Genomic DNA, 71,288 nt, shown 5'->3' with positions numbered 1-71,288 from the left:
GGGTTTGTTCGGGGTTATAAAAAATGGTTTTTTCATGGAGAATGCCCACCTAGTACTTCTTCTTCAATGATGGACGTATCTTATCCTGGTCCTGCTTACCATCAGTCCGTTGGAGGGGATGACATGGAAGGTATGTTGCGGAATGCATTTAATATGCACAGTCATGGTTTTCAGTCGTTCCCAGCCGAATTTGTGGCATCTGATGATTGTAATGTTGGTGTAAATGCTTTTACCGAATGGGGAACAAGTGTACCTCATGAAGAGCCGAATGGAGAACCGACGAAGCTCTATGCGCTACTTAATGAGATGAACGAAGAACTATATGAAGGATCAAAATTCTCCAAAATGGCTTTCTGCGTTCATCTTTTCCAGTTAAAATGTTTGGGAGGGTGGACTGGGAACTCTTTGACAATGCTGCTAGAGTTTTTGAGAGAATGTTTTCGTTTGCAAAAATCCATCAGTCATGCAAAGATATGAAGAAAATGATAAAAGACTTAGGTCTTGGGTACAACAAAATCCATAGTTGCCCGAATGACTGCATGTTGTATTGGGGTGATCGGAGAAACCAACAGTATTGTCATGTATGCGGCGAATCCCATTGGATAAATAGAAACACAGAAGATGGGAACAACGATGAAAATGATGCACAACCAAGAAAGAAGCCGGTCAAGATTTTGCGGTATTTTTCGCTGATACCAAGGCTTCAAAAGCTTTTCATGTCGTCGAAGACAGCGAAGTCAATGACGTGGCACCATGATGGACAAACCGATGATGGATTATTAAGGCATCCGGCAGATTCTTTAGCTTAGAAATCATTTGACAATTAATTTCCAACCTTTGCAAGCGATCCTAGGAGTGTAAGGCTTGGCATAGCATCTGATGGATTTAATCCTTACAAGATCATGAGCACTGCGTACAGTATTTGGCCAGTAGTGCTTGTTCTTTACAATCTGCCTCCGTGGATTTGCATGAAGTAATCTTCCCTTATCTTATCTATGATTATCCCTGGAGAGAAAGGGCCCGGGAATGATATCAACGTTTATTTACAGCCACTTATTGAATAGTTAAAACAATTATGGGCTGGTGTCGAGACATACGATGTGCTGAGAAATGAGAACTTTAATTTACGTGCAGCTTTGATGTGGACCATTAATGACTTCCCCGCTTATGCCAATTTATCCGGTTGGAGTACAAAGGGTCGTTATGCGTGTCCTTGTTGTGCTGCACAAACATGTTCACAATGGTTATACAATGGGAAAAAGTTCTCTTACATGGGGCATCGTCGGTGGTTACCGAAAAATCATAGATTTAGATTTCAGAGTTCAGTATTTGACGGTACCGAAGAGTTCAGAGAAGCTCCTTCACAGACAAGTGGATCTGATATCTTGTTCATGTTGAAAGATATAAATTTTATTTATGGAAAGATGAACCACCCGGCAAACACGCAAATAAATAGAAGATCAAATGATGAAGCTGATGATGACTCTGATGAAGAGGATGATCCCAATGAGACGGACTTGTGGAAAAAAAGAAGTATTTTTTTAGTTGCTTTATTGGGAGCATCAGCTTTTACGACACAATCTTGATGTTATGCACATTGAGAAAAATGTCTGCGAGAACATTGTGGGTACAATTTTGAATGTAGATGGAAAATCAAAAGACAATCTTCAGAGTCGACTTGATTTAGTCCAAATGGGAATTCGACTTGATCTTCATCCGAATCCACTTCCTAATGGGAAATATCGGTTGCCACCTTCTATTTTTTCGATGTCGAGGACAGAGAAAGAAGTGTTCTGTATGGTGTTGAATGATATAAAGGTTCCAGATGCGTATGCATCAAATATATCTCGATATGTTAGTGTTAAAGATCGAAGACTGTATTCGCAAAAATCACATGACTATCACATCTTGATGCAAGATTTATTGCCAGTTGCTCTACGATGTTGTATGTCGAAGAAGGTGACGTCTTGTATAATTGAACTATCCAATATAATGAAAGCCATTTGTGGCAAAGTTTTGGATGTTCAAGAACTTCAGAAGGTACAGGATAGAGCCGCATTGACTTTATGCAACATGGAGAAAATCTTTCCACCTTCCTTCTTCACTATTATGGTTCACTTGATAATCCATCTCCCGGGAGAAGCAATTCTTGGCGGACCCGTTTTCTACCGATGGATGTATCCCATAGAAAGGTGTTAATTTATTTTAAAAACTCTCCTTCCGTAAACCCTATATGCCTTTAAGTACAACTTTTCATAATGTTGCATATCGTGTTTAGGTTCCTATCCAAATTAAAGTCTTACTGCCGCAACAAGCGTTATCCAGAAGGATCGATTACTGAAGCCTACTTAGCAGAGGAATGTATGACCTTCTGTTCGCAATATTTGGATGATGTCGAAACAATGTTGAGCAGAACAAATAGAAATGCTGGACTCACGGATCATAACTTGGCCGATACTTATTTGTTCCAAATTTTTGGAGAACCAATCGGCAAAGTGGAAATTACAGAATTAGATGGTTTTTCGTGGGTACAAGCACATCGGTATGTTCTGTTTCACCACGAATCAATGGAACATTTACGTAAGTAAGTTCTAGAAATTTGATAAATATTCATCAATTAAAAATTGTTTATCTTCTAACAAGCTGAACATATTTTTTACATAGTGAGTACAAACAAATACTGAGATCTCGTTCGCGCTCCTGAAGAACACAACTTCGAGACATCAATAAGTTGTTCACAGAATCTTTCCATGAATGGTTAACCGAAACGGTATGCAATTGTAACTTTCATCGACATATAATTATAATCTTGTCTCATAACATTTTTAATTACTCAGTTGACTTTTCATACAATAGGTTTGGAGTGGGAAGAACGTGACCGATGAAGTTAAATGGCTTTATCAAGGTCCAAATCGGGTGGTTAAAAGATATAGTGCGTTCCTCATAAACGGATTCAGATTTCATACAAAATATCGCGAGAGATTGAGGAGAATGCAAAATTGTGGAATAGTTGTTAATTCCTCAATTACTAGTTATGCTAGTGCTAGGGACAACAATCCTGTCGAGGGAAATGTAGAATATTTCGGACTTCTTACTGATATAATTGAGTTGGATTACTACGAAAAATGGAAAATTGTCTTATTTCGAGGTGATTGGGCCGATGTTAATACTGGTCGTGGAATTAAGCAAGATCAATTTGGTTTCACAATGGTGAACTTCACTCGATTGATTCATACAGGACAACAATTGATTGATGAGCCGTACGTATTTTCTTCTCAAGTCAAACAAGTTTTTTACTCAAAAGACCCAATTGATGAGGGTTGGTACGTTGTACTCCGTAACATCCCTAGGGACTTGTTTGATATGGGCAATGGAAGTAGAGATGGCATTGACGACAGAACACAAACTTTGCCATTTCCAGAACAAAACTTAAACGAAAACATCCCTAGTACTAGTACACACAGTCAATGGGTCCGCCAGGATACAGATGAAGATATTTATGGGTTATAATATAGTAAGCTTTTACCATTATTTAATTATATGTAATATCATATCATAATATTGGTTTTATTATATATTTCAACTATTTTAAACATATTATTATTGTTGTAATTGTATATTTTATTTGTATTGCAGATAAAATTCCTAGAAGACCCGTGCGAGCGCACCGCATTGTTCAAGGTACTCCAAACTCAACCGAAACAAACAGCACTAAACAACAAACTGCTATTGGATCTTCAAATGTTCCGGTTACACTTGAGGAACCTATAGAAGCTCAAAGTAATTTAACATTTAACTTACATGTGTGTTGACTTATTATTTATTTTATTTTTTAAATTTCTTATATTACAATACTTTTATTTTCCAGCTGAAACTGCTGGGACACGGAGAGTTCGCGAACATACGCTGCTGAGGGATTTATACAATCTAGATCCAGTCGAGCGTGTCCAAGTATCCAGTAATAGCTTTGGTCAGCCTGTTGGATCAGAAGCTCGCCTTTTAGCAGGATACATGGGCATTCTAGCACAGAATGCAAATATGTTGCCAGTTAACTTCGAGTCATGGCATAAAGTGCCCGAGAGTAACAAGAACCAAGCTCTCGATAACATTAAGGTAACAAAATTTGTATGTCATTTATAATACTTGGGTTTAAGTTTCGTTTACATTTACTTTCTTAAGTTGTGTTTTTTGTAGGCGAGATTTGCTCTAGAGGTCTCCGATGCTTATGTAAAGAAGGCATTGGGAAAAAGATGGAGAGACCATAAGAGCACTTTAAAGAAAGACTATTTTAAGACAAAAACAACACTCGACGAGAAATTACAAAATGTCCTGCTGGGAATGCTGAGGTACCAGTGGGAAGAGGTCGTTAGATTTTAGACTTCGAAGAAAGGAGAGGTATGTGTTACTACAAAAATCTTGTAATTATTTTGGTTTATAGTATTTACTAATTAACGTACTAATAATTTCATAACGTAGGATCGTGAACGAGTTGGAACAAGTAGTAGGCAAAAATAAAAATTCACACACACAGTTGGGTCGAGAAGTTTTGCGTGTGTAGCTCAGGCCGAGGTATTTTGAATTTTTTAATACTGGCAGATATTTATTACTTTCTATCAAATAATATTTTTACTATTGTATTGTAGGAAGTGTTGTCGGGTCAAAAAGTTGGACGCCTTCAACTTTTTGACATTACACATAGGAAGAAAGATGGAAACCCTATGACTCCTGAAGCTGCAGAAATTATGGTACGTTTGCTTAATACAATTTGACTTGTTTTAAATATTTATACTGTTTATTTTCTAATGGTTTATTTCATTTCTTGTAATGCAAATATTGTTAAGTTATGTTGCATTTGTTTTTTTAATATATATTGCGTTCTTAACTATGTGATTTATTTTTTAGGAAAAACTGAAGGATAAAAAGGCAGAGTACAAAGCGATTGCTTCCAGTGATAGTTCTGTTCATATTGACGACATTGATAATCGGATTATCACTGAAGTTTTGGGTCCTGAAAGGTATGGTCGGGTTCGATTTCAAGGATCTTTTGTTAACTCATCCCAATATTTTGGATCCAACTCGCAACAATACATACATTCGGGGAGTCAGGCTCAAGCTGAAGTTCAGAGGTTAAGAGACCAGATAGCTCAGATGCAAGCGACAACAAGTGAGCAAATTACACAACTTAAAGCGGAGGCAACATCGAGAGAAGCTGAGGTTCAAAAAAGATATGAAGAACTCCAGCTACAACTTAAAGCAGATGCGGCAGCGAGAGAAGTAGAGGTAGTAGCGAGAGAAGCAGAGGTAGCAGCGAGAGAAGCTGAGGTTCAACGAAAGTATGAAGAACTCCAGCAGCAGCTTAAAGAATATGCGGTAGCGAGAGAAGCAGAGGCTGCAGCGAAGGAAGTAGAGGCTGCAGCGAAGGAAGTAGAGGCTGCAGCGAGGGAAGCAGAACAGCTTAAAAAGTTCGATGAACTCCAGCAGCAGCTTCAAAATATGATGAAGATGCTTCAGCAGTCGCAACCGCCGTCGTCTTAGACTATCGTGTAAATATACTTCAATTTTGACTTTAGTATTATCATTTTAACTTTTACAATTTTCGTAAGAATAATACGAATTTTATTTTATTTATTGACATTTATTCTAAATATTATATAGATTTATTACTTTCGGTTGGTTTAGATTTGGTTTCTTCTGATTTGTTTTTACAGAAGGGCTGAAAATAAAAAAAAATTCAAATCTGCCAAAATTAGCGGCGTTTTTCTAAAAGCGCCGCTAAAAACCATGAGCTTTAGCGGCGTTTGTGGTGAAGGCGCCGCTAAAGACCATGGTCTATAGCGGCGTTTTTCACGGTAAGCGCCGCTAAAGGTCATTGGCTTTCGCGGCGTTTATTGGGTAAGCGCCACTAAAGACCATGGTCTATAGCGGCGTTTGTTGGGTAAGCATGGTCTATAGCGGCGTTTGTTGGGTAAGCGCCGCTAAAGACCATGGTCTATAGCGGCGTTTTTTAGGTAAGCGCCGCTAAAGACCATGGTCTATAGCGGCGTTTGTTTGGTAAGCGCCGATAAAGACCATGGTCTATAGCGGCGTTTATTATAAAAAGCGCCGCTAAAGTTACCGACGCAGTCATTAGCGGCATTCTTTACGGCGCTTCGCTAAGTGGCGCTAAAAGTATTTACGGCGCTAAAAAACGCCGCTATAGCCCTAAAAAAGCACCGCTAAAAGCCTGTTTTGGTGTAGTGACTATTTTTATGTAATTTGAAGGAAACATCATATTATTAACAATAAGAGTAAATCTAAAGTGTTTTTTTAAGGCTTTTCCCATTTTTTTAGCCAAAAATTTATCAATGAAAAGGTTATAAATTATTAGGTTTAGAAGAAAACTAATGAAAAAAGAAAAGAAAAGAAAATATTATATTTACAAGCAATTGGCTTGGAAAACAGATCCTTAGTTGGGAGAATTTTTCTTCATTTAGGTTCTACAAATTTATAGATGTGGAATGTTTTTATTTTAAAAATTGAAAGTTTTGATCAAGAAGTTTGAAGACAAAATTGATAGAATTTATAAATGTGAAGAGTTAAATTTATTAAATTATTTAGAACTAGGTTAAATTGATAGAATATGTAAGTATTGAGAACTAAATGTGTTATTATACCAGTTAAGCTTTTCGTTATTAATTTAACGGCGAGTGACCAAGACATGAATGAATTCAAACATTAGTGCCTAAATTGAAAAATTTTAAAGTTATCAAAATAGGAACACGGGCATAGTTGTATGACCATTTGTATAGTTTATCCTTAATAATTATATATATTCATTTATTACAATTTTATATGTAGATAACCTAACATTTTTAGTGTTTACATTATAGTATTATATATAACTATAGATTTAATTTTTAGGTAATTATTTGATACACCGCTAATAGAGTTTTTTAGATTTTACAAGCATGTTGAGGTGTGACAAGTGTCATTCATATAATTAATTTTTATATTTTTTATTACACCCTATAATACACTTGTCAAACCTTTAACTAGACCTGTGGCCCGGCCCGAAGGCCTGCCCGAAAAGTGGGAGGGTTCGGGTAAAAATATAGGTTCGAAAAATGGGCTTGGGCAAAAAAATAAGGCTTGTTTAAAAAATGGATCAGGCCTCGAGTAAGGCTTTTTTTGCTCGAGCCCAGCCCGACCCAACCCGAATATGCAAAAAAAAAAATCAATTGTTTTTGGTTATTGTTTTTTACTGTTTTGTTGCTATTTTTGTTGTTTTTTTTTTACTATTTTGCTACCATTTCACTATCATGTTGCTACTATTTTGTTAGTTTTTTTGGATATTGTATAACTCTTGTTTTATTATTAATTTTGTTACTATTTTAGAGGCTTTTGCTTGTTAAGTTGCACTTATCTTAGTGTTATTTAAGTATACATATATATTTTTAATTTATTTTCAATATTTTCGATGTATTATATATTTTTTAAAAATTATATAAAAAGTTAATATAAAAAAATTAATACAAGTGGGCCGAGTTTGAGTTTTAGCATTTTTATCCAGGCCGGGATTGGGTAAAATTTTAGGCCCATTTTTCAAGTCAGACCTAGCAAACGAGCTTAAAATTTTGGTTGGGCCCAACCTGATCCTAGCCTAGCCCATGGACACTTCTACCCTTAACCTACTTGTGGAGTCTAAAAAACTCCATTGGCAGTATATCAAATAATTTTTCTTAATTTTTTATGTGCTATAAATTTCATAATATATAAAAATAACATAATATAATATATTAAAAGATTAGAAAACAACATTGAATTTTCAAGTTCAATCTCAACCCATAATTTAAACTTACCTAATTTTTTTATCAAAGTCTATTTTTCGAGTCTAATATATTTGCACGAATCCTTCCAAATTTTGAGCGGATCTTTGAGTTTGGACGAATAACTCAACCTTAAACAAGTCTAATTATAACTACAGATAATTAATATGAAACTCCCAAATTATAATTCAATTATAATATTTTTTTTAAACTTCAAAACGATTTAATTAAAATTTCTAAAATATTAATATTGCAATAATAAGTTTTATTAAAGGAAGTGAATCGAAATTACAGGTTTAATTTAAGATTGTGGTAATAATCAAACAAGGTTGACATAGCGACAATCTTTTCGAATCTCGCCTTGATCTTCATTAAGTGGGTTGTTCTCTGATAACAACAGCACAGCTCTTGCAAATTGGTCGAGGAAATATCCATTATCGGCAGCCATTTTCTCAACCAAAGGTGAAGTAAGTGGATGAGAAGTCAATTGCTGATCCACCATGAGTAACCCCTTGTGTTTCAACAAGTTCTTGTAGAACATATTGTCCAGTATCATTGGCGTTTCCAGGTCATTTCTCGAGTACAACACCGCTTTCGGATCCGGGTCGGGTGTTGGGCACCTCCTTTTGAGGTATTCGGCATGCTCAGGGTCCAGTGTTGGATCAACTGTGGGGTAAAGTCTGTGTACCAAGTTTACACAATGAACTCGCCCTACCGAGTGAGCTCCTACATAACAGTCATACGGATCACTAAAACTAAGACTCTAATATTTTTATTAACGTATAACCTGAGCTTTTATAGGTCACTTTTAAACATTGGGTTTGTTAATTCAGTGCAAATTAAGGTGGAACATTTGATACATCTTCACTGAAAATGTCACGTACTTCATTTTTTAGGTCAAATTTTGCTATTAGTACTTGTACTATGCATGAATTACAAATTTAGTCTATCTACTCTAATTTAGTTATTTATATTTTTTAAATTTTGAAATCTTAACCGTAACTATTAGATATGGTAATCTATGGTCTTTTCAAAATACCATATTAATGTGTTATTTTCATATAATATTTATAAGAGTCGTGCTATTTTAGTTACTAGATTTAACAAGTAGCTTGAAATTTAAAAAGTATTGAAATTAAAACTAATCAAATTGAAGAACATTGATTAAATTCATAACTTACGCATAATACGAAATTGATAGTAGAATTTGACTAAATGAATTTAATTGTTATTGTTTGTGTCAAGGACCGAAATTTCAAAATTTTTAAATTAGAGTAAAGAGAGAAATATATAATTTAATCAGGGACTAATAACATAATTTAACTTTGCTATATATTTTTAAAAAAATAAGAGGATGTCACTATTTAAACCCAACTCGTTTTTGCCCATTATATATCAAATAATTTTTCGCATAATGAATAATTTGTTTTTGGTTAAATTGAGAAAAAAATAGGAGAAGAAAACGGCATGTATTAATACCTAATAAAGCAACAGCTCCTGGGGTGTCTATGCCAATGGATTGAAAGCGGGCGAGCACCAAATCAATGGTGTCGTTGTGGTTGGGGATGGCATTTTGTACCTCTGTCAGGTAACTTTGCTTGCTATCTTTCCTACCGCTTCTCATTTCAATGCGTGGTCCTCCAAGCTGTAAACCATATGCAGGCACAAACTAGGGTAAACATTTTGCAATATTCTTCTGTTTAAATGAAAAGCAAAAGACAAGAATTTGAGTAAGAACCATGAGAATGCCATCTCTAGCAGAAAGAGCGACGATATCAGCACAAGAAACTGTCATCGGACATTCTTTCTCCACAGCTTCTTTGATTGTGTTAATGTACTTGAAATTTCTCATCCCAAAACTCCTATCCGATTCTTGCTCCGATTCCATTCCCTTCACCCTCCGTAACAGCAGCGATGCATCACATGACTGCATTCCACAAAGCAGCTCATCAATTAATAATATCATTATAATAAGGTTAATTATATATAGCAAGCTATCTGATCAATAAAACAATGAATTTGTATATATATATATATATTTACCTTGACCATGCAGTCATGGAAGAGATTTCTAACCCAAGAAACTGCTGTATTTCCATGTTTGTTGTACAGCTTAATAACTTGTTGTTTGATAGTCTCTTCCGCATTGGGGCAACTTTCTGCGTAGTAGTTCAATTGAAGTTCACTTTCCACTGCAACCAAAGTTCATATTATCTTAATATTGTCTTCTTTGGATACCATTGCATTGAAAAGCAACCATTAAATTCAATAAAATAATGCATTGCTGTTCAATATAATGATACGCAAAGAAGACAATACTTTCACCTTACTAACACGATGCTCTAACGTAATAAATACCAAATAAAGGGATCAAAATAAATAGTTAAATTACCAGAATAAAACTGTGAGAGCAGTGTTAATAGCAGAAAGATGAAGGTGGAGCAGCAATGGTGCTTGTTAAGAGTCATGTCCTTGGATTTAATATATTTTTGGTTGAAATGTTAGGTTGATCCAAACTCAAAGACTGTGCCAATGCCTTATATAGCAAGGTTAAGTCATTTCAACTGTCGCTCGCTCCACTACGCCACTTTCGTTGTGCTGCAGTCCACTTGGGTAAGTGCTTTATAATTTCATTATTGTGCCATAATTCTATTCAAAACACAATGATTAAGCAATTTAGTCTTCTCTGCATTTTTATTTTTATTTTTTTAAAGTTTTTTTAATCATTTAAAATATATCATAAATATTAAAAATTTATCTGTTGTAATCTTGTTATCTTGTATTTTGGTTAACATCATAGTTCTTTAATTCCTTATTCCTGGAAAAAGCTTAAAGGATAGAATTAAATTTGATTATTTCCTGCAATCATAATCTTTTATTATATTTGTTTATTTTTTAATTATTTAACTCATTTTTATATAATTATCAGATTTCTTTTTTGTAATTGAATCGGAATAGGGTTGTTAGAGATACAACTCAACCTTTCATAAACATATAACACAATTTTTTTGTTACTAAATAAATTGTTGAAAAAATTCAATCAACTTAAATTTTTAACCACCTTTGATAACCCACAATAAAATCTACTAGATTTTTTTTTTTACTAGCTAGGGACCTACTTATCACTTAATAGATAATAAATTTAATTGGCTAAACATAACCTAAAACTTGGAAATTATAAAAATTGGATAAATAAATAATATAATTCTTTTATAAAAAATAAAGATAAAATTAAGAAATTCCTTTCCACAACATATATAGTCTAATTGATTCAACATGTTTCCTTATCTTGAAATTTCTAATTAATGTTCATATAATAATTAAATTATGTACATATGATGTAAAATAGCACGAAAGTAATGGTTCAGACTGTTGGAGTTACGGAATGCCATTGAAATGGAGTGGCTCACATTGTAAATGGTGCAAAGATCCATTGAAATAGGGTTTGGAGGTATTAGATGTAATATTCAGGGGAAGTGTTAGCTTACAGGGTGATCTCATATCATCTTTAGTCATTGCCTTGATGCTGAAGGGAAGGTATTTATAGGCGTGAGTCTAAGCCATCATGTACTCTACCTCTTAAGGATAGAGGGTAAAGTGACAGATGCCGGCTTAAAGGCATTGTTGGAGTTTATTTAAGTGGATTGAACAAAACATTCGTAAGATTAATGAGTAATGTTAGAAATTATTCCCCGTATATATTTTGAGTATCGCATGGGTTTGTTTCATATGATGTGGTCTTTTGACAATGCGATTCTCTTAGTGAGGATACAAAATAACTAACACCATGTTTGGTTGGGTGTAATGGCTAATCCATTACACCCCGATTCGGTGGCCCCACCCAATACGCCGTTTGGTTCACCGTTTACCGAATCGGAGGTTTTGCTATTCCTTACCTATTCCCTCAGCAGCTGTAATAGGGATTCCTGGGTTTTAGTTTGTAATGGCTATTCATCGTTTTCTTCTTTAATTTTGAGACCAAAATAGCCTGCCTTCTTCTCCCAAAAAATTTCCCATCGATTTCATATCCTCAAATCAAGCCAAATCGATTCACCTTCACGTTTTCACATCTTCTTCCAGCCAAATCGATTCGCCTTCATCTTCTTTCGGCCAAAGGTATGCTGACAGCCAAAGGGCTTCACCATTCTTCCAGTTCTTGCAGCGACTGAGAAACAGTAGCGGGAAGGGAGGTAATCTTTTTTTGCCCTCATAAAGCTTCATCCTCTCCGACGTTTCCCTTCCATTGATTGCAGAGGTAATCTTTTTACTTCTCTTCTTCATTGATTTTTCCCTCTTACGTTTGGGAACTTAAAATCGATTTTTGCCCTCAGCTCCATCTTCTCATACGTTTTTGCTCTTCATTTTATCAGGACCCAAAAATTTCATCACTCTCACATATTTGACCTTCCAGCACCGCCGCCTGCGCCTCTACTACCAGTGAGAATACCTTGTCTCCTTTCCTTTAATTTCTATGCTTTAGATGTTTATCTATGTTTCCCGATTATCCTAAATTTTTGTGTTTTTAATTTATTTAGTTTAAAATTTCGATTTAGTGCATTCCATTGTTTGAAATTGAGTTAGAATTGTCTTCTAAAGGCTGAGACTGATCTAATTAGCTTTTCATCACCTGATCAAAAGAGCAAAATTCTCTGAGGGACAAGGTTTTAGTAACATAAAAGGAGAAAGAATGTTAAAAGTCCTGGCATGCATAGTCATATATCATTTAAGTTTCATCTTAGGCCCTAAAGAATGTTAGGTCCTCTGACATGCTAAACTATTTCCATTTGATCAACTAGCATAGATGAATATGCAAAGAAGCTTTCTTCTTTTATGCTAAATTATTTCCATTTGTCACCATGTGCATGGTTTATGCTAATATCTTTTATCTTTTAAGTATAATTTAAATCTAGGGCCTTAACGTAAGGTAAAGTGCCCTATTATTTGAGTAGTTTTGTTGCTGCTTCTGTTGTCATTTAAAAATATGATTTCCAAAGGCAAGTATTAATATGACCATGGTCCTCTCCTGCTATTGAATTGAAGAAATAAAAGAAAAAGGAAAGTTTGACTTATGAGGACAGAGCAGGGCAGATTCTTAGAGTAACCTTTGGGTATATGCTCATGAGGATTTGTGTTGAAATATTGCATTCTTTAAGTTTTTTGTTTTGTTTCTCCCACAGAGCTCTCTAATTGAATGATAGCTTGGCTTTGGCTACAAAATGAATCAAGCTATGGATAGGCACGTTTAATATTAAAGAGGTTTGCACAAAAAGCAAATCCTATCAAGTCTATTTCATTTACTGTTAAACTAATTAAATACTATATCAAAGGGATCTTAAATTTCACCAATCTTCAGCCTTAGCGCATGAGAGTTTTGTTACTTTAAGTCAATGACAAGGTGTCCCTATATAGACAGATAAACTAATATAGGGCAGCAAAAGAAGAAAAACAAAATGTAATTGACTATAAAACCTGTTTAGATCTCCTTGGATGTCTCCTCTTTTTCAAATGCAGCTAAAATTTATTGTCAATATTTACATCATCTTCCTCTTTTATATTTTGCAGATAGAGCCAATCCCAAGAGGAAATCTGCCTCCTGGTTTTGATCCTATTGAAGGTTGCAAGCTTATCAGAAAGGAAAAGGTATTATTTTCAAGATTTTCCCTTTTCTTTTTTTTCCTTTATTAAGCTGAGTGTGCACTACAATTTTAAAGCACAAGTTTGAATGAATTGCTTCTATTTTTCTTGTTTGTATTCATGTTACTTTGGTTATCCTTTGTTTTTCTTATCCTTTGTTATATTGTATCATAATTCAACATTATGTCGTTTACGTCGATTCAATATATGCCTTACATGTTCATTGTAAGACAGAATCTGTTCCCCGTTTACTATTTGGTTTTGTTTGAAACATATTTGTACCATGGGGTTGCGACGAAGATTTTATTTTCGTGTTTAAACCGTTTGCAACAATGTTTTCATTAGAGCAAGTTTTCATGTCTGCTGATAGAGAACAATTTGTAATGCTTTCACTTGATGACTTGTTTACACCGTTGCTCGTACAAATCGTATATCGGTTTTATCTTATCATCTAGTATAGGTTTCAGCTTCTTCTATTGCAGCTTTCAGTTGTATGACCTTAGTCTAGGCCTATAGGGTTCTCACTTTTGTGGCATATTAGGCATGTTTTTTTCAATAGGCTGTTAATTTTCAAACTCGGATGAAGTTGGAAGCTATGAAGCTTTCTACATGTTCACTATGACACTGCACTATGGTCAGTTAGAACCCAATTCTGCTTCTTTGCTTGCTTTATATGCAGCTTGAAATCGCAATCAAGTTTTTGTCGTAAAGTTGCACCATGTTCATTCTTGTAGAATCAAACCTCTGTTCAATAGGCCTAGATAATTATCCTTTGTTGCAATGTTAGTGTCTTAAGGTTTGGGTATATGCTATCTGGTTTGCTTATCCCATGCAAAAACATGGTCTTATTACATTTCGCAGCATGGGATTCACATTCTGTTGCTTGTTCATGGATTATACTACCTATTTTTCAACCCGATTCTTATCATTTTTGTTCCTGCATCAATAATCAAATCAGTCTGTTAACATGCTCAGAACCCTTTCAATGCCACACTATGGGGTTTAAATTAATGCAGATGCAGATGCAGATGCAGATGCAGATGCAGTCCTGAAAATCGTGAAGATGCCCGAGTCTGAAAGACTCAAGATAGCTACAGCAGCAAGGAGAAGAGCTAGCAGATTTTCGGAGCAAAGATTTTACGATGATCTCAAAGCCGCAATCCGACCAATTATATGCGGTTCTTCCTAGTTATAGGATTGCATTAGAAGATCACACTGGCATAGAAAACAATAGTTATACTTGTTCTTGTTTATTGGGGTTCTTCACCCTTTCGATCCAATCATTAGAAAAAGCTTAGTTTAGATTTGTCAACAAAATAGATATACTCTTAATTTTGATTTGAAAACATACTTGAAGGAATTGAGGATCATGTTTGGTTCATTGGATTGCTCATTCAATTACTGCCCTATTTTAAGATCATCATTTTATAATTTTTTTTAAATAGAGTAATTAAAAAGTAAATTTACTAATAATTTAATAATCTTGACCGTAATTTACTTTATATTTAAAAATATTGTTTATAACATAAAGTATTGTTTAATATTAAAAACAATGGACTAATGTTAGAAAATGGTTTCAAAGGCACAAAATCAATATTATTATCGTACTAATATTGCAAACAATATTTAAATTTCTCTAAATTAAATGAAAAAATTAATATAAGAATATTGATTATTAAGAATTTTATTAAATTATATATTTTAATTAAAATATATTTAATAATAATTATGTTAAAATATGATTAAATTATTTATTATTGATATTAATAATCTTATTAAAATTTAATAACAATAACAATAATCATTTACCTAAACAAATTTCTGCTAAGGGTATTCTAGTCATTTTAGTTTTTTCCATTATGCTATTACACCTCTATTACATTCAACCAAACACAGGATTACTATTACGCCTCTATTCCATTACATTCAACCAAACAGTTGATTTGCTATTACACCTCTATTCCATTACACCTCTATTCCATTACACCTCTAATCCAATACAGCGAACCAAACGTGCTCTAAGTTTTACCGAACATCTTAGTTAAAGGTGATATGTTGAGAGTATAACAAATACATTCACCAACTTCCATTATATAAAATGTGAATTCTTGTTAGGGAGAGTGGTTGGGGCTCCACTTCAAAATTCATGGTTGAAATTTTGGTGTTATATTCCTTCCATCGGTTTGTAGTCTTACCAGGAAAAAAAAGAATGCGGAATAACATTAAATTAAAAGCTTAATGAGCAATGAATAGTGAGGGTAGCCGTCGGAAGTTGGTAGCATAAGAGCAATGCTGACAGTGTTTATCTTTATAATTATGTTGAAAATGATTCATAGTCAAATGGGAAAATATTAACCTCTCAATATGGAAGGCAACGTCACCCCTCGTTTGCCAAATCTTAAGTGGAAATTGTGCTCTTATTTTATAGAATGTAAAAACCCACTATTTCTATTTTGTTTGGAAGGTAAAATTCCACTAATTCTTCTACAAGAAGAAGAAGTAGAAAAAAGGGATCAGCTTTAAACTTGATAGTGGTACAAACCCTTGGTTTCAAAGTGATTAGTGGGAGGTCCAAAAGGAGTGGTGAGGCAGATTTCAAAGCAAGTAATCGATGATGACAAATTGACAATCTTGTTCTTGATTTTCCTTTTAATTATTAGTATAGTATTAGGCTGAAGTCCATTTACAAATTGGGTTCCAACTTGTGGCATGACCTCGGCCTGTTTCTTGAGTATTCAATTCAGACCTATAGGTTGCCCAGTTGCCCCTTTTCATGGGCTCTCCCTCAATTCATATGTTTTGTGGCCCAAGCAGTGAATATGGAATCACTTAACTGATTAATTATATGGATAACAACACAAAGGCCAATCAAGGCAGTATAATGATAAAACTTGCTCGTTTGTTCAAATCAGAAGCCTGAAATTTTATTTAAAGGGTTTGAGATTGGATTATAAAATTTGAGGGATTAAAGTTAAAAATTTTGTATTAAAAATATTTAAATTAAATTATCTATTTTTAAAGATTAAAATTATAATTCTTTTAATTAATTAAAATTTAAAAACCTCTAAATTGATTTTTTTTTAATTTTGAGAGGGCCTAAAAAGTAATTTAACTATTTAACCAAAGGGTCAAGGCCCTTGCCAATCCCCTTTCACCACACCTCTTTCAAATATATATCATGTATTGATAGTATATTATTATATATATCATCAGTGAATTAGATGATTACACATCACTAAATTTTAAAAAATATCACGTAATGATATATCAAAACATAATCCGTCAATAATGTGTGTAGAATTGTATATTATCATCATACTAAATATAAATTATATTGATGCTCTCTACTTGATAATAACTTAGATAAAATAATCTTAAAAATAAGATTGTAGGCACCAATAAATTAATGGAAAAGCATTTTTTTAAGCATGTAAATGACATTGTAATAGGCCCAATTTGCCCGGGCCCAAAATCCCAAAAAATAAAAAAATATATATAAAATAAAAACCAATAGCAGTCCTTTTTAATTGTTTAGTATTACAAAACCCAATACAATATAAACCTAACCCATTACCTAATTGCATTACCCTACCCCAGGCCCAAATTACAAACCCATTGCAGCCCAAAATCAAAACCAAACACCTAGCCTAACAGAGACCAAAATCGGAAAACCCTAGCAGCTAAGGTAAGCCTCCAGCGCCGCAACAGAGCCAGGCTTCCCCCTCGCGCGTGTTGCGTCCGCCCGCGTGTAGCGCCTCCGAGCCGAGCCACGCCACCACCAGGGACCACGCCGTACGCACGCCCGCATACATCCGTACCTGCAGAAACGCACAGAAGGAGCAGCAAAAAATGACAAAGAACGGGTAGAAATCGAGAGCAAAAATCAGAGAAAATAGGAGTAAATAAGAAATATGTAAAAAGGGATTCGGGGGGCATTTCTTTTCTTCTTCTTTTTTTGCAATATAAAGCCATGTCAAAAATCTGTAAAGGGGAGAATTTTTTGTATGAAACACACAAAATAAGGATCAGTAAAAAATTTCCAAAAGAAGGTTTTCTTCTTTCTCTTGGCTTTTCTTTTCCAGTGGTTTTTTTTTCTTCTCTGTTTTGCTCTTAATCGCATAGAATACATATATAAAATAAAGGAAGGGAGGAAGAGAAACGAACCTGTTAGCCGGACCTTGCTTCTCTCCGTCGTAATCGGATTTTGAGCAAGGATTTAGATTTCCTTTTCGAACGACTGCTCCACAGAACGGCGCAAATGGGGGGGGGCTTTTGTTCTCTGATGCGGCGCAGGAGGGATGTTAGGGTTCCTTAAGTTTTTCTTTTTATTTTAATGCTGATTCTTGAAACGGTGTCGTTTAGACCTTGCCTCAATGGTTTAAAACGGCGCCGTTTTACTCCTGCAACCCGCGTGTGTGATCCGACCCGGGGAGGATCCGCGTACTTTCGTTAAATGGGATATTTTCGCCATTGGGCCCTTCGAATTATTGATTTGTTTTGATTTTACCCTTCCGCTTGTTTATTCATTTTTTAATTTGGCCCCATAATTTTCTGCGATTTCAAATTGGCCCATCCTGGAACAACGTCGTTTCGGGGAAAAGGGATAATTTCCATTCTGGTCCCTCCGTGCTGTGCGCGCGTTCAATGTGGCCCTTCCTTTTAATTTATTTGCGATTTAGACCCCCCAAAGTTCTGTTTTACATTTAAATTAGTCCTTTCCTATTATATTTTTGCTATTAAACTGATTAATTTCAATAATGTTATCATTATTTTTATTATTATTGTTATTACTATTATTATGCTTATTATTATTTACACTTTTGTAATTTTAGATTTAGTCAAATACATGCTTCCATACTTTGCATATCTTATAATTTAAATATACGCTATACATATATATATACATTTATATTTTTCATATCTTATAATTTATATACATATCTATACATTTATATACATATACGTTATTTTCATAAATATGTATGTATATTCTTTATATTTTTACAATACATCCCCTTTTTGCATATATAGTTTGTGTATTTTATAGTGCATATGCATACATATGTTTTTTTTATATATTAATATATATAGGCTTTTTGATATATATACACATACTCGTATATTATTTATATTTTATACTTTATACTTCACATATATATATGTATATTCTTATAACCTTTTTATATTTATATGCATATATACATACTTATGTCTTTCTTATATTTCTTTTTAACTTACATACATACCTATATACATATACATTTTAAATCAAAGTATTCATTTCATATTGTACATTAATTTTTTAACATACCTTTTAAAAATATATATTTTGGTTTCGCCAAAACATTAAAATCATCGTATTTTATAAATTTTCAAAATATTTGGCATTCATGATCCTCGAGGAAGATCGTGTCCTAACTTACTGGATTGCGATTATTTTTTGATGAATTTAGAAAGCCAAGTATTCATTTTGCAATGAATTCGCAAATTTCAAATAAAAACTCATTCTCGGGAATTCGGCACGTTGTGTCCTAACGTATTAGATATGACATATTATTTTCTCGAGACGTGAATTTTAAAAAATAAAGGCAATGTTCGGTATTTGGGAATTTGGTGAAATCGAACCCTAACTTACTGGGTTTTGATATTATCTTTTGGCCCAGATAATCAGATATCCTTCTCAAAATGCATAGTTTTAAAAATCAAATTTAACTTCAAAATAAAAGGGTCGTATTTTAAAAATATTTTCAAAATCCCGACATTAAGACGTTAACAATCAATTCGGTAACAATTTTGGACGTTACGAGGGTGCTAACCCTTCCTCGTGCGTAACCGACTCCTGAACCTGTTTTCTCAAATTTCGCAGACCAAAATCATTTTCAAGGTGAGCCGATCACACCTCAATAAAGGATCGGTGGTGACTCCCATCTCCATTTTCAAAATCGATACCCATTTTTCATATTTAAAAAAAATGGTTTCGACAGATATTATACACATGAAACTTGAATTGTGGTTCATATGTATACATGAAACTTTGATTTTGATTCAATTGTACACATTTACATAAACAAAAACATACATTTATTTTCATATTGTATTAATATAATTGTTTGTGTATGCAATATATCAATGTAAAATGGTGCTAATTCGATAATATTGTTAGTTGTTTGTAAAAATTGAATCAAATTAAAATTTCATGTATAAAATTGAACAAAATCAAAGTTCATGTACAACATTACACATTAGATCAAAGTTCATGTATAGTTTTGATATTTATCCCTTAGAAATAACTCAATATAATTTGTAATCTATTATTTAATTGAATACTTTCTAAATTAATTTACCTCTAACTAATTTATTTTTAAAATTAAAAAATATTAAATAAAAAATACTTGGGAATTGAGAAAATCTATCTAGAGTTAATTTTCAAAACTACAAATTTGTTCTTTTTTCTTTTTAAAACTAATTTAATTTTTTTTATTTGAGATTTTCTTCAAATTAAGTTATTAATTATTTAAATAAAAAATATTTATACTATATTAAGGGTGGAGATGGGAGTAATATGGTTTAAACCTATGCTAAAAGTATATCTAGAAAAAGGTTTAACCACTACTACATAAAAATCATGATTACCAAAAATATTTTTAAATAATAAAAATAATTATTTCATTGTTACTTCAACCGCTTTTTTTTAGGGAATCTGAGTTATTTTATTAATAATAATAAACTGAACTAAACAAAAAACATATAGTCAAAAGAAATCAAAACCCAATAGAAAAATCTAAATTAAACAAATAAAATAAATAGTAATGCAACTTTTGAGTTGGTTTCCACTTAGCAAAGCATTCAAAAAATCTAGTGTTTCCAAAGCCATACCCACTCTTCCTTTTCATAGAAAACCAAACTGCAACCTCTAATTCTAAGAAAAAAATCATACCGTTCCGTCCTCTTTGATCTCAAATTGAGCCCCTCAAGATCGTCGATCTTTAAAGAATCCAGCAACCTATCACCACGGCTAGTAAAACCCACCAGCCAATATCCTCCTCCCTTTAGTGTCACGGGCCAAAGTGCAAAGCCAGTGACCATGGCACAAGATGCGCCCTATAGAGGCCTATCGATTAGATCGGGAACATTTAGCCCACGAGAATTTGCCTGATTCAAAGAACTATTGGAGAAGCCTGTCAGATTGAAGCCTGGTTGGCTCGATAATGAAGATATGACAACTTAGGCTATTTTTAGTAAGTAGGGGAATCATATATTGTAGATTTGATTTGATATGGTGTAATCTTGTAAATCCCTAAAATCAAGGGATAGACTAATCTCGTTCGTCGATGTAATTTGATCTTGACTGTCGGTTTTGGGGGAGCTCAACTATAAAATAGAGAGCCTCCCCCTCATTTGTATATCATCCATTGTATGTTGAATTTTTAAGAGTAATAGAATTCTTTGAGCATTTACTCAAACACTTTGTGTGCATTCTTTCTTTGGCTTTCTATTGTTTATCTGTAACTTCTTTTGGCACAATCGCTTCTACTATACAAATTATGTCTTAGATAAATTCTAAAGGAATCCTCACTTTTGGGAGTGAAGGCTAACTTAGGCGAGTTTGGAGCAAGTGGATCGCCTAAGGCCGCACGGATTGTGAGAAAAAAGATCTAGCCCTGTGACAAGTGGTATCAGAGCTATTAGTTTGAAGGCACCATTGGGATGTCGAAAGAAGTTGTTGATCAGAATGAGCCAATGCAAACCTGTGGAAAGGCTAGAAAAGTAAGTCACTTGAGGGACATGCTGATAGCTCTGGAAAATCGAGTGGTTAATCTCAAGGAGTCTGTAGGCAACATGAAAGAGATGCTTGAGTTGGTCGAGGGACGCACAGATGGGTTTGACTCAATAGAAGAGCAACTCAAAGATTTTATGTTGGATTCTCTCAGTGCCAATGCAGAAAAGATGAATGAATTAATCAATTCCACTACGAAAAAGTTGGCATAGAGGGATGAGAATCTTGAGGATATGATGTTAGCCATAAAAAAGAAAATTGAAGAGCTCAAGGGGAGCTCATGATTTACAAAGCTACTTTGAGTAATGGGATGTTGTCTTCAAGGCTGAAGCAACCAGATAAGTTCAAGGGTGTAAGGTCCGCAAGGGATGTGGACTTCTTCTAGGAAATGGAGCAATACTTCAGAGCGATGGGCATCAAGGATGATGCCATTAAGGTAAACACTACTTCAATCTATTTCACTAATGTGGCTCTCTTGTGGTGGAGTTGTAGGTCCATAAATAAGAAACATGGTGGGAACGTAATTGGGACTTGGGAGGAGTTCCAAAGAGAGTTAAAGAAGTGGTTTTACCCACAGTATGCCAAGAAGGAGGCTCGGGCTAAGTTACGTTATCTCACGTAACAAGGCACTATTTAGGAGTATGTTCGGGCATTTAGTGAGTTAATGCTTTAAATTTTTTACTTGAGCGAGAAAGAAGCGTTCTATTGGTTTGAGGATGGATTAAAGCTGTGGGCAAATCATGAGTTGCGTAGGTAATGAATCGTCGAACTTACTGTAGCCATGGTCGAAGCTGAGTCCTTTGTTGAGCTTGATCCAACGAAAGACAAGTTCGAGTCGTCTAAGCCTAATAGAAAGAGCAATGGTGAGAGAAACCATGAGAAAGATAAAGAGGGACATATTGATGATGGCAACAGTATAGATAGCACAAGTGGTAATAAAAAACCACGAGATACGAAGAAGGGATCCAACAACCCAAGGGACAAGGGGAAGATAATAAAATACTTCTTTTGTCAAGGACTACACATGGCACGAAAATGTCTAAAGAAATCGATAATTTCGGCGATCAAAAAGAAATATGAGCTGAAGGAAGATGCGAAGCTTATTGAGGGAAAGACATCGAGGGTAAATTCGATGGTGCTTATTCCTAAGAAAAGGAATGGTGAAGAAGGGTTGATGTTTGTGGACATAAACATTGCAGGTCAGAAGCGGAGTGCTCTTATTGATACAAGAGCATCGGACTTGTTCATATCGAAAAAGGCTGTTAACAAGCTTGGCCTGTCGATTAAGAAATCGAATAAGAAGATTAAGATAGTAAATTCTGAGGAGGCCCTAATTGTGGGAGTAATTCGTAATGTGGAGCTACAAATCGGTAAATGGAAGGGCAAAGAAGACTTTGAGGTAATCCAATTAGATGATTACGATTATGTACTTGGCTTAAACTTTTTTGATAGGATTTAGACAGTTCTGTTTCCATGAGCCGACCAAATTCATATTGTTACTGGTCCATTATCAAATATTGTTGTGCCAGTGCATCGGGATTTGAAGGTTAGGACCAAGGTGTTGTCGTCAATCCAACTAGTCAAAGATATTTTGTATGGGAGAAATATTAACTCGATAGAATGGAATACTACGAAAACCCTTCGAAAAAGTTAGTGGAGCATGAGACTAATCTGAGACCTGTGGAGTCGACTGTGGAGCCGTCACCTTTGGGAAGGTGGATTGTGTACTGGACTTCGAGGGTAAAGAAGCAATGCAAAAGTAGTCAAAACGAGTAAATGCTGCAAGTAAAGTACATTGCAAACACTCTGATAGTGTTTTGAATTCTAACTTGTTGGCTTGGCAAGGTCGTAGGAGCTCTTTCAAAGTTCTTAAGTAATGAGGCTGAGGGACTGTGGGCGGTACGAAACCAAGATGTGAGAATCCTGGGGATTCCAATGGCAACAAGTCAAAATTGGGGCAAGTTAGAGTGAAGACTTCTTGCCAATGAGATGTACCAACGAGTACAACGATTTAAGTTAAGAGGCGACGGAAGCTAGGGTAAAGGTTTCGAAGGAAGGGACAACTTAATTACAAGACAAGTCGGGAAGAAGCTAAGGTAACGAGAAAGTTCTAAGGTGAATCAAGTTAGTGTCATTCAGAAGTTACAACGAGGGCGTTATGAAAGTGGGTGGGGAAGAATGTCATGGGCCAAAGTACAAAGCTTGTGACTATGGCACAAAATGCGCCCCATAGAGGTTTATCGATTAGATGGGGAACATTTAGCCCACGAGAATTGTCCCGATTCAAAAAACTGTTGGAGAAGCCTGTCAGATTGAAACCTGGTTGGCCCAATAATGAAGATATGACAACTTAGGCTATTTTTAATAAGAAGGGGAATCATATCTTATATATTTGATTTAATATAATGTAATCTTGTAAATCCCTAAAATTAAGGGATAGGCTAATCTCGTCCGTCGATGTAATTTGATCTTGACCATTGGTATTGGGGGAGCTCAACTATAAATAGAGAGCCTCTCTTTCATTTGTATATCATCTATTGTATGTTGAATTCTTAAGAGTAATAGAATTCTTTAAGCATTTACTCAAACACTTTGTGTGCATTCTTTCTTTAGCTTTCTATTGTTCATCTGTAGCTTTTTTTGGCACAATCGCTTCTGCTATACAAATTGGTGCCTTAAAGGAATTCTAAAGGAATCCTCACTTTTGGGAGTAAAGGCTGACTTAGGCGAGTTTGGAGCGAATAATTGCCTAAGGTCGCATGGATTGCGAGACGAAAGATTTAGCCCCCTGATATCAAATCGAGCCCCCCAAGATCATCAATCTTCAAAGAATCTAACAACCTATCACCACGGCTAATAAAAACCACCAGCCTTCAATATCCTCCTCCCTTTAGATCCTTCTTCAAATTCCTTGCGATACCATCAGAGAAGCATTTCCACCATTTCTTTCAACTTTCCCCAGCTATCGCTCATACAGATCGTTGTCCACTGCTCTGCATGTAGTAGTAGAGAATGAGGAAACAATATAATTAAGCCAATCCTGTAAAGAACTATTTGCAATATTATCAGGCCATTCAAGATATAACTTTCTCTATATTTCTGCTACAGACAGACAGTCGCTAAATATATGCTCAGAAGTTTCGACATCTCTTGTACATTTTGGGCACATTGCTAAACTTCGTAGCCTCTTATTGTACAAATTGTAATAGTTAGGGATGTAATTTTTAAAAATTATCTATACTGTAATTTTTATTTTCTCTATTAATTTATCTACCAGAGTCTTTTATAAAAATTTGTATAAGTATCACTTCTACTAGCGACCACAGCACTCTAAATTAAGATCTTATAGCCACTTCTTACTGAAAAATTGCCTGACTGCTCCTCCCCCACCCCATCATGTCCTCTTGCGGATTCCCAATAATAAGAATACATTAGACCCTTTCAACAATTTCCTCACCAAATTCACTGTGAGTTTATGCTCATCCCACTGTCTTTCCTGATGATTAATCAACTTAGACAATAACCAAGCTGATGAGTTCCCTCTACATGGTTGTATTTTCCTCTTAGGCAGCCTTGGAACCTAAACATCCTTCCAAATTCTAATATTGTTCCCAGAACCCACTTGCCATCACCCAATCCCGTTTGAAGTATTCCCTTAGCAGCACAAATGCTCTTCCAGGTATATAATGGCTAAGTGCCTAGATCTGCACTCATAAAATCAGTAGTTGAATAATACTTTCCTTTAAGCAATCGCGCTAAAAGTGAATTCAGATATTTAATCAAACACCACCCTTGTTTTGCAAGTATCACAATATTAAATTTCGCCAAATTTCTGAAACCCAAGCCACCCATCTTCTCTTAGCTTACACAACTTCGACCACTCATACCAATGAATGCCCTTTCTTCCCTCATGCTTTTGCCACCAAAATCTGCTTATAATTCGTTTTAGCTCCAAGCAAAATGAGTTTGGTAACAAAAAAACATGACATTGAAAAGGTAGGAATGACTTGCAAAACACTTTTAATAAAAATCTCCTTACCCCCTATGACAAAGGTCTAACACACTAACTCATAATACGGCTTCTTAATAGATCCTTCAAAACCTGGAAAGCCCATCTTTTATTCCGACACCATGTCTTGTAAACCCAAATACCGCTTTGAGTTAGTATAGGAATGAACACCAAGACATCCAACAATATCTACACTATTCTACTCTTCAACATTTACACTAAAATAAACAAAAAATTTATCAAAATTAACACATTTGTCCGACGTATTCTCATATTCAACCAATATCTATTTCAAAATTATAGCTCTATTTTCTGTTGCCTTTCCAAAAAGGAAACAATCATTCGCAAACAGTAAATGTGAAATATTTGGATCCTTTCTACTAATTTTTGCTCCCCTAACCAAATTCTTCCAAATTGTCATTCGTATAAGGGAAGACAATCCCTTACTGCAAATTAGAAACAAGTAAGGGCTAAGGGGATCCCCCTGCCTAAGCCCTATTCCAAGAGAAAATTCATTTTCTAACTCCCTGTTCAGAATCACAGAGTAAGACACCGTACTAATACAATGTACAATAAAATCCACCCATCTCCTTGATAAACCCATTTTCAACATCATACTCTCTAAAAATTCCACTCCACTCTATCATAAGTTTTACTCATATCCAATTTAAGAGCGAAATGACCTCTTTTACCCAACCTTTTCCATTTATATACGTTGAGAATTTCATAAGCAAGAAGAATATTATCTGTAATTAGCCTTCCCGGAACAAAGGCGCTCTACGCTTCATCTATACACACATTCAATACTTTTTGGAATCTATCCACCACTATTTTTGAAATAATCTTATACGAGACGAAACATAAACTAATAGGACAGAACTATTGCATACTGATGGATTAACAGTTTTGGGAATAAGGACTATATTTGCTTTATTAATGTCAACAAGTAATTTACCTTTGTTTAGAACCTTAATGTAATAATCCCCAACATCTTATCCCATAATGTGTCGATAATTATAATAAAACAGATCTGGTAAGCCATCCGGTCCCGACACTTTTGTTGGCGCCATAGTTCGCAAAGAAACAAATACTTCATTTCTCTCATATCTAGCATCTAAGCAAACATTTTTTCTCACCAATAATGCATGTTTCCACCCCTTCTAAAATATGATTCGAATTCCCCCTTCATTACGATGAAAACAATTACATGAAATAGTCATTTGTAATGGAAAACAAATTATCTCTATCTGAAATAGTTTGTGCATCAACCCCTATTAAGCCCCTAATTCTATTTGTCATCCTTTTTTGCGACGTAAATCTGTGAAAAAAAACCTTGTATTCTTGTCCTCTAGCTTCAACCAATTCACTCGTGCTTTCTACTTTCAATATAGTTCTTCTCTGTCTATTTCTAGGTTTGTTTCCAATTTAGTGCCTAAAAGATCAAAGAGATTCTCCTAATCTCTATCACCCTCATTAGGATCCACCAGTCGATTTCACAACCCCCTCATTCGCATCCTTTCTTAATTTCAATTGAACTGCCCACTTATTTAGACATCTACACAGGGATGCTAACTGCTGGGGAACACTCTTTATATCATTTTTCCATAAGCGATTAATCATCACTTCGAACGAGTCCTCCAACAACTAACAGCTCTCAAAGTGAAACCTCTCCACCTGTTGCCTTTAGATTCTCTGCATTGTATTTATCAATAACGGGCAATAATTGAAGAACGAGTAAGGTAAATTTTTCGAAAAAAAGTAGAGAATCGCTCCTACCAAGATGCATTCGCAGCCCCCTATCCAACCGTTCTCTAATATTATTCTATACAAAATTCCCACATTCCCAAGTAAACCAAGGTCATTCGTACCCCAAATCCTCTAATTAGAAATCATGTAACATATTTCAAAAATCTTCTACACCACCCTCATCTCGAAGAGTTCCCCTTTTTTTAAAAAAGAATAAAAGATCTCATTAAAATCTTCGCACACTAACCAATACAAAGTATTATCCCGACCTAAACTCCATAGAAGATTCCACATCCCTAAATGGAACCACATATCATCCTCCATTTATCCCCATCAACATCCCCTCCGAATTTTCACATCAATATGATTTTTCGGAAAACTTCTCAATTCTATATCAACCTCAAATTTCCAACCCAAACTAAGCCCTACCCTAGTACCTTCTACCGCCACCTCAATACTATGAACAAATCCACCATTCTTGTGTACCATTTTGCATTCTATTTGAATCTAATTTAATCTCCATAAAGAAGACAATTTGGGGATTGTAGATTCTAAGAATATACTAAGTCTTCTCATAGTCTGTGAGCCCTCCAACCTACTAATATTTCAACACTTGATCTTCATTACTATCGACTGACCTACCCCTTGGTGGTCGCTGATAACTCATTCTAATAAGCCAATAATTGCTCATTACCTTTCTCTGCAAAATCTAAAACTTCAGAAACCCCCAATTCTTTGCCTTTTCTTCCCCTCAAAATCCTCAATCGAGCCATCCTACAAATCGTGAATCATTTGATCCTACTTCATACCAGTACAAAACCTAATTAATCCCCTTTTCCCCCCGTACCAGCCCTTTTCAGATTTATTCCCAACACTGGATTAACCCGCCTCATCGGTCTTGCTAGCAAGAAGTCTTTGACATTCCTTTCCCCCCGGCCAATTGTTAGAAAATTCTCTCCAGAAACCCCCTCGTTCCCCTTATGCAACCAAATACTTTCCATTAGGACAACTCTTCTCCCCAACGCACATAACGAGATATCCCATCCTGTTTCCGATTCATCCACTTCCATTCGTAGCTTGATTAGGCAAAAGCTATCACTATGACCTAGGCAACCATACAGAAAGTAAAATAGTGTAAGCTTCTAATACTGAAACCGAACATATATGTTATTCTAAGATGATACTTTGATTTTCTTTCTGCGTTTCAATGGAGATCTTATATCCACTCTCACCCTAATTCGCATAAATTGAATGAAACCCCCACTAACCTGTTTGGAGTCTACTCTTAAAAAAAATCAATAAAATTCCCCAATTGTTTCGTAACAGTTTCAGAGAAAAACCTTGGTGGCAATCCATGAATTTGAACCCAAAAGTATGTATAAATCAATGGCACATTCAAAGGATCCTCATTCTCCCGTAACCGATGAAATACTAAGAAATGATTGTTAAAAGTCCAATGTGCTCCCTTAATAACTCTTTCAATGTCAACTCGGTGAAAAAATCTAAATAGGAACCGTTTTGCACCTAGATCTGAGATCTTAATGCCTCCTAATAGGTGTCATAAATTCTCTAGGGTGTTGCACATAACAGGGAAATGCACAACACTTGCAGTAACAAAACAACCAACCAGACATAGATCATACATTGACTTTTGATCCTCTAAAACCCCCTCAACCTGCAACACTTCATCTTCCTCTTCCCTAATACGTAATCCAGCCATTTCATTCTCCATTTGAAAAATACCCAAGCAAACAAAGCGACCCAAAATAGCAGAACCAGTTCAGAAATCGACAAAAATTGAAAGAAAACCCTAAAAAATGTATTCACGACTAAGAGTCCTAAAAAAGTCGTGTTACACAAACAGACATAAGCGTGTCATATAGCAGACCTACCTTAACAGTTTTAATCTCAAATAAATATAAATTTTATAAAATAGTTTAAGAGATTATTTGAAAAACAAATTAAAATAATTGATGAAAATAAAAAGGAGTAACCAGAAAAGGTAGGAGAAATCAAGTTTTGCTACTTCTAATTTTTATGAGAGATTTTGGTTTTCATCAACTTACTATTGAGAGGCTTTATTTTTAGGTTTAATAGTCGAATTTTGGACTCATCTTTATATGGTCAAATCTCTGAGGAGGCTTGTGGATTTTGTGTTAGTTTTGATGTTTGTTGTTTTTTGTTATGGCAATGAAGTTGCTCACAACCCAGCCCATTGATTTTTAGATAGTGTTTGCTCTTTTGATTTTGGTTTAGACTACATGAATGTTATTCATTGGTTGGTGTTGGATGACGTTATTGTTCGCCATTATGGACTTTTAATAATAATATAACCTAAAAATATATAATTTGGGGTGCCTTTGATAAATTATTGAAATTTTTTTAATAAAATTACTGAAAATTTTAATTTTTTAAGAAATTGCTGCTTACAATATTTTAAATGTGTTTCATAATCTTTTAATTTTTTATTTAATATATATATTTTTAAAAAATGTTAGAATAAAATAGGCATACACTATACAGTTAGCTACTTATCACCGCATTTTGATTGAGACCATATATATGTTGTTGATTAAGAACACGCAGTAAAGTTTGCAATAAAAAATCTAAATTGCTTTCATATCATTTCACAGGCTACATAACAAATCCTAAATCATCTAATTTAGAAAATAAATTTAATATAATTATTAAAAATTTTAAAAATAAAAATATTTGTATAAATCTTATGCACCATTATTGAACCACCTCACAATGAACAAAATAATAAAATATTTGAGTACTTATAAATAATTATTGATTTAATTATAATTTTTACTTTCTCTATTTCTTTCCACTGTATGGCAAAATTTTTCCAAATTGAGTTATAATTTTTGAGATTTTTTTTCTCAATTTAGAATTATTTCATTGAAAATCAATGAAATGATTCTAAATTCAACCCAAAAAAATCCCAAATCTCAAAACCATGTTTAGAGATACAGGGAAGACTTGAGGAAATAAAAATTATAATTAATTAATCTTATCAGCATTTATTTATAATCTGTCAAATATTGTATTATTTTATTCATTAATGAGGTAATTTAATGTGATTCATTGAAGATGCATGAGATTTATACATACGCAACAATAACAAAAGAGCAATAATACTCATTTATTAAAAATAATTTTAATAAATTACAAGAGAAAAAAAGAAAGAACCCAAAACTAGAGGGATGAGACATGAAAGTGCTGACCTCCTAAAATGAAATTTCTTAAGCTACCAAGATGATTTAGTTTGTAAAATATATAAAAAATTCAAAGAAAAGAAAACCCTAAAGCAAACCTTAAAAAAGATGGATATTTATTTTTAACAAACAATATAATTATATTAATCATCTAATTTTATTAATTTATCAAATAATTAATTTTCTAACATAAATTTAATATCTATAAAATGCACCGTGACCCAATATCTGTCCATACCCAATAATTTTTTTTGCAAAAATGCAAACGACAGACAAAATCATGTGATTTTGAACATGAAACCAATATTATACCAAAAACTTGAATCAAATTGATGATGATAATAATATGATATCATAGGAAAAAAAGGTAATATGTTTATGAGACACAAACAAGAAGTCCCAAGTCCATAAATGCAAGTAGTCGACCAAACTGACCAAAAACAAAAACATCCCCATACCATGATTTGCAGTCAATAGAGCGCTCAAATTGTTTTCTTAGGTAGCATGGGATGGGATGGGGCTACATGTTTAAAGCTGGTGGAGCAAAAAGTATAAAATGATAATGAAGAACATGGCAAAGTAAGATTTAAGAATGCAGGACAAATAATAATGATGAAAGAAAAAACCATTCCCCCATGATTTGATATGTTAAACCTCACAGGAATACCATGGCCATATATGCATGGGCATGAAGGATTCTCTCAACATCAAATGCAGACAAAACTTGGGATAGAACAGTAGAAATGGAGCTAGCTCTTGGCGGATGTTAAAAGCCATGTTTCCTATTTTTACTGTTTTTGATTCTTTCTCAACCCGGAACATGGTAGGACCATCGTGATCATCTTCCTTTTTTGGTTTGCCTTATCTTTTCAGCAATTTGGATGACTTAATATAACAAAAGAAAAAGATCCTTTTTAAAGTTTTTTCCATTTATCCTAGCCACTACTGGTAGTTAAAAATGGTGACAAAAAGAGCTTTTGGCTCATCTTTTATTTAGAGTACACTATCTTTTATGACTTTTTTTTATTACAAACTCCTCTTTTTACAGTTGCAGCTAGCTATAGACCTAGTTGTTTGGTAGATTTAGGTTCGAAGTTGGGATCTGCTCTCTTATTTTATGAATCTTGTTGAACTACATATGCAACAGTTCTAGCCCAAAACTTGAGATGTTTCTTCATATCAGCAGCAGCAGAGACCCTTGGTACTCTTAGATTCAGCAAAGGAGAATCGGGTCTTTTAATCAGCCAAGCTTCTGATAAATATGGTCTTATAACACCTCTCTTCTCTTCTTGTTCAATATCATCGTCTTTAGATAGTTGGTCAGCATCAACATTGACTTCATTATGGATCCGTTTAGTTCTGGAAAATCCAAGTCTGAGCAAGCCGGGGATAACACTAATCATCCTGGCGTTCAAGTGCTCTTTTGTGAATATAAATCCAAGATCCATGAACCCTTTTACTTCTTCCAGTTCCAAGTCTTTCAAGCTCCTACAACTCGTGGATTTTTGCAGTTTGCATTGGTGGTTAATCCTCTGATGTTTATGAGTCGATTGAGATGGAGAATGTGAACGACTAAGATTCCCTCTTCTTGATCTTTTCTTCAATTGTTTTTCCTCTTTTTTAGGATCATCCTAAGAATTTGATCACCATGAAAAACAACAGCAAAAATGAAACAAAAAATAAGAAACATATTTCAAGAGTGTTGAACTTGATGAGCGTAGTTCTTTTTCATTCTTTTATTATTATTATTATTATTATTATTACTGTTTACCAGCGCTGGTTTTTCTTGGTCTGCAACAGATGATAAAGAGAGGCTTGAAGATGATGAGCTTGTAGTGGTAGATTCTGAGAGGGGCTGCTTTGGTTCGAGGGGGAAATATGGTGAAAAGGGGTCTGGGAAAAGAATAATCTGTTGAAACCAGAGACGATCCATGGCTCCTACGAGACATAAACAGAGGTTATTAGCCATTGAGAAAAAAGGGGGAGGGGGGGGGATACATAGAGGGAGAGAGGGTTATTTATCAGCATCAGCGTGGGGGTTGTATGGTGTTGAAAGAATAAGGAAAAGCATTGGAATATAGAAGTGGTGGAACCTTTGGGCAGTGGAAGATGTGGTGATGGCCATGGATTCATCCAACTCCACATCTTTTCACAAGAGACCCATATACATGATGTGGATACTATTTGTTGCAGTCACGTTGATTCTCTATGTCATAATAGTGGACCACCAAGGGGGACTCTGAACCAACCCGGGACAAGCAGGTGGTATCAACTCTCGTAATCGCCCATTGTCAAATATAATCTGCTTTCTAATTGAAGCTCCAGTCAGGACAAATCATGGACAGTGAACCGAAATAATCCAGCAACTCATAACTCACGACTCACAAACGTCTCTTTAAACATTGCAATATCCGCTTTATGTTAGCTTGAAGATTATATCTTCTGTACACACACAAATAATTAACGTAAATTATTTTAATATTGATTTAATATGTAATTTTATAGATGAACTTCGATTTTATATATGAAATTTTGATTTGATCCAATTTTTATAAATTATTAACATAATTATTAATATAATATCACCATTTTATGTTTATATATTGCATACACAAATAATTATATTTATCCAATAAAAAAATAAATTTATGTGTTTATTTCTTTAAATGTGTTTTAATTGAATCAAAATTAAAGTTTCATGTATATATTTAAACTACAATCAAAATGTCATGTTTGATTTTGAAATTTATCCAAACAAAACACATGATTGGAACCTTTCCCTTCATTAAGATTTATTCTTTTTCTCTAAAGTTTAATATTTGAATAAAATTTTATCATGAATAAATAGCCAACTAGGGCATTTGGTCTAGTGGTATGATTCTCGCTTAGGGTGCGAGAGGTCCCGAGTTCAATTCTCGGAATGCCCCTATTTCTTTATCGTTTCTCAATATATCGTAATTTATGGCCGTTTAGAGTAAGCAATTTCTACTGTACCTTGGAAGTTAGCCCAAAATGATAGTGAGCTTTAGGCCTATGGCTTTTCATGGACTCATTGACTTTCCAAACTACTCCAAAAGTTAGTAGCTTTTTCTTTTTGCTTTTTATCAGTAGTTTTCATGATGCCCATAAAGTCAAGAAATTGGATTTTAAATCAATATGTTGGATAGGACTTACGATTTGAAATTGAGACTGTTGTAGGTGAGAAATCTATCCTTCAATGAGAGAAAGGTTAATGGGTAGTCTCAGAAAAGAAAAACATGTATGTTCTTTGTGTGTCTAGAGTAGGAGTAGGCATTTCCAATGAAATAAAGTTGATATGGGTAGAAATATTAGCCTAAAATAGACACCATGAAAGTACTTTAGTCTTTCCATAAAACTTAATCAGCTGTGCATTGGCAACGTGATAGAACTTCTCATTTCTCCAACTCCATCTGTACAACATTATAAAAATTGTGTTTAGATTTTTCAGAGAACCTGCCTCTGTCTTTGTTGCAGAGCTTATATACAGATATATGAAAATTTCATGACACATCCTTTTTTCAGTGTTCGAATCATGTTTTTGAACAAGTCTAGGGCTTGTTTTCAAGATCAAAGTTGATAAAACAAGTAGCAAATATGCTTAAGAGCTACTTAAATATGAGATGATAAGTTTTACTTTTGTTTCTAAATCTTCATTGCTGTGATCCTTTTTTATGCTTTGCAAGACATAAAAAACTATCAAGTAACATTTCATCTAATGCTGGCAGCCCAATCATGTTGTTCTTTGCCGTGTCAACACTGATTTTTTTTCTGATTTACAACACATTAAGCATCACAAATTACCCATTTCAACAGTGATCATTGCATTGAAAAGATTTGATTCAGCAACAAATTAGCAGATACGAAATCACCAAACTTTTATTCCAAACAGAAGGTTTACTTAGATTAACATGTTACATTAAGAGATAAGAAAATAGGCACTTTCCTAAAGGCTTATTTGTGACCATCTTAAGCTAGAACAAAGACAGAAGAAGAATTAACTTCTCACTGCCCACCACGGAGACGAAGAACAAGGTGAAGGGTGGACTCTTTCTGAATGTTATAATCAGCTAAAGTCCTCCCATCCTCCAATTGCTTGCCAGCAAAGATGAGCCTTTGCTGATCTGGGGGGATACCTTCCTTGTCCTGAATCTTTGCCTTCACATTGTCAATTGTATCCGAACTTTCCACCTCCAATGTGATTGTTTTCCCAGTCAATGTCTTAACGAAAATCTGCATGCCTCCACGAAGCCTCAAAACAAGGTGAAGGGTCGATTCCTTCTGGATGTTATAATCAGCCAAGGTCCTCCCATCCTCAAGCTGCTTCCCTGCAAAGATCAAACGTTGTTGGTCTGGCGGGATCCCTTCCTTGTCCTGAATCTTCGCCTTTACATTGTCGATGGTGTCCGAACTCTCCACCTCCAAGGTGATGGTCTTGCCGGTCAAGGTTTTCACGAAGATCTGCATTCCCCCGCGAAGACGGAGGACGAGGTGGAGGGTGGATTCCTTCTGGATATTATAATCGGCCAGGGTACGGCCATCTTCGAGCTGTTTGCCGGCGAAGATGAGACGCTGCTGGTCTGGTGGGATGCCTTCCTTGTCTTGAATTTTAGACTTTACATTATCGATGGTGTCAGAGCTCTCGACTTCGAGGGTGATGGTCTTGCCGGTTAAAGTTTTGACGAAGATCTGCATACCCCCACGAAGACGTAAGACAAGGTGGAGGGTGGATTCCTTCTGGATGTTGTAATCGGCCAAGGTACGGCCGTCCTCGAGCTGTTTTCCGGCGAAGATAAGACGCTGCTGGTCTGGTGGGATGCCTTCCTTGTCTTGAATTTTAGACTTCACATTATCGATGGTGTCGGAGCTCTCGACTTCGAGGGTGATGGTCTTGCCGGTTAAGGTTTTGACGAAGATCTGCATACCCCCACGAAGACGGAGGACAAGGTGGAGGGTAGATTCCTTCTGGATGTTGTAATCGGCCAAGGTACGGCCGTCCTCGAGCTGTTTTCCGGCGAAGATAAGACGCTGCTGGTCTGGTGGGATGCCTTCCTTGTCTTGAATTTTAGACTTCACATTATCGATGGTGTCGGAGCTCTCGACTTCGAGGGTGATGGTCTTGCCGGTTAAGGTTTTGACGAAGATCTGCATACCCCCACGAAGACGGAGGACAAGGTGGAGGGTAGATTCCTTCTGGATGTTGTAATCGGCCAAGGTACGGCCGTCCTCGAGCTGTTTTCCGGCGAAGATGAGACGCTGCTGGTCTGGTGGGATGCCTTCCTTGTCTTGAATTTTAGACTTCACATTGTCGATGGTGTCAGAACTCTCAACCTCGAGGGTGATGGTCTTGCCGGTAAGGGTTTTGACGAAGATCTGCATCTTTGGAGAGAGTTGATTGAAAAAAGATTTGAGAAGAGCTTGAATCGGTTTGCGTTGGATGGAGAGAGAAGGGGTGAGGCGATGCTTATATAGAAGAGAGGGTGTGGATTTTCTTAGGTTGGAAGGTCTGGAGGAAACGAGAAAATTGCGGTCAGATGAGTCGGCGTGCAGTTACGTTAGCCACACGGTGGTGTTTCTAAGATTGGCCTACGCAACTTGCTAATTCATTCTCGAATCTTCTCGTTTCCTTATCCCCACCTCCTCACCCAACTCCACTAACCAATTTTTTAGCTCCAATTATGCATATTTCATTATTTTTCTTCAATTATTTACTTGAATAAATGTTTTTCACTTAATTATTATAATGGATACTTTATTTTTTAAAGAATAATATTTGATGCACTTAAACATAATTAAATATTAACCTTAACTATTATAAATAGATATTAATGAATTTTGGATTTAGAATATTAAGTTTAGAAGTTTAGAGTATAAAATTTTAACATTTATTTATAATTATTTATTATTTAATTATATTTAAATGAAGTTATTAGAATTTACTTATAAGTCTATTATTTTTATTTTATTTAATGATGACGTATTATATTATTATTCACTGTTGCTGTATAAAATATATGCACCGACATTGCATCAAAGATATTTTTAATATTTTAATTATATGATAGGATTTGAAAGTAAATAAAATACATACGGATATTTTATTACATGATAATTAATTATAATGGTACCGATTTTTTAAAAGAATATAAATATTTTAATATAAAATAAATAAAATGATGAAGATAAAATATGTAGTGCAACAAAAGAAAAGCATTTATATCATATTTAATATTAAAATTTTTTTAAAAGAACTCAAATAAGTTAGGGGATAGCTTACATTAGCATAATTTTAAAAATATATAGTTTTTAGGCACAAATAAATTAATGTCATATTATCAATTTTTGAAAACATATAAATATTATTCTATACTCAATCATATATAATATATCTCTAATTTAATTTAAATTTAATTAAAATAATTAAAATTTTAGGGGAAAACATTGAAACTATATAACGGAAAAAATATAACAATAAATAAATAAAGTTTTAAAATGCTTAAATCAATAATTAAAAATAAAAAAAACTGATAAAAATCATAAACACAAATTGAAAAAAAAACTAAAATCAACCATTAAAAATTTAGAAAATAAAATAGTAAAAAAAATTAAATTTTGAAAAATTATAACCACCATGTATTATCAAATTCTGAAATTTGATTAAAAATTAAAAAAAATTGAAATTGAAAAAGAAAAAAATTACCTGCCTAAAAATTAAAAGAATTTATTGATTAAATATAAAACACCATTTGAATGTAAATAAAATAAAATAAAAACCATTAAATTTAAAAAGAACTAAAATATTTAAAAATTATAAAAGAAGGAAACATGTTTGTTTATTTATTAAAATTTTTAAATTTTTTTGTAACTTAATTAAAGCTAAATCCATTATCTTCACCTGTTTGTATCAATTTTGGTTAAAAATTTTAGTGAGCTAAGGTCAAGAATCAAATATGTAAAACTCACTAACAATGTAAAAAAGTGAATTTATAAGATATATTCTAATTTTTGTTGGGATGCATGCAATACTTACAAACATAGCTACTTATAATAGGTTAATAATATAATGATTTATCGATTTGGTGTCATTCATCAATTAAGTCTTAAGAAATTACCAAATACCCAATCATTTGATAAAATAACAAATATATTGTAATGGGTTTTTTGTTAACAAGGTTTTAACCCAAAACCCAATAATCATCACTATTTTAATTTTACCATTTCAATCGAAATATTTGTTATAAAAATAAAATTCATCTACATCATCAGTGTACTCGGATTAGATGGGGGTATCATGTAGGAAACTTCTTGAAGAAGGAGAATGAGGTTGGCTCGAATATGGTGAACTGGAAATCTCTTTGGAAGCTTCATATCCTACCAAAAGCCAAGGAGTTTAACTGGGGCGCTTTGAAGAATATAGCTCCGTCTAAGATTCGGTTGAGAGACAAGAGGGTCAGCATTGATGTGGTTTTTAAGAGGATTTATCTCATGCTTTGCTCCATTGTTCTAAAGTTATGGGGTAAGCTGGGAGAATTCTCCAATATGAACTTTGTTGATTGTTTTAAAGCTCTTGTCACTCAAGGGTCGAACATTTTGTTAGAGGAGTTTTGCATTATATGTTGGTGTATATGGTGGGCGGGGAACCAACTAATATGGAGCAATAAGGACATACCTCCTTCTTTGATCTTGTCTCATGCTTATGGCTCATTAAATGAATGGCAAGAAGTGAGAGCCTCTTTGGGTGGTATGCGAATGACGACCAATGCATATGCCAATGCGACCGAGGGACAACCTAGTGCCCGACTTGACTCGAGCAGCTGAGTGGACGTGGCTATTTTCGAGAATGAAGGAAAGTGTGGTGTTGGACTAATGGCTTTCAGCAACACTGGTGCTTTTTTGAATGCTGGCACGACGCTTATGGAGGGGCTTTTCACACCGAGTGGCTGAGGCTTTGGCGTTGAGCTTTGCTCAGCAATGGTCTTCTACTAACTTGTCGAATGAAGGGGGTTCTATTTACAGATGCACAGGCTTTATGTTATGCTATCTACTCCTCTGATTGGTCCGAATATGGCACTACTGTAGCTGATTGCAAGGAGATTCTTCGGAATAGGAATGACATAAAAGTTCAATGGGTTAGTCGGTCTAGTAAAGAGGCAGCACATATGCTTGCCAAAACGTCTATTGCTTATGATCATTCTATGATTTGGAACTATATTCCAAACTGTATTTCAGATTTTATTTAATAAATGTTAGGATAAACCCGAATTAAACAATGAACAAGAACGAATAAAGAAAATTAGACATAAATATTTTAAGGGGAAAAACTTCTCTAAATAGGATAAAAAATCACAGGAAAAAAATCATTCACTAAAAATGACAAATAACCGAAGAGGAGTACAAGATGGAGAAACAAAAAAACAAACCCGAACTCAAAATACAAAATTCTCCCGAAATTCCCACAAAACTTGTTATTAAATCAATTTCTCTAAGGTTGCTAAAAACTCCATTTATAGACCGAAATTTGTGGGCTAATCTGATTAAAATATCCTTAGAGTTATTAGAGTTTGATTGGGAAAATATAGCATAATTTAACTAGGATAAGAAACCTGAATTAATAGGGAATACGTTGTCACGTCATGATGTCGTTTATCAACTTATCATGACGTCACTTTATCACTCATAAAACTAATTTTAAATAATTAAGTAACCAAAACTAATTAAAACCATTATTATCTTTATAAATTAATTTGAAAAGAATCATTCAAATTATTATTTTACGCAAACATAAAATGTAAATCAATTAGAAATGCGAAACTAAAAAAATATAATTCATCATATAATTATATTATTATTCACTCAATTATTAATAAATTTGAAATGTTATCACTTAATTATGAAAAGTAAAAAAATTATCACTTATCAATATACTAAAAATATTTTAAATAGAATTAAAATTAAATAAGCTAATTTAAGCCAAAAGATGCCAACAAATTAGTGTGGAAACAAAAATTCTTGTGATGGGTCAAGTCCCGAAATTGAATTGATGAATTCCCATGTTGGACGAAACTGCAAGGTATAACTTCATTTTCCAAAATCCTTTACAAAAGGACTATTAACGTGTAAGCAAGGGATACAATTATTTTCCTCTATCTAAAAGGAATTGCATTTTTTCTTTTAGGTCTCTTAACTTTATTTCACTCTTATCCCTTAAATTTTGAATTTGGCTTTTTTCTAAAATTAACCTAAATAAATTGATTATTTATGAAAATGATCTAAGTATAAAATCTACGAAAATGACATATTTTTTTATGGTTCATGTTGGTGCGGCAATCTCACCGCTTGTACCACTATCTATCATCCCGTAATTATTGTCCGATGATTGTCGAGTCTTTAAAAAAAGGGTTGTGGTCAAGCACTTGGATATTGAGTCTTTAGACAAGCATGTGTTAATGCTCCCAATCCATTCCCCTTGAGCAAGTAGTTCTTAACTGACCAAATCATCCATGTAACAATTCAAAAGCTAGTGGTGTTTGAAACGGTAGTGTCAGAATTTTATTTTTCAATGATTGAGCCCATAAATGTTATTAATTAATATAAATGAGTCAATTATAATATTATATTGAATTTTGATATGACGAATTTGTTAATTGGATAGTTAGTAAGGTATAAGTGTATCAACCCTAAAGTCAGTGGTGTTGCAAAATAAGGTATCGAGATCTTATTTTCGTAAATTGAGCCCGTAAATATTTTTATTAAATATTTGCGGAGTTATTAGATAGGTGAATTAAATTTTGGATAGATAATTTCATCGAATTGGTGACTCATTAAGGTATAAGGACTAAATTGTAAAAGTGATAAAAGTTAATTGCTATAAATTTTAATTACTAAAGGACTAAAATAATAATTAATCAAGGTTGTAAATTACATTTAGAACATATGGAATTGTAATGGATGGTTGATTAAAGAAAAAAATAAATTATAGTATGAAATTTTTTAAAATTATAATTAAAACCTTTAATGGTAAAACATAAACTAAAAGAACAAAGTAGTAGGAAAGAGAAAAAAAATTTCTGTGTCATCTTCAAGCACCGAAAACTCCATTGACGAGGAAAGTAGAACTAATCATTAAGGGTAAGTTTGGTTCAATCTAATGGAATAGAGCTGTAATTGAATAGAGTTGTAATGAAATAGAGCTGTAATCAGTAATTTCATTGTTTTGTTGAATGAAATGGAATAAAATAGGGCTGTAATAACATTCTTGTGTTTAGTTGAATGAAATAGATGTTGTAATGGTATAAGGAAAAAAGCTTAAATGACCAAAGTACCCTTAATAGAATTTTTTTAGATAGATGATTATTGTTATTGTTATTAAATTTTAATAAAATTATTGTTAAATATATTTTAATAAATAATAAATAATTTAATCATATTTTAACATAATTATTATTAAATACAATTTAATAAAATAATATATAATTTAATAACATCCTTAATATAATTATTATATGAATTAAAAAATCATAATATATAATATTATAAAAATAATATATAACCTACTTTATTATTTTTAAACTGCAATACATATTTAATGTACTAGAATATCATTAGTGAAACAAATAATTTAATTATTCTAAAATAAATAAATAAAAATATTAGAAGTAATAAATAGTTTGAGAATTATATTTCACATCCAAGCATAATATTCATATATTAACAAAAAGTTACATGGTTTCATTAGCTTATATGTCATAATCCATATGTTAAATTTTACAACATAAAAAAGTTACAACATTGTAATGACATTCTATCATGTCATTATACCATCCAAATATTACAAACACAAAAAGTTACCAAAATATCATAAAAACAATCATGATTTTTAATGGTCAACAAGAAATCTTCTGACACATTCCAATCGCACAAAAAAAGGTAAACTAAAGAAAATGAGCATTTGCGTTGGATGGTCTGAAATTTTGCTCAATGCGCGATAGTGCTCATCCTCAATTAAACCTTCTACTTCACATAAGGTTTGATATAATTTTAGAGCACTTTCTTGAATGGTCATTTTTTACTTTTGTTGAATTAGCACTTCGAAGGCAATACACCTACTGATTTCAAGACCAACGGCCCGTATGTTTTCCTTCAATAAAGTGGCAGCATCAGTAAATGAAGTAGAAAAAATATGATCACTTGCATCAGAATTTTTTATTCTTCTTTGAAAATGTGGAATCACCTTGGTTTCTAGGTGGTTGCATTTGTGTAACTGAAAAATCCATGTCATCCAAAGAAACATCAGCTTCACATCCATGAAAATCGTTTCTTTCTTCATGAGTATTTGTAGTAGCTACATCCTCAACATCTATTTCTTCAATAATATCAGCGGCTGTTTGAGCATCTTTCCTAGTGGCTTGATCTTTTGTGTAGATGGCAGTAAGTTGTTCATAATAAGGGAAACTACGGTGTTTGAATTGATCGGCTTCTTTATGACTATAAAAAATGAGGAATCTATATTAGATATAAGTTTGGTCAATAAGATAATAAAGACTTCAAATAATTCTTATATTTATATACGAGTTCCACACAGCATCTTTAGCAACAACAAGCTGCTTATGCTTATCCCAACCAAAGCTGCTATTATTTTTTCCACTACGCATGCCATAAACGATTGCCCAATCCCTTTTCAATGTCCTAATCCTCGATTCAAGATTAGGTTTAGCCTTCAACATAGCATGGGGTAAAACTTTATCTAACATTTTTTCCAGCTCATTTAAATAACCGACTTTGGATCCCGTATCTGTATTAAAGATTCTAACATTGTGCAAGTTGATCATACAAACAACCAACGCAACATCTTCTTCTAGAACCCATTTCCTTTTGGTTCCTCTAGAATTTTGGGAAGAAACACTTGATTGTGAAAAACCTGACATAATTATCTTAAGAAAAAACACAAATTAAAATTAAGTTCAATATTATGGATCAAAAGGTCGACACTTTATAAAATTATAACACATGATGAATCAAAAGAAAATAACTTATAATTCAACAAGTCTAGTACAATACAAAAAACAATTCAAACACCACCAAAGTTTCATAAACTAGATACATGAAATTTACTATTTTTACCTTAAACCTAACTAATTTCTAGATGCTTACCATTCATCGAACATTTGATTGGCTAGTATCATCTTCCAAGTAGCCCATGCATCTAATGGATGGATATTTACAATGTTCGGTTCATCGTCATCTATCACATTACTAGGTAATCCTTCTCCCAACGAGAAGGGAAATGGTGGGGGAGGTGAAGAAGGATAGGGTAAAAACGACAATAGTTATAATGGGAAACCACATAATGGGAAGTTGAAGCCCAACAACAAATCGAAGGAACTAATAAAGTGCTTTTTATATTGTGTTCCACATAAGATGTGAGATTGTCCAGAGCGATCTAAGCTGTCAATAATCATTAAAGAAAATGAAGTGGAGCTTGATGAGGAAATGATGTTAAGACTTGGATCAATGATACTTAATTCTGCAAAAGCAAAGAGAAATCACAAGCAAAAAGGGTTGATATTTGTTGACATCAACATTGCAGGTCAAATGAGAAGTGCTCTTGTTGATACAAGGGTATCTAATTTGTTCATGTCAAAAAAGAGTCGCGAATAAACTTGGTCTCTCGGCTAGTAAAATGACTAAGAGAATTAATACTGTTAATTCTAAGGAGGTACCGACTGTGGGAGTAGTACAAAGTGTTGAGCTATAGATTGGTTAGTGGAAAGACGAGAAAGACTTTCAGGTAATTCACTTAGATGATTACGACTTTGTTCTTGGCTTGAATTTTTTTTTGACAAGATTAATGCTCTTTTGGTTCTTTTTGTTGATTGCATATGCTTCTTGGATACTTGACAACAACAATGCGTTGTGCCGCTGAGTCGAGACATTAAGGGTGAAACCAAGATATTGTTAGCAATCTAGCTAGCCAAGACATGAGTGGTGAGAATGTTGACTTGGTAAATTAGAGTGCTAATGAGACCCCTTTGGAAATGCTAGAGGTGTGACAAACCGATGTGAAGCCTGTTTGGTTATCAATGGGGCTACCTCTTAAGAGAGTGGTGGGTTGTGCATCAAACTTTGTGGGTAAAGTGGTGATGCAAACTGGGTAGTCAAAACAAGAAAAATGCTATGATCGAGGTACATCTCAAACACTTAATTTCCTAGTGTTTTTTCATTATGACTTATCATTAGCTTGGCAAAAACAAAAGGGCCCTTTTAGAGTTTGAAAGTAGTTAAATCGAGGGGCTTACAAATTAGATTTGGCGGCAAAAATCAAGGTTAACCTGATGTTCAATATGGGTGTTTTGAATATTATTTGTGAGGATCAAACGGATCCCAATCGAGACAAGTCACAATGGATGCAAGCAAGAGGGTGATGGCCTTTTTCAGTCAGAGATGTACAAAAAAAGAGAAACAGTTTGAGTTAGATGATGACAGAGACATAAGTCGAGGCAAATGTTTCAAGGGACGAAACAACCCAACTAAGAGAATGGTTAGGGCGTCGTGGTAATTTCGAGATGAGTTGGACCGGTGTCATTTCAAGGACGCTAAAAAGGCATCACAAGAATGAGTGAGGGAGAATGTCACTGGCCGCAAATCGAAGCTCATGACGAATGCACACGAAACATCCTATTAACCCACTTGAATTGGCCCAATTCGTGGAGCATATAAAGAAACCCATCTACTTGAAGCCTTGGTGGCCTAGTGGAGCACTCCAGTAAAACTAGAGTTATCATGATTAATATTTATAATCCTAAGGGATAAGATTATATAGAGTTTAAATCCCTTAGGATTCTCTTCTTGTAGATAGGCTTTGATTTCAACCGTTAATGTAATTTAAACTGTACTGTTGGATTTGGGGGAGTTCAACTATAAATAGAGGTATTCCCCTCATTTGTAATCACTTAGTTGTAATTCTTAAAAGTAATAAAAACACTTGGTGTGCTTGGTTTTTCTTTTTTTTTGTGACTTTTTTGTTTGCTTTTTGGTTCTTCGCTTGAGAGTTTGTTTTCACTTTATTTCGGTGCCTTATTCTCATCTTTCGAGAATTTCCGTTGCAAATTTTCATCTTTTTAGAGTAAACTGACTTAAACGAATTCGAAGTTAAGTTTCTGCTTAAGGCAATGTGATTTACAAAACTTAAGCTTTAGCCTGTTACACTTGACAGTGGTTGAATGTGTGACATTTTAAGTTTAAGTGGAATCTTTATTTTTATTCTTTTAATTTATTTTATTGGAAAATAAAATAATTTATTTATGGACTTGATAAGTAGTGAAATATGCTTTCTTTTTCCTTAACCATGGGAAAAAATGTGAAATAATTGAGCACGTGAGGACTGTGGAATGAAATAGGCTCTATGCTACTACTAACCTATTGTTGTGGGTTTTAAACTGAGAATATCAATAATGTAACATTAACGATATAAAAATATAGTATTAAAAATATAATTTGTTAATCATAGAATTTTGTAACGTAAAATAAAAGAAAATAAGCCAATTAAGTATTAATTTAGTTAGCATCAGTATTGTTCTTAGTGCAAAATGATATAGATTTATAATAGATAAATGAGACAATTATAGAGAGGATGAACTATATTAGCTTAGGTGTATAACTATTTCTTTATAACATACAAAATGTTGACAAATAAATGAGATTGTTATAAAGAAAGTTGGTTGTATTAGTTTGAAATTATTATTATTGAAATAAAAAAATCTTGATTTAATAAAAGTGCTATAGAGATATTGTACTAAGAGTCAAATTACATTTTGCTCAAAGAGTAAATTAGTTATTTCTATTAAAAACTAATATAACTGATGAAAGACACATAATGTATCATGTATACCTCATATTAAAATTCATATACTATTGCAAGAAGTATGGAAAGGGGAACTCTCCGGAGAATATACAGTCAGAAGTGCCTACAAACTATTACAAGAAGCTAGCTTGGATCCTAGTAATTATTTATTACAGACCGATACCAAAGATTTCTACAGGAAATTATGGAGTTTACAGTTACCAACAAAAATCCTAATTCTCGTATGGCGAATATCTTGGAACTACATCCCTTCACTTGCTAACCTCAGACAAAAGAGAGTGACCACTACTGCAAGGTGTCCACGTGGTTGTTCTGAAGAAGAAGACAGCTTTCATGTGTTCAGACAATGTCCTATAAGCATGGATGCATGGATTAGTCTCAATATGGCATGGGTAACAGAACATACAGATCAGAATACATGGTCATGGCTCACTTGGGTATTCAGTAGAGGAACAAAGGAGCAGATCCGTATTTTTTGTTGCACCTTATGGGTTATCTGGAGCTCGAGAAATCAGATGCTCCATGAAAGGAAGAGTTCATCAGGAAGGGATCTAACTATTAAAGTACAGAGTTACTTAGGAGAGCTTGAAGTTGTGCGAGAAAGAAAAATTACCACCACGACTGGTAGATCCGAACACAGAGAAGAGGTACTATGGAAGTCCATACAGTTTGACGCAGCTTTCGACACCAACAACTCCAAATCAGCATCAGGAATGGTAGCCAGGGGTCAAAATGGGGAAATCGTAGTCTCTAAGTCCACTCTTCACTCCAACATTTCCTCTCTGTTTGTAGCAGAAGCATTGGCATGTTTAGAAGCAACCAGATTAGGCATTAGATTGGGCTTTAACTCAGTCACGGTAATGGGGGATTCGAAAACAATAATCAACAGGTGCAAAGTAGGGGTCAAAGATAAATCGGTTCTAAGTGCGATCATGATTGATATTCAGAACAACAAAAATCGATTCCAAAACATTGTTTTTCGATTCATACAAAGAACAGAGAATGGTAAGGCGCATGACCTGGCGAAAGAGGCACTAAGAAAAGGGGAAGGGAGTTACCTGGTGGAAGAGACGAGAGAAGATCTGGACTCAGGAGAAAGATGGCCACGAAATCCTGATTGAAAGGATTTGATGGAATGGAAATGAAACGGCAAGAGATAGCTAAAGCAGACATTTTTAATGCTATCATCTGAAAAGCCTGGTGCTTTGGAAATGAAAAGATGAAAAATAATGGAGGCCAGGCTGGTTGAGTTGACTGGGAAATGACGTTTTGATTTATGTTTTTTTAGGCTTTATTTTCTGTTTTTACTTATTTGGGCTTGTAGCCTACGTTTTATTTTTGTTTATTTTTTTTATCCAGCCCAGCACTGCTGGGATTTTGTTCTTGAACTTTTATATTTCAAGCTTTTAATAATAGCCCAGTCGATTATTTAAAAAAAAAATTCATATACTATTTTTAACTGTAAAAATAAATAAAACTTTAATAAAAAAATCAAGCATAATATAATCTGACCTCTCAAGATATTTTTACCCTTTGATTTCACCTTAAATTTACATAATATCAAGATTTTTTTTTAAAAAAATTACTCTGTCGTGAAAAATGAAAAACGGGTTGACCCGCTCGGCCCGAAATATGAGAGGGTTCAGGTAAAAATATAGGCTCGAAATATGGGCTTGGGCAAAAAAACGAGGCCCGTTTAGAAAACGGGCCGGGTCTCGGGCACCACTTTTTTGGCTTGGGCCAGACCCGAATATAAAAAATATTTTTATTTTTTTAATTTTAAAATATTTTAAAAATACTTTTTTATTTTTTAATTTTAAAATATTTTTAAAATACTTTTTATTTTTATTTTTAAATTTTAAAATATTTTTAAAATACTTTTTTATTTTTAAAGTGTTTTTAAAATACTTTTTAAATTTTTTTTATTTTTAAAATAAAATTTTGGTGTTTATTAAAAAAATGGGTCGGGCCAGGCCGGACTCCGGGCTTATGAATGTTTTCCCGGACCAGGTCTAGACAAAATTTCAGGCCCATAATTCGGGCCGGCCCGGGCCTAAAACCCGGGCTGAAATTTTTTCTGGGCCGGACCCAAACCCGGCCCGGCCCGGCCATGAGCAGCTCTAGTTTACTCCTAATGTTTAATTATTGATACTGTTTATTCTTTGAATCTGGAGTTAGTTCGGTGAACGACGTTTACAGGGGAAACAAACAGAAACGAAGAAATTCCAACTCTTTATTCTCTCAATTTTTTCCCACATCCAAACAGCTACATTGATTGAATTTGAAACTCAAAAGAAAAACAAAATGAGTGTAATCGATATATTGACAAGAGTAGATGTGATCTGCAAGAGGTACGATAAATACGACGTCGAAAAGCAGCGTGACCAAAATGTCTCCGGCGGTGATGCTTTTGCTCGCGCTTACGCCGCAGTCGAAGCCGACATTGAATCCGCTCTTGAGGTAGCTCCGATCTAATCTAATTCTTTCATCTTCTCTTGGTTGAGATTGTTAGGTTTAAGCTTGCTATTTGAGATTTAGAGTGTCAGTCTTCCTCTGCTTAATTGATAGTTGTTCAGTAATAATTAGGGTTTTATTGCCTTCGATTTGAGTTATTTTTTTTGATTTAGAAAGTGGAACTTGCTTCCAAGGAGAAAAGTAAGGCATCTGCTGTTGCAGTCAATGCTGAGATTCGTCGAACCAAGGCTCGATTGCTTGAGGAGGTCCCTACGCTGCAGAGATTGGCTGTTAAGAAGGTTAACTTTTTTCCTTCTCTTTTACAATTTCCCAAATTGTTTAACAATTTATTGTAAATGTGAGCTCGTTTAACTATTCATACATTCATAATGTTGTTCAAGCTAACAGATTGACCTTTTTTTTTACTATAATGTATTTTGTTTTTACATATTTAGAGGTATTTGGAATATGCTATTTTGGACTTGGACAATTGACTAGTTTGGACTTCCATTGTGATAGAGTTTGGATTCATTTACAGGTTAAAGGGATTTCAACTGAAGAGATGGCTACTCGTAATGATCTGGTCCTTGCATTGCCGGACAGGATTCAAGCTATACCTGATGGAACTGCTGCTACTAAACAAACTGGGGGCTGGATGTCTTCAGCATCTTCAGCTTCTCGTACTGCAATTAAGTTTGATTCAGGTGATCCTTAACTCCATTGAAATTTCTTGTTAAATTTATTGAGATTGTATGGATGGAGACTTCATGTTTAGCTGTTTCCTGACCTGTTAAACTTGCCAGTGTCTAGATTTAAATCTTTATTTCTACCATTTTGACTAAAAATGCACACCGTTTGTGTTATCATCATTTTTTCCATTTGCTTTCTGTTGTTGGGTAGGGTGGAATGGTTTGTTTTTATTTGGTAGAACCTTCCATAATGATTGAAGAACATTGCTTTGTCTTTCAATTAGCTGATGCAAACATGAGAGGGAAAATTGGGAAAAAAATGGATCAAAAACAAGATTTGATTCAAAGATAAGAGAGAAAAATTTGGAAATAAAGATGGAGAAATAGAAATAAGAGTAGGAACCCAACTAAAAGGTGGCGAGAGTGAGCATTTGAGTGCTTTCTCTAATATATTAAAAACCATTGTAATTCATATTTTATAGCTTCAAAAATAATAAAGCAAGGAGGTTGCTTAGCTTATGCTCATATCTGCAAGACTGTTGTTCATTCTTTGTTACCATCAGACTGCTTGCAGCAAGAAATTCTCAATCTTATAGTTTATAATGCATGGCTTATCAGTAATTCCTTTATGATCTGTGGAACTTTTATGTCTGGAAGATCTTATTTTTTCCGTTGTACTTACATAATCATATTGGTCATAGATGAGCGATTTGACAACGAATACTTTCAAGAATCTGAGCAGTCAAGTCAGTTCAGGCAGGAGTATGAAATGAGGAAAATGAAGCAGGCATGTCAAACTTGTTTGGGAGCTATTCTTTATGAACATTTTCCTCTATTGGAAGGAATCTTGATTGACTTTTACCTGTATACACCACATTTCTTTAGCTATGATTTACCTTTTATTGCTTTTGACATCCATGCAGGACCAAGGTTTGGATATGATTTCAGAAGGTTTGGATACTTTAAAGAACATGGCTCATGATATGAATGAGGTAAAGCTGACCTGAGCGTCATTTATAATTACAAATATTTGTTATGAAGTATTTTTTTCGAGTAATTGTAACATTCATGCCATTTACTTAATTGTATGCTATGGTATCTGCAGGAACTAGATAGGCAAGTTCCTTTGATGGATGAAATTGACACCAAGGTGAACATTATAACCATCGTCTTGTTGTACATCGTAGAAACTGCTTAAAGATTACAAAATTGCAATATATATATTCTGTTTCTATACACATTTGCAGGTGGACAAGGCAGCTGCTGACCTTAAGAATACCAATGTTAGACTTAAAGATACTGTCACACAGGTGATCAATTATAACTTCATTAAGTGTTGATTCCCATGCATTTCATCTTTGTTTACTTCTTTGCTGGATGTAACATAAGTTATTGGTTTGTTCCAGTTGAGGTCCAGCCGAAATTTCTGTATTGATATCGTATTGCTGTGCATAGTTCTGGGAATAGCTGCCTATTTGTACAAGTAAGATTCTATCTCATGCCTTCATTTAAAATAGCTTCCTTTTAATACTAACCACAAACTGTGTCCTGTATTCTCGATATTCATACAGTTTACTGTAGTGGAACTTGCTATACTGTGTGCTTCAGTTATCTTTGGTTGGTGATAGATGTTGGATTTTTCTTAGTAATGATTTTATGTGGAAATGCTGTTAATGGATTAACTGACTTGTTCTCCTATTTCTGTTGTTTTTATCATTGAGAAGTCTCCCCTAATTGTTCTTCATTTGCAGTGTTCTGAAGAAGTGAAGTGATAAAAGGATAAATCTATGAGTTTCCCTTATATGTTATCGGCTTTTTCTGGTAATGTCTTTCATTTGGAGGGGCTTGTTCTCGTGCTTGATCTTGTATTTGATTTGTTTCATTAGTGGGAATCATTGTTTGCTCTGGGAAAAATTGAGTTTATCTATCTCTACAAATTCAAGACAACCGTAAAATGTTTGTATATCATGGAGTTTGTAAAGGTTTGACCATATTTGTTTAAAAGGAGGTACTTCTGCCTTCATGGCTCTTCTTTACAATACATAGCTAACAGATCAATCATTACCACATAAGCAGACAATTTCAGGTTAAGACAAAAGTTGTGTTGCGTAGACAGATACACAAATGCTTTGAACCCTCTGCGGTGGATGCCTCGGAAACCATTTCGGAATGGAGATGGAGGTAAGTAAAAGAAAAGAAAAAAGAAGAAAAAACTTGTAGTATATTTAAAGTGGCAGTACAATACAGCTGAATAGGAAATAAACGTAGTTGCTAGATTTCCTAGGTAATTTAGTGTTAGATGTGCTTAAGGAGGTGTAATCGAACTTTATCTCAAGCTAGTGCTTGACTAAGCATTTTCATACTCAATTTCAAGGTAGATTCTTTTTTATGTTGAAAATTTTCATAATTAGAAAACAAAAAGCTTTGTTCCAAAAGGGAAAAAAGAAAGAAAAGCTTGATTAAGCTAGCATGTTAGTGGAATAAAGTATAAAGATATTTAACTTTGACTTGCTCAATAGCTGGACTGAGTAAGTTAAGTCGAATTCAAGTTTTTTTTCTAGCTTCATGGTTTTATCATTTATGCTGTAGTAGTATATCCCTTTTTGTGCTGATTTCTTATATTTGATCGGCCCCCGTATGGCATGATTTCTGGTTTTTTTTTCCCATTCAGGAAAACAATTTTCGTATTTTTCCATGTTTGCCGAAAACCGCTTTGGTCAATCCGAAAATGGGTTTTCAGCCCTTAAACTTTACAATTTGTACTTAATATTTTTTTTTCTACTTGGTATTTAAACTAGAAAATCATACCCATTTTAAGTACATGACTAATACTAATACCATTAAATTTTTAATATCATCAATCAAATTATGACACGTGTATTAAAGGACCAATTATATTACATATTTAATTTATTTTCACTTTTTATTAATTAAATAATTAAATTTTCATCCCATCACCGTCTCTTCTCTCTTTGCTTCTTCATCTATTGTTTCTTCTCCAACACCATCGCTAAAATCTGTTCAAGTCGTTGCCACTCAAGCCTCGACCTAGCATCGTTACATGCCTCTATCATCATCGTTTTCCAAAACTAATTCAAACAAGGAAACAAAAGGATGATAGAAAATAAGACCCTTTGACGACCTTCTTCAACTATGGAACTCACAGAAAATCAAAACAAGGGAAAACGACAATCAAAATCAATCGTAGTAAGCAAAAGGAAGCCGTTTTTTGGGGATAAACCAGAGAGCTCTAATCCAAAAGGCTAAAAGTAAATCATTTATTTTCTTAATCCTTCTCACTTCCAGAAAAATTACAAAATGACTTTTCTATGTTTTTAAAGCAAAGATATGAGTCCATGAATGTTTTTAATAAACGATTTGATTTTATTAAAACAACAAGTTTGGTCCACGAAATTCAGAAGAACGGGTTCGGGAGTCGGTTACGCACGAGGAAGGATTAGCACCTTCGATACGCCCAAAATTGGTACCTAGTTGATTACTTAATGTCTTAGTGTCGAAAAACTGAAAACTTTAAAGAAATTTAAAATACGATCCTTAAAAAAACTCGAGTGGCATGGATTAAAATTCAAGAGGATATTTGGCAATTTGGTTCAACGAGAAATCGAAACCCAGCACATTAGGGCACGTTCCTCGAATTTCCAAACGCAAAGCATTGCCTTATTTTGAAATTTTTGGAAGGATATTTAGCTATTTGGTTGAACGAGAAAAATCGAAACCCAGCACATTAGGGCACGTTTTCTCGAATTCCCAAACGCAAAACATTGCCTTATTTTGAAATTTTTTAAAAGGGTATTTAGCTATTTGGTTGAACGAGAAAAATTGAAACCCAACACATTAGGGCACGTTTTCTCGAATTTCCAAACGCAAAACATTGCCTTATTTTGAAATTTTTTAAAAAGGATATTTAGCTATTTGGTTGAACGAGAAAAATCGAAACCCAGCACATTAGGGCACGTTTTCTCATATTTCCAAATGCAAAATATTCCCTCTATTATTTTTTAGAAAAATCTTCATCTCGAGAAATCGACATATCATATCCAATGCATTAGGACACAACGTATCGAATTCCTGATACGAGAATACATGCCACAAAGTTTACTTATTTAAAAAGACATTTAATTATCTCGGGTTTAGAAAAGGGATCATGCCCAGTAAGTTAGGACACAATCTTTTCTTAATTCCCGAGATCGTTTAAAAACTTGAGTTTGAAAAGATTCGTGTATTTAGATTTATTATGAAAATCGAAGCCCAGTAAGTTAGGGTACGACCTTCTCGAATCTAAACACGAGATTTCGCTTATTCAAAAAAAATCGTAAAACACAATGTTAATATGGGTATCAAAATAATAAATACGACGATGTAAACATAACACGAATAACCACAACAAAATGATAAATAAATAGATAAAAGATGACAAAACAATTATACATGAAATAATAGACAACATTTCATAAAAATAATGATGAACACATAAATAAATATAAGATAAAGCAATAATAACAACACAAATATAAAATTGTAAAAGTAAAAATCTATATATGTATATATATAAAAATTATAAGATATGTGTATATATTCAAGCATGCACATATATTTATGAAAGTTAAAAATATGTACATGTATATAAGTTAAAAAATAAGTATATATATACATATATATTTGCATGTGAATTAAACTATATGGGCATATATACATATGTATATGTACGTAAAAATGAGAGGCATAAAAAAATATAAATTTATAACAAATAAAAAAATGTACATATATATACATCAAAGTTTGTAGCTAAAATAAACAATAATTATAAGTAAATAATAATATTATTATTAACAAAATAATGAATTAATCTAAAATTTAAAAATCATAAAAAATATAAGTAAATAAATAAAAATATATGGGAAAACCAAAATATCTTTAAACTTGTTACATAAATATAAATCGAAATATATAAATAATATCAATAGTAATAACAATAATGATATTATTAATTAATTAAAAATAAATAGCAAGTTTAAAGGGCTAAATCGAACTAAAAGACAAAAATTTGGGGCGGATTCGAAATAAATAAAAAGGGAGGGATTGATTTGAATGCGCGAATAACATAGAGGGACTAGAAGGGAAACTTTCCCTTCTCCTCCAAAACGCACAACTTCATTGAAGACCAAATCGAGAGAAAAATGAAATTTTGTGGCAAAATTGAAAAATAAAAACAAAATAGGACCCAATCATAAACAGCCTCAAAAGCAGAAGGACCAGGAGCGCAAATAACCCCTTTTATCCAGAAACACGCGGATCCTTGTCGGTTCGGGTCGGTCCGATCCATGTTAAAACAACGTCGTTTTAAGGCTTTCTGAACTCCTCCAAAACGGCGCCGTTTAAAATCATTTTTCCCTTCTTTAAACAAAAAAAATTTCAGAAAACCTCTCCTCTCTCTCTCCCTTCTCCGAGCACAGGCCCAAAATTCAGCGAAAGGTCCGCCGCGTCGCCGCCGCGCCGGCCACCATACACGGTGGTCGGAAAATTCAAAAGGTTAGATTTCTTTTTTTTGTATATGTATTTGTAGACTTTTTTTTTAAAAGAAAATACTAAAACAAATGTTAGTTTATATAGATATTTTGAAAAATGAAATTAAAAGAAAACTCAAAAAATAAAGTAAAAATAAAAATAAAAGTAAGTAAATGAAAAAGAAAAAGAACTCAAGAGCAGAAAAAAACGAAAATCACCTCTTTGCTTCTTTTATTTTTATTGAATCTGTTTTCTTTTCAAAAAAACCCCTAAAATACAGTAGTGAAATTCGCCCCCTATTACATTTGCTTCGACTTTTTAAAGCCTCCTCTTTGCTATTCTGCTGTTTTTTCTTTATTGTTTGCAGGCACAAGTGAGAGAGTTGGTGGCGATGGGACAGTGGCGGTGGTGGCAGTGCGGCGGCTTGTAGAGATGGTGGCAGGGCAAGTGGGGTGCGGCGACAGAGGCTAGGGTTAGGGGCTAGGGTTTCTTTGTTTCTTTCTTTTTTGTTTTTGGGTTTGGGCTAGGTTTTTCTTTATTTGGGCTTGTTTGTAATTTGGGCTTTGGGTTTTGGGCCAGTGTTTAGGTGGGTTGAGTTTGGGTTATTTTGGGTTTGTTTAGGTTGGGTTTTGATTTTGGTAATGGGCTCGTGCAAAAATTTGGGCTGTACAGCTGCCCCTCTTTGCTTCATTGTCGTGTAATGAGAATGAAGCAAAGACTAGGAAAGACCAAATTTGCCCGGTTTCGTCGATCCTTGACTTGTTCTGGACGCTTCTCTTCAAGTAGCTTCACTCCAGTCCACTGTGCCTTGTTGCTTCAATCCATTCTGCTGCAACTTCAGAGAGATCTGACTTGTAGCTTCAATCTTTTTCGCAGGAACTTCAGGGGACGAGGTTCGTGGTTTTAGTCTGCTCCAAACCTCAGTGAGATAAGTCTTATTGTGGTAGATTTAATCTGTCCTACAGCAATTTTAGAGGTTTAGGATTCATCATTTTAATCTACTCCACTGTAACTTCAAGGAGATAGGATTAGTAGCTCAGTCTGCTCCACTGTAACTTTAAGGGGATAAGACTTGTATCTTCAACTTGTTTTACTGCATCTTTAAGAAAATAAAGTCTGATGTGATCTACTCTACTGCAACTTCAAAGAGATAAGATCTGTGGTTTATAGCTTTAATCTGCTCTACTGCAACTTCAGAGAGATAAGATTTACTATCTTCAATCTGTTCGCCGAGGAAGTAAGATTCGTTGTTGTGGCTTCAATCTTTTAAATTGCAATGTCGGGGAAGTGAGATTCGTCGTCATAGCTTCAATCTGTTCTGCTGCATCGCCTGGGAAGTAAGATTCACCGTTGTGGCTTCAATCTTTTGAATTGCAATGTCGGGGAAGTGAGATTCGCCATCGTAGCTTCAATCTGTTCCGCTGCATCACCTGGGAAGTAAGATTCACTGTTGTGGCTTCAATATTTTAAATTACGATGTCCGGGAAGTGAGATTCACCGTCGTAGCTTCAATCTGTCCCGCTGCATCGCCTGGGAAGTAAGATTCACCGTTGTGGCTTCAATCTTTTGAATTGCAATATCGGGGAAGCAAGATTTGCTGTTGTGACTTCAATCTGTTCCGCTGCATTGCCTAGGAAATAAGAATCGCCGTTGTGGCTTCAATATTTTAAATTGCAAACTATGGTTTCTTCGATCTGCTTCACTATCGGTTCAGAAAAACAAGATTTGCCATCTTCATTGATCTGTTCTTTGGGGAACATGACCTGTATGAACCTATTTATGCCTAGTGATCATGATCGAAATGAATCAAAATATCTTGGCTAAATGTGTATGCATGAATGCAAAATGTCATGAAAATGATTTTTTAATGCTTAGGTTATCATTACTCAAAAGCTTATTAAGGTTTTATCTCCGATGTGCTATAACGCCTTCTTGCTCGGCTGGTGTATCCAATGAAACACTTAATCTGATTGCCCCTATTGTGAACGTCAAAGTTCAATCCATTAGGACGTAAAACAATGTACCATCATTCTCCCACTGTAACCCAAGGGTAGAAAAATATGGCTTTTCTCAATCCTCTCCTATCGCAATTCAAGGATACAGAATGTGGAGCTCTTTAGTCTTTTACCCCATTCCTAAGGTGTCATACCAAATGTTTATGCACAAAATGAGGAATTTCTTCTCTGAGGAAACCTCTTCCTATTGCCTGGTGGTTATTGCTTGCTTGTTTATTGAAGCCTTATTACTGATACGACATCTTATCATTTTGCTCAATCAATGTTTTTGACAACAAAATCCAAAGAGAAAGTCTTAATTTGGACTCTTCCTTCACAGTTTTCCATCCTTTAAACTTGGTACGTTCTAAACAATAGTCTTGTTTTAGGTTCCTGTATTATTTAGAAACTTTTAGAGTAATATGCAAAACTTCCCTTGTGAAAGTTTTATTAGTCCATTAATCGTTATTCCCATGCAACATGCTTATAGAAAGGGTCATAACAATGGATAAGAATAAAATTGGTTCTGAGCATAACTCGAAGTTATCAAGAATAACAAGAATAAAAAGAAGAATTGATTGGAACATGTATCTTGGAAAAGAAAGAAGTATTCCAAGAATAACAAATTCAATATAAATAGTATAAGGATGATGCCCCAGATATCGCAGCTTGAACTTCTCTGTACAAACTTTTTGAAAGACCATTCTGAGTTTGACATGTGTTTAGGAGATCTTCAGGACTTTGTCGATGATCCAAGATGTCGCCTACCTTTTCTTGTTGATTTAGGTATGGCAAGATCATCATATGCCCCGATCTGATCAAAATTTGAGCTGTTCTGATCACCATCATGCCCCAATTTGATCCAAAATTTGAGTCGCTCTGATCACTTCGTGCCCCAATTTGTTCCAAAATTTGAGCCGCCCTTTTTGGGTTTTCAACTCAAATCCCCTTTGGTCTCAAGGCGCCCTTTGCGGGTTTTCACCTTGGCCTCTCATTTTTTTTCTTTTCTTTTCTCTTCGTCTTCTTCTTCTTCTATTTTTTTTATTTTTTTTGTTTTTGTTTTCTTTTATTTTTATGTTTTTTTGAAACATTTTTGATTGACTCTAAACTCATAGGATTAGGCATGTCCTTGTTATCCCTTTCCAGCTTGGCATGAGGTTCTTTTTGTATGGGAAGGATCTTCTTCAATACCAGGTCCTTCTCATGGAATTCTCTAAGACGAACTTTTTTTTGAGCTCGCATCGTTTGCTTTTGGCGCATTTGACCATGATGGATAACTTTAAACATTCCTCTTTGATTGAGATTGGATCCAAAAACTCAGAGAGAAAGAATCTCGTCTTCAATAGGCAAAACCGCGATAGGCCCAAGAGAACGACATTGCCCCGGCAGAGTTTTTCTTTTAGGACCCAAGACACCCTTTGTGGGTTTTCACCTTGGTTTCTTCATTTTCAGGTAAAATACTTCTTGACTAAATTTGAATTCACCAGATTGGGCAAGTCTTTGGCATCCATCTTGGTTAATATCAGTGCTATTCCAGAACAGGCCTTTTTTACAACATAAGGTCCTTTCCAATTGGGCATCCACCTTCTCTAGGATGAATCTCTTTGTCGTAAGCTCACATCATTTGACCATGAAGGGAAGTTTTTAACATTCCTTAAACCAATGGGCCAGGTGTTGCCCCGGCAAAGGTCCTAGCTGACGTTTGATGAGTATAGAGGGTGAATGGTAACTTTCTTGTACCAATATTTACAAGTCTCGGTCATCTTTCTCATGATCTTTTTTTTTGGTTGCCTACGGCATCTGATATTTGAACAGACTAAAAACTTTTGACATTGTCTTTTTGTTTTTTGCTTTTCATCGACACCTGGTTTTTTTGAAAGGAATTTAATGACTTCGACCTTGTGACATTAGTATATGAAGCTATTTCCACTCTTTTAGTGAAGTAATCAAAGACCACAAAGATGAATTGATATTGGCTAAAAGCTTTTGACGAGATGGGCCCTATCACCTCCATGCCCCACATAGAGAAAATCTATGGGAAGGTCATAACATGAAGAGATGAGGGAACCACATAAATATTGACTCCATAAATGGCACTTGGTATAACTAATGCAACCCTCTTCCATGGTGGACCAGTAGTACCCGAATCTTATGATTTTCTTGGCTATTGCAAAACTATTAGCATGTATTCCTCAGACAACCTTATAGACTTCTTCTAATATTTTTTAGCTTCAACAGCGTTTACACGTCTAAGTAGCTGAGGCGAATCTTGATCATGTGAAATCATTTTTGAATTCTTAGAGTAACTCAATGACGTCTCGCTTTATCTCTGCGATAATGCAAACTCGGATCTTTACCTAATTCTCTTCTCCTAAGCTTACTGTCCACTGACTTTTGTAAGGTAGGATATATTTTTTCATCTTGTTCTATCATCCTTAATAAGTCTGGAGACAAGCTATAATCTATGTCATCTTCAAAGTCGTGAGATCCCTCTAAACACATGTCTCGCTCAAAAAGAGATTCTGAGTTTGTAACAGTGTCATTCATGTCGTTGATATTTAGGGACCTATTGTAGGTACAAAAGAATATACAAAGAATATATGAAGTTATGTACAATATGATTATGATTGCCATAATGATTTGGAAGAAAGAATAAAAGAATAAAAATAATCATTCATAAGAAATGAAAGAATATTAGTTCAAAAAGATCGCAAAGATGCATTTCCATTAAAATAATGATGTTCAGACATGAGCCTATTTCACAAAAGAGTTCTTGTTACCTCTAGGCTGAAAGCAACAAGTGTGTTCTAAATATTACTCTGAGTAAGCTCTAAATACTACAGGGATCTATTCTGTAGTCTAATTATTTAGAACACTCCTAAGTTTATAAGGGCGAATATCTAATGAGGTCCATCTTCAGTTGTCTTTTTCACAAATAACATTTATGTAAACATTTCCCAACTTCTTCATGCATTGTATTCACTCCATTATTAGTCATGACTGGGTAGCGGATTTTCTGCACTAGAGGAATCATCAAGTTTGACAATACTGATAAGTCTTTCAACCACCTTTTTAAAGGCAATGCACTTTCTTATAGAATGCCCCGTATTTCCCGCATGATATTCGTATTGTGCATTCATATCGTGCCATTTGGGGTACGGAGGCTGTGGGGGTTTTGAGTAGAAAGGGGAAACAATGTGCGCATCGAATAACTTTTTATACAGCTCCTTATACGTCATCGGAATTGGCATAAACTGGAGGTTCTCAGTACCTTGTTTCACACAAGGTTCTTGTCTAGATGAACCTTGCTAACTAGCAATCACCTTTCTTGGCTGTGCAATCGATTTGTTGTAAGTATTCACATTGCTCACCTCGTTTTCTTTCTTCTTTAAGTCTGACCTTCTATTATTTTCTCCAGCATCAATCTTTCCACTTCTCACGGCACTTTCAATCATTTCACCGCTCATGACTATGTCTGAAAAACTCTTCGAAGCACTTTCCAACATGTGGGTGATGAACGGGGCCTTCAATGTGTTGATGAAGAGCATCGTCATTTCTTTCTCTAGGAGTGGCGGCTGAACTTGGATAGGAACCTCCCTCCATCTTTGTGCGTATTGTTTGAAACTCTCGCTCGGTTTCTTCTCCATGTTTTGTAACGTAATTCTATCAGGGGTAATATCCATCACATGGCTGTACTGCTTCATAAAATCCTGCGCCAAATCCTTCCATGAGTGGATGTTGGCCCGACTCAATTGGTTGTACCATCTAGCCGCTGACCCGATCAAACTATCCTGAAAACATTGAATCAATAGTTGAACATTGTTGATGTATCCAGTCATCTTTCGGTAAAACATAGTGATATGAGCTCCGGGACAACTTGTCCCGTTATACTTCTCAAACTCCGGCATTTTAAATTTGGGAGGGATGACCAAATCAGGTACCAAACTCAAATCTTTAGCATCCATTCCTCGGTGGTAATCAACATTTTCCATAGCTTTAAACTTCTCCTCTAGCCATTTACACCGGTCTTCTATTTGTTTTGGCAGATCCACTTTTGCTTTCTCCATTTCTGCTACGTCATCGAGATCAAGAACTACGGGATTGGTAGGATTCTCTCTGGGGTTAGGACCTACTCCGATTTGAAAGTTCATTGGCATCTGAAACTACTGGGATCTGAGTGTAACGGAAGATTTGTGTGGGTACATCTCAACTTGAGTATGCACATGCGGAGGGGTAAAGCCTGGAGGGTAAAGGTGTTCATCATTATTTCCCTTTTCAGTATTAACTACGGGGTCCTTTCCCTTGTCGTTTCCTCCTCTCAACAGCTGCGTTAACTGTGCTATCATGTCATTCTGGGACTCTCGCATCTTTTCTGTCATATCTTGCTGAATTCTTTCCAGCCGCTCTTGTATTTGGTCTTGCATCTCTCTTTGGAGCTGTTCAAGCTTTTCTAATCTTTGATCCATGTTATTTGATTTTGCCCGAGTACTTTAAGGGTGTTGGTTTTCCAGGTTAACTGAAATAATTTTATTCAATTAGAGTCTTTTGATGGTCCTTAATGCACATGATGTTATGTAATGCAAATGCATGAATGCAAAAAGAGACTTTGATTCTTGGTTCAATTCTTATTAGAACAACTTTACTAGAAAACAATTTTCTTTACATAAAGCGGGTATATATATACGGCCTTGCCCTCATAGGCGGAGACATTCGATCCTCTTCATTCACGTGTTAAGATAAATCTCACGAACTTTTCAAAAAGACGTCTCGTCTATCTCCCTTTTGCTTGATCCGGGTCAGGACTCATTAATCACTCATCCTCGTGACGCTCGTTGTCTTCTCTTTAAGAAAGTTCAGCGGCTCTCAAATAATCTTTGTCATCTTGAATTCTCAGGCAATAGAGCAATGGTCGTGTAGTCCTCCATTAAACTATCATCCTTTTCTTATCACGTTTTCTTGGACCATATTCGGACAACCGTATTATTATCCACTTTATCAAGAAACTCATTTCCTTATGACAAGCTTTCTATTTAACAACCGAACGTGAATCAACACATCTTTTTATGATGAAAATGCAATGCAATCATAACAAAAAACAAAACAGGTTAGTACAAAGCAAAAGCAAGCAATAATAAATAAAACACCTATTCGGGTGACCACTAGGGGTTTGAAGTGGTTCTACCTAGGGTAGGCTCTTAGGTTCACTACATGAGGTTCGGCTCTAAAGCAAAGGTACCTGAACCAGCAGATTCCTCGATCCTCACCCATTATAGGCTCATACGGACCGAGTTCAGTTCAGGGGAATACATTTCCTTATGGATGCACGGAGATGAAAATCTCACGAAGACATAGGTACAGATGTATCCCGAAAGTGATCCGCTATCCTGCACGGAGGTGAAAACCTCATGAAGGAGTAGCATCTCACTCCCACTCAAAAAGGTGTGACCAAAGGTCATGCAATGCAATGTGCAGAGATATAAAAATTTAAAATACAAAACATGATGAAAACTATAACTCGAAACAAATGAAATGCAATGAGAGGATCCTATATTTAAATCAAATTTTCAACTTTCGAAAAAAAGACAAGAAATAATCAACTCGTGGCTTGACTCTCTTATTTAAAGTCCCTAGTGGAGTCGCCAAGCTGTTGACACCTATTTTTTTTATTGAAAACGGGGTCGTCTTGGGTTTTGGAAAATGAAAACGAAAACGGGAGTCGCCACCGATCCTTTTTTGATGAGGTGTGATCGGATCACCTCGAAAAGTGGTTGTTTTTACTAAACGATTTGATTTTATTAAAACAACAAGTTTGGTCCATGAAATTCAGAAGAACGGGTTCGGGAGTCGGTTACGCACGAGGAAGGATTAGCACCCTCGATACGCCCAAAATTGGTACCTAGTTGATTACTTAATGTCTTAGTGTTGAAAAACTGAAAAATTTAAAGAAACTTAAAATACGATCCTTAAAAAAACTTGAGTGGCATGGATTAAAATTCAAGAGGATATTTGGCAATTTGGTTCAACGAGAAATCGAAACCCAGCACATTAGGGCACGTTCCTCAAATTTCTAAACGCAAAACATTACCTTATTTTGAAATTTTTGGAAGGATATTTAGCTATTTGGTTGAACGAGAAAAATCGAAACCCAACACATTAGGGCACGTTTTCTCGAATTCCCAAACGCAAAACATTGCCTTATTTTGAAATTTTTTAAAAGGATATTTAGCTATTTGGTTGAACGAGAAAAATCGAAACCCAGCACATTAGGGCACGTTTTCTCGAATTTCCAAACGCAAAACATTGCCTTATTTTGAAATTTTTAAAAAAGGATATTTAGCTATTTGGTTGAACGAGAAAAATCGAAACCCAGCACATTAGGGCACGTTTTCTCATATTTCCAAATGCCAAATATTCCCTCTATTATTTTTTAGAAAAATCTTCATCTCGAGAAATCGACATGTCATATCCAATGCATTAGGACACAACGTATCGAATTCCTGATACGAGAATACATGCCACAAAGTTTACTTATTTAAAAAGACATTTAATTATCTCGGGTTTAGAAAAGGGATCATGCCCAGTAAGTTAGGACACGATCTTTTCTTAATTCCCGAGATCGTTTAAAAACTTGAGTTTGAAAAGATTCGTGTATTTAGATTTATTATGAAAATCGAAACCCAGTAAGTTAGGGTACGACCTTCTCGAATCTAAACACGAGATTTCGCTTATTCAAAAAAAAAATCGTAAAACAAAATGTTAATATGGGTATCAAAATAATAAATACGACGATGTAAACATAACACGAATAACCACAACAAAATGACAAATAAATAGATAAAAGATGACAAAACAATTATACATGAAATAATAGACAACATTTCATAAAAATAATGATGAACACAAAAATAAATATAAGATAAAACAATAATAACAACACAAAAATAAAATTGTAAAAGTAAAAATCTATATATTTATATATATAAAAATTATAAGATATGTGTATATATTCAAGCATGCACATATATTTATGAAAGTTAAAAATATGTACAGACATGTATATAAGTTAAAAAATAAGTATATATATATATACATATATATTTGCATGTGAATTAAACTATATGGGCATATATACATATGTATATGTACGTAAACATGAGAGGCATAAAAAATATATATATTTATAACAAATAAAAATGTACGTATATATACATCAAAGTTTGTAGCTAAAATAAACAATAATTATAATTAAATAATAATATTATTATTAACAAAATAATGAATTAATCTAAAATTTAAAAATCATAAAAAATATAAGTAAATAAATAAAAATATATGGGAAAACCAAAATATCTTTAAACTTGTTACATAAATATAAGTAGAAATATATAAATAATATCAATAGTAATAATAATAATATTATTAATTAATTAAAAATAAATAGCAAGTTTTAAGGGCTAAATCGAACTAAAAGACAAAAATTTGGGGCGGATTCGAAATAAATAAAAAGGGAGGGATTGATTTGAATGCGCGAATAACATAGAGGGACTGGAAGGGAAACTTTCCCTTCTCCTCCAAAACGCACAACTTCATTGAGGACCAAATCAAGAGAAAAATGAAATTTTGTGGCAAAATTGAAAAATAAAAACAAAATAGGACCCAATCGTAAACAGCCTCAAAAGCGGAAGGACCAAGAGCGCAATAACCCCTTTTATCCAGAAACACGCAGATCCTTGGCGGTTCGGGTCGGGTCGGTCCGATCCATGTTAAAACGACGTCGTTTTGAGGCTTTCTGAACTCCTCCAAAACGGCGCCGTTTTAAACAAAAAAAATTTCAGAAAACCTCTCCTCTCTCTCTCCCTTCTCAGAGCACAGGCCCAAAATCCGGCGAAAGGTCCGCCGGTGGCCAGAAAATTCAAAAGGTTAGATTTCTTCTTTTTTTTTTGTATATGTATTTGTAGACTTTTTTTAAAACAAATGTTAGTTTATATAAATATTTCAAAAAATGAAATTAGAAGAAAACTCAAAAAATAAAGTAAAAATAAAAATAAACGTAAGTAAATGAAAAAGAAAAAGAACTCAAGAGCAGAAAAAAATGAAAATCACCTCTTTGTTTCTTTTATTTTTATTGAATCTGTTTTCTTTTCAAAAAACCCCTAAAATACAGTAGTGAAATTCGGCCCCCTATTACATTTGCTTCGGCTTTTTAAAGCCTCCTCTTTGCTATTCTGCTGTTTTTTCTTTATTGTTTGCAGGGACAAGTGGGAGAGTTGGTGGCAATGGGACAGTGGCGGTGGTGGCAGTGCGGCGGCTTGTAAAGATGGTGGCAGGGCAAGTGGGGTGCGGCGGCAGAGGCTAGGGTTAGGGGCTAGGGTTTCTTTGTTTCTTTCTTTTTTGTTTTTGGGTTTGGGCTAGGTTTTTCTTTATTTGGGCTTGTTTGTAATTTGGGCTTTGGGTTTTGGGCCAGTGTTTAGGTGGGTTGAGTTTGGGTTATTTTGGGTTTGTTTAGGTTGGGTTTTGATTTTGGTAATGGGCCCGGGCAAAAATTTGGGCTGTACAATGAACTCGGACGAAATGGAAAAAAAATTGAGAAAGGTGAGGGATTGGGCAGAAGGATAAGGTGAGAGGTAGAGGGGGAGGGGGTGGTTCGGGGATATTAAGTATTTTAATTAATAATATTAAAATAAAGTTTAAAATTATTTTTCTTTCTTATTTTTAATACACGTGGCGTGCAATGATCGGTTAGATTGATAAAAATAAATGGTGTTAGTCACGTACCTAAAAAAAAGTATGATTTTAGCTAACAATTTTCAGGTAGCAATTAAGTTAAAAAAAATTAAGTATCAAATAGGTATAAATTACTAAATTGAAGGTCTAAAATGTACATTAACCCTTTGTCAACGATAATTTAATTCAAATTTCCTGAAATAACCTTATCATTCAATAAAGGAAAGACATTTTTCAATAGAAACAGGAAACAAAGTGAAAAAGGATAAATACAAGCTGATATAAAGCAATAAATAAGAAGGTACTCCCAATCGATGGTTAAAAATTTGTTATGAATAAAATATTTAAAAACTTTTGACGAAGTTTTTAAATATGTTTTCTTTTGTAAAATTTAATTAATTAAAATATTAAAAAAAAGTTGGTGTTTTTATTAAAATAGAGAGTATAATTTTTTGAAAAAAAAAGTTTTTAAAATATTTTAAGAAAAAATAACTTCTCTAGAAACAAAGGGAATTTTTGGTTTCATTTAGGAGCCCTACATTTGTGGTTCCATGTTGTAGTTTTCTTTTTGGGCATAAAAACAGACAATGATGCTGAAAATAAGATGCAGTTCCAGAAAACTTTGGAATAAAATGCATTGGAGCGCCAAATGGTGATTTTTTTTTTTTGGAGTTTAGGTAACAATGTTTAAATTTTGTAATAAAAAAAACAAAAAAAAAGAAAAACAGAAGTACATTGATACAATAAAACCATGTAGTTGTAATACTATGTGTGTACAATGATAGAAATTACATGAGCTTTAGTCTGAGCTCTGGTGTAGCCAGTATGGCATTTATTGTTTTAACATATGTACTTGTAATACTATGTATGTACATTGATGCAAATTACAATCTGAAATTTTTAATAGATAAAGATAAATGAAGATCTCGAAATCACCCTAGTAATTTACGTACAAATGTATCATCTCCACCCGGGCCGTAAGTAGAAACTACTGTATATCTAACTGCACACCTTCACCTCAACAAACTATAGAAACCATTGATTATTTTATGTACACCTTTTTTTACCCCATATGTATAATCCCATGCTTTCTTTAGTCAGTTTCAGTAAAATCCGGGAGATTAAGTTGTTGATCATACTGCATCATTGAATTCCATTGATGTGGACTAGAATCACTGTTTTCCAAATGGTTTGATCTATAAAAGTTCATTTCACTGCAATCTTTCTCAGTATTCTTGAGCTTCTTACAGCTAGTTGGGACAAAACTACCTTTTTCCATGGACTCTCTTTTCAAAGGGTTAAACAGGTTTTGTAGGGACGAAAATGAAATCTGCATGTTGTTGTTGCCAGAATTGGCTTCCTGGAGGGATGTGCAAGATTTGTCACTGCTTTGGAAGCTAATGCTGGAGGTTGAGTCGAAGCAAGGAAGGTCTTGAGATGCAAAAATGAAAGGCAACATAGGGCAGTCATTGAATAGGTAGGTTTTGCCCATTTCAACGTTGTGGTTTGTGTTGGAAGGCCATGGCTCAATGGAATTGGGGACATAGAAGCTATCAGCTGGTTCATGACTGCTAATATTTCTATCTTCCCAACTGTTCCTTTGTATGCTGGCTTTTTGCCTCACTCGACAAAGCACCCAATCATCTAACTGTTAACATAAAAAAAAGAAAAGAAAATCGATTATCATCATTCATAATTCATCACATAAATTAGCTATACGGTCCACATGGTCTTAGTTGTTACCCTCATAGACCCTTTTCGTTTGGGAGTCCAAATCATGGTTTCAAGCAGCCTATACTCGTGCATGATCCACTCTGTCTTGGTCCCTTTAGGTGGACGTCCTTTGTAGAATACCAGAGCTTTCTTCACTCCAATACTCTTGGTTCCACACGACGTTAGGATCGGTCTATCCGTCCCCGTCGCCTTCCAATACCCCGAAGCTGCCGCTCTATTAGGCCTCGCCCCGTTCGGATACTTCCGGTCTCTTGGAGAGAAAAAAAACCATTCATCTTCTCCGAACGAAGCTTTAACTATATATATATAGATAGATAGATAGATAGATAGATCACAAATAAACAAACCAGATAGAACTAATCAGTACAGTTTACAAGAACCCTTTCTAATTAGTATACATATGCATATACATACTTGGAAGCTCCCATGGATTATATTTGTATAAATCAATCTCAGCTATAATAGAAGCTGGAAGAGGGTTGGAAGTCACTTTGTTTTTCAAGTAATGGACTATGAGCTCTTCATCAGAAGGGTGGAATCTAAAACCTGGAGGAAGCTGGATCTCCGATGAGTTATTACCAGCAGCTGGTATTTCCTCCATTGAAGAGCCACCCAACATTATTATTGCTATTATTCTTGGAGTTGGAGATGATGATCAAATAATGGACGAAAAATTAAAAAGAAAAAAGAAAAAAGAAAAGAAAAAGAACCCTAGGGATTAATGATCTCTCCACCGATACTATCGATTGGAAATAGTTGTAAATATAGGAAGAGTACCGTGCAAAGATTATATAGGGTGGTTCCTCTACATATATCTCCATGCAGATGTGGCCGTTGTTTAAGGCTATTAATAAAAAAAATTGGCTAAAAAAAACCTTTTTGTAAAATTTCATGGAAAGAGATTGGAAAGCTACGGATTTGTCCATATATTTGAATCCTGTTTGGAACAGAAATTCTTGGATAGGCATGTTTTGTCACAATGTGTATGCCAAACCGGTTCCAAGTACTTCACGTCATCATACCATAACTAGGCCAAATCTACAACTGATTTCAGCAGTCAGTCATGTATATATATTAGGGTTGGAACCTAAGGCCCCCTGTGCATTGGAGCCCCCCTTTGATATTGTCTGCTAATGCTAAGTGCCAACGTATTGGCTTATTTTACGAGACATGAGAATAATGAACTTACAGAGGATACTTACCTCATTAATTTCGATCATGTTTTTGTGACACTTACTTGTCTTGATTAGGGGCCACCTTTAAAATCTTACAAATTTAAGTTAATTTTATACTCTGATTGTCTAAGAATAATAAAATTATGATTATCAACTTTATAATTTGATTTTGCCCCAAGATTTTTTGCTTAACCCCATAAGCATTTGCCAATCAAGAGGCTACAGAGAAATAATAATAATAATTCCAAAAATAGAGGTGACCGAAGGAATACTAATTCCAAAAATTGAGTGTTATATATGGACAAAAGAGCATTTGTGAAATGGACTGGCAAAAAGATTTTTGCACTTATTATTGCTACATATGAAGAACAAGAGTGATTGGACCTTAATAAAAATATTTTGATGATAAGATGTTTTTTTAAAGGGAAAATTGTTGAAGAAGAACAAGAGTGTCGGTCAAGAATGACTGTCGACCATAAACAATTTATGGCTAAACCTACTTGGTATGCAATATCTTATTTTGATTGAGCTTCATCTTCATCTTTCTAATTTCATACATAATTTGTCCTGCGCTTGATCCAATTATATACTTTGGCTCTACCATCCACTTCCCTCTATACTTGTTTCTATCTCGAATGGTTTATTGAAATAATTTTATTTTTTTAATTTTAATTTAGTTTAATTTGATTTGAATTTAAGTAATTTAAATTGTGAGTAAAATATTAATGTTAACATATTTTAAAAATATTTTATAATGCAAACAATGAAAATGAGTGAATCCAACCAATTTTGAGTCCAAACATGAAAAGTTTTCAGAATTATGTATCAAAATTTAATTAAATTTGTTAGGTCTAAAATCAATAATTGCAAGTAGAAATTGAGTAGTGTCAGAAGCAGTGCTACCCACTACTTTAGGTATTGGTGAAGAACAAAGTAGAAAAACAATATACACTTGATGTGTTTCCACAGTTCAGTTTTCCTCTATCTATAAGGCCTTACATAGAGAGATAATCCACTATTTAACACCTCATACAACAAGTGATTACAAGCATTGACAACCACTAGATTAACAACCTCAATTTGGTACCTAAGATCTAGATAACTCTCCTTTAAGTTTTCCCCTAAAAATTTAGGATAAAAATCAAGTGACTCACTTTATTACTTACAAAATGCACTATGAAAAACAAGTTTTAAATTACAAAATAAGTGCTAAAATTCTCCACGCTCTTTACCTATGCAAGCCTTTTAATATATAAGAGTTTAATGCTTGTTAAGATTGTAATACCCAATTTTAGCCTGGGCTCACAATAATAAAATAAAGTCTAAGTCTAGTACAAAATTATACCATTTGGCCCGATCGGAATGACCCATTACATAAAAAGGTTGAAGGTCCATCTACAAGCTTATGGAAAAATAATCTTCAAGGATATGCAATCTTAGATATGATATGCAATCTTGGAAGATATGATTTTATAATCTTAGAGATTTAATTTGTAGATACCCTTTAATCTTAGCCGTTGATGTAATTGATCTGTACTGTTGGATTAGGGGAGGCTCAACTATAAATAGAGGCCTCTCCCTTCATTGAGGGGGAGGAAAAAAATCAATAAAAAAAGAGAGAACGATTGGCAGTTTTTTAAAGGTGGCTTATTGTTTTTTTATTACTTATTTACGATTTTAAAAAAGGGAGAAGGTGATACCATTGCGAAATTTATTTATTTATTTAGCCCTAATAAAGTGACGCGTTTCAAAAGATGGAGATATTTTCCCATTCGAGCCCTATGAGTTATTCGCGCCTTTTAATTGGGCCCTTCATTTTTTTCCTTGAATTCTGTTTGGAGTTCAATTTAAATCCTTGTTAATTCAATGTGCTTGATTTCTTACACCACTATTTTTTTAAAATATATTTAATTTTAAATCTAATACTATTTTAATGATTAAGCTTAGTATTTTCCATTTATTTTACGTTTTATATGTATTATGGCTATAAGTTTATTTAATTATATGTATATATTACCATTTTAAAAAAAATATAATGTATCATTATTTTGAAATTCAATATATATTGCTATTATTTCGATTTATCACACTTTTTTATATTTTAGGTAAATTCAACATGATTTGTATATATTCTTTGATATCCCTATTTTGTAATATATTTTCGAAATTCACTTTACATATCTACATGTCTTAAAGATTTATATGAAAATGTTTTTATACAATACTATTTTATATATACATATATAATTTGTAATAAATTATTTTTATTCTATATATTATTGATTTCATATTATTTTATCTATTACCTATAAATTCTCTCTTAAATAGGTTTATGTATTTTCTTTCGAATTCATTTATTATTTATCATTCATTAGTGTATGTTTTATTGACGAATTATCGCTCCATGTTGTATATTATCATTTATCGCATTCTATTCGTTAAAAAGGCTATGTTCGATATCATTCAAGCATCAAAATCATTTTATTCAGAAATTTTTAAAATTGAGATAATACTCGTATTTAGGATTTTCAAGGAAATTGAGCACTAACGTATTAGGTTCCGATTTTCTTCGTTAAATCTAACGATCGAGAGTTGCTCATTAATCAAAAAATAAAATGAAAAGCTTGTTGTTGGGAATTTAATATGTTGTATCCTAACGTATTGGATGTGACGTATTGATTTCTCGAGACAAATATTTTAAAAAAAATGATAACAAAGGAAATATTCCAAGTTTAGGATTTTGAGAAATTGTGCCCTAACGTATTAGGCCGCGATTTCTTAAATCTTAAATAAATGGATATTCTTTTAAATTTTTATTATAAGAGTATTTTGGACTAAATCATTTTTGAGGAAATAGAATGCCGTGCCCTAACGCATTGGGTGTGACATTTTCTTTCTCTGAAATGATAAGAGTCTTAATAAGTAACGTTTTTTAGTTTTTATTAAGGATCATATTTTTAAATTTTCAATATTAAGACACTAATTAATTAACTAGGTACCAATTTTGGGCGTTACGAGGGTGCTAATCCTTCCTCTTACGTAACCGACTCCTGAATCCATTTTTTTAAAACTCGTAAACCAAAGCTATTGTTTAGGTGATCCAATCACACCTTAATAAAAGATTGGTGGCGACTCCCAATTTTTGTTTTTTTAAAGTCGACAACTAATTTTTGTTTTTTTTTTCCAAAATAAAAAATGATTTCGACAGCTTGGCGACTCCACTGAGGACATTTTTTTAAAAAATAAGATAGTCGAGCCACAAAGTTGATTAATTTTTGTTTTATGGTCGAGAAAGTATTTATTTTAAAAAAAATTTCATGATATCTTTTTGCATTCATTATCTTCTTGCTTAATGTATTTAAGTGTTGTTTGCACTACACATTACATGAGTTGAATGATTTTACCCTTTAAGTGGGAGCGAGAAACTAGTCATTCATGAGGTTTTCACCTCCGTGCAAGGTAGTGGACCGCTTCCGGGATACATCCGTACCTATGTCTTCGTGAGATTTTCATCTCATGCAGCCATAGGGAAATATATTCCCCTGAACTGAACTCGGTCCATATGAGCCTATAATGGGTGAGGATTGATGAATCTGCTAACCTCATATAATGAACCTTAAGAACTTGCCCTAGGTAGAACTATGCCAAACCCCTAGAGGTCACCCGAGTAGGTACTTTATTCATTTGCTTTTACTTTATACTAACTTGTTTTTTATGTTGTTTTTATTATGATTGCATTGCATTTGCATCTTAAAAAAGAGGTGTTGATTCACGTTCAGTTGCTAAATAGAGAGCTTGTCATAAGAAAATGGGTTTCTTGATAAAGTGGATGACAATATGGTTGTCCGAATATGGTCTAAGAACACATGATAAGAGAAGGATGATAATTTAATGGAAGACTACACGACTATGGCTCCGTTGC

General features: G+C 34.1%; 5 protein-coding genes, 4 long non-coding RNA genes and 1 other non-coding gene across 13 annotated transcripts; 4 read left to right on the top strand and 6 right to left on the bottom strand.

The window, feature by feature from the left end:
- Positions 1 to 8,055: 8,055 nt before the first annotated feature.
- Positions 8,056 to 10,337, bottom strand: LOC107899656 (peroxidase 21). 2 transcript variants are annotated; one of them, XM_016825428.2, is made up of 5 exons: positions 10,198 to 10,337; positions 9,849 to 9,997; positions 9,544 to 9,732; positions 9,285 to 9,450; positions 8,056 to 8,531 (listed from the first exon to the last, which is right to left on the bottom strand). In XM_016825428.2, the coding sequence occupies exons 1-5, from the start codon at positions 10,271 to 10,273 to the stop codon at positions 8,125 to 8,127; spliced, it is 987 nt and encodes a 328-aa protein (XP_016680917.2). In that variant the 5' UTR covers positions 10,274 to 10,337; the 3' UTR covers positions 8,056 to 8,124. The 2 variants fall into 2 exon arrangements, with proteins under 2 accessions (XP_016680917.2, XP_040947125.1); XM_041091191.1 differs by having other exon boundaries at positions 9,849 to 9,964; positions 10,198 to 10,321.
- A 1,859-nt stretch (positions 10,338 to 12,196) lies between these two features.
- On the top strand, positions 12,197 to 14,820 carry LOC107899660 (uncharacterized). Of its 2 annotated transcripts, XR_005912036.1 has the most exons (3): positions 12,197 to 12,242; positions 13,368 to 13,445; positions 14,468 to 14,820. It is a non-coding gene; the product is annotated as an uncharacterized lncRNA (long non-coding RNA). The 2 variants fall into 2 exon arrangements; XR_005912035.1 differs by lacking the exon at positions 12,197 to 12,242 and having other exon boundaries at positions 12,294 to 13,445.
- Positions 14,821 to 16,935: 2,115 nt separating this feature from the next.
- On the bottom strand, positions 16,936 to 17,792 carry LOC121216038 (uncharacterized). The gene is made up of 2 exons (XR_005912034.1): positions 17,604 to 17,792; positions 16,936 to 17,257 (listed from the first exon to the last, which is right to left on the bottom strand). It is a non-coding gene; the product is annotated as an uncharacterized lncRNA (long non-coding RNA).
- A 13,362-nt stretch (positions 17,793 to 31,154) lies between these two features.
- Positions 31,155 to 32,161, bottom strand: LOC107899657 (uncharacterized). Its single transcript, XM_016825429.2, has 2 exons — positions 31,964 to 32,161; positions 31,155 to 31,823 (listed from the first exon to the last, which is right to left on the bottom strand). Exons 1-2 carry the CDS (start codon positions 32,159 to 32,161, stop codon positions 31,308 to 31,310), a joined length of 714 nt encoding a protein of 237 aa, XP_016680918.2. The 3' UTR covers positions 31,155 to 31,307.
- Positions 31,617 to 32,733, top strand: LOC107899661 (uncharacterized). The gene is made up of 2 exons (XR_001684777.2): positions 31,617 to 31,756; positions 31,993 to 32,733. It is a non-coding gene; the product is annotated as an uncharacterized lncRNA (long non-coding RNA).
- Positions 32,734 to 33,047: 314 nt separating this feature from the next.
- TRNAP-AGG (transfer RNA proline (anticodon AGG)) lies at positions 33,048 to 33,119 on the top strand. Its single transcript has one exon. It is a non-coding gene; the product is annotated as a tRNA-Pro (tRNA).
- A 952-nt stretch (positions 33,120 to 34,071) lies between these two features.
- On the bottom strand, positions 34,072 to 35,914 carry LOC107899654 (polyubiquitin). Its single transcript, XM_016825425.2, has one exon. It carries the CDS (start codon positions 35,587 to 35,589, stop codon positions 34,216 to 34,218), a length of 1,374 nt encoding a protein of 457 aa, XP_016680914.2. The 5' UTR covers positions 35,590 to 35,914; the 3' UTR covers positions 34,072 to 34,215.
- Positions 35,915 to 45,085: 9,171 nt separating this feature from the next.
- On the bottom strand, positions 45,086 to 46,321 carry LOC107899659 (uncharacterized). Its single transcript, XR_001684774.2, has 3 exons — positions 46,129 to 46,321; positions 45,504 to 45,852; positions 45,086 to 45,421 (listed from the first exon to the last, which is right to left on the bottom strand). It is a non-coding gene; the product is annotated as an uncharacterized lncRNA (long non-coding RNA).
- An 896-nt stretch (positions 46,322 to 47,217) lies between these two features.
- Positions 47,218 to 50,236, top strand: LOC107899658 (syntaxin-71). The gene is made up of 9 exons (XM_016825430.2): positions 47,218 to 47,530; positions 47,698 to 47,823; positions 48,063 to 48,228; positions 48,915 to 49,000; positions 49,137 to 49,205; positions 49,319 to 49,363; positions 49,461 to 49,523; positions 49,620 to 49,696; positions 49,965 to 50,236. The coding sequence occupies exons 1-9, from the start codon at positions 47,375 to 47,377 to the stop codon at positions 49,978 to 49,980; spliced, it is 804 nt and encodes a 267-aa protein (XP_016680919.1). The 5' UTR covers positions 47,218 to 47,374; the 3' UTR covers positions 49,981 to 50,236.
- Positions 50,237 to 65,192: 14,956 nt separating this feature from the next.
- On the bottom strand, positions 65,193 to 66,918 carry LOC107899655 (NAC transcription factor 25-like). 2 transcript variants are annotated; one of them, XM_041090672.1, is made up of 3 exons: positions 66,606 to 66,918; positions 66,201 to 66,487; positions 65,193 to 66,105 (listed from the first exon to the last, which is right to left on the bottom strand). In XM_041090672.1, the coding sequence occupies exons 1-3, from the start codon at positions 66,808 to 66,810 to the stop codon at positions 65,551 to 65,553; spliced, it is 1,047 nt and encodes a 348-aa protein (XP_040946606.1). In that variant the 5' UTR covers positions 66,811 to 66,918; the 3' UTR covers positions 65,193 to 65,550.
- Between the last annotated feature and the right edge of the window lie 4,370 nt (positions 66,919 to 71,288).

The sequence above is a fragment of the Gossypium hirsutum genome, chromosome D04 (assembly GCF_007990345.1).
Source record: "Gossypium hirsutum isolate 1008001.06 chromosome D04, Gossypium_hirsutum_v2.1, whole genome shotgun sequence".
Classification (NCBI taxonomy): domain Eukaryota; kingdom Viridiplantae; phylum Streptophyta; class Magnoliopsida; order Malvales; family Malvaceae; genus Gossypium; species Gossypium hirsutum.
The sequence above is the reverse complement of the archived record's forward strand: the minus strand, read 5'-3'. Positions and strand labels throughout refer to the sequence as shown.

Excerpts from the sequence above, each read along its gene's own strand:
- LOC107899657 (XM_016825429.2), bottom strand. The coding sequence starts at position 32,161 with ATGGCTAATAACCTCTGTTTATGTCTCGTAGGAGCCATGGATCGTCTC. Across the intron at positions 31,824-31,963 it reads ACCAAGAAAAACCAGCGCTG|GATGATCCTAAAAAAGAGGA; the intron begins GTAAACAGTAAT and ends TCAAATTCTTAG.
- LOC107899654 (XM_016825425.2), bottom strand. The coding sequence starts at position 35,589 with ATGCAGATCTTCGTCAAAACCCTTACCGGCAAGACCATCACCCTCGAG.
- LOC107899656 (XM_016825428.2), bottom strand. The coding sequence starts at position 10,273 with ATGACTCTTAACAAGCACCATTGCTGCTCCACCTTCATCTTTCTGCTA. Across the intron at positions 9,733-9,848 it reads TCCATGACTGCATGGTCAAG|TCATGTGATGCATCGCTGCT; the intron begins GTAAATATATAT and ends TGTGGAATGCAG. Across the intron at positions 9,451-9,543 it reads CTAGAGATGGCATTCTCATG|CTTGGAGGACCACGCATTGA; the intron begins GTTCTTACTCAA and ends TATGGTTTACAG.
- LOC107899655 (XM_041090672.1), bottom strand. The coding sequence starts at position 66,810 with ATGTTGGGTGGCTCTTCAATGGAGGAAATACCAGCTGCTGGTAATAAC. Across the intron at positions 66,488-66,605 it reads TAATCCATGGGAGCTTCCAA|TTAAAGCTTCGTTCGGAGAA; the intron begins GTATGTATATGC and ends ATATATATATAG. Across the intron at positions 66,106-66,200 it reads AACGAAAAGGGTCTATGAGG|TTAGATGATTGGGTGCTTTG; the intron begins GTAACAACTAAG and ends TTATGTTAACAG.
- LOC107899658 (XM_016825430.2), top strand. The coding sequence starts at position 47,375 with ATGAGTGTAATCGATATATTGACAAGAGTAGATGTGATCTGCAAGAGG. Across the intron at positions 49,001-49,136 it reads AAATGAGGAAAATGAAGCAG|GACCAAGGTTTGGATATGAT; the intron begins GCATGTCAAACT and ends ACATCCATGCAG. Across the intron at positions 49,206-49,318 it reads TGGCTCATGATATGAATGAG|GAACTAGATAGGCAAGTTCC; the intron begins GTAAAGCTGACC and ends TGGTATCTGCAG.